We start from the raw sequence: 53981 nt of genomic DNA, 5'->3' as shown, positions 1-53981 counted from the left end.
TGCTTTGAGGGACAAGGTAAAGGAAGAAGTGCAAACTATGTTGAAAATGGGAATCATATAGAACGAAGCAACAGTCCATATGCTAGTCCTTTAGTTATTTGCAAGAAATCAGATGGTTCAGATCGTTATTGTATTGACATGCGTCTTATAAATCAGAAAACGATTTTTGATGCTGAACCTATTGCTGATCAGGAGGAAATTTTTGCCAAGTTGGCAACAGATCATTATTTCACGAAAATTGATCTAAGGGATATTGGCAAATCCCTATGGCTGAGAGTTCAAAGAAATATACAGCCTTTGTGACGCCCAATGGACTGTATAGCTTCAAGATGATGCCATTTGGTTTAGTAAACGCTCCAGCCACTTTTAGCAGAATCATGAGAATTCTATTGGAGGGTGTAACTAAAGTAGACAATTATATAGACGACATTCTGATCCATACCGAGACTTGGGAAGAACACATGAGTAAGGTAAAAGAGGTATTTAGTAGGCTAAGAAAAACTAAACTCACAGCTAGGCCCAAAAAGTGTTTTGTAGGGTATGAGGAAATTGAATTCCTAGGTCATGTGGTAGGTCAGATTCAGATTCAGATTCAGATTAGATTCAGATTAAATTTATTTCAAATTCGTGGCCCGTAGGCCAAATTACATGAAATATTACATTTGCAATGTTTACATTAAAAGACATAAAAAAACATATAAAATTACATGAAAACACCATAAAATTACTCAAAGAAATTAATTGCACTTGTTGAGGCAAAATCTCAGTCACACAGCTCACACACTCCCACATTCTCCACACACACCTTACATACACACACACCTTACATACACACACACCTTACATACACACACCCCTTACATACACTCACACCCGAACTATCAGCCCTCCACACACACCCACACACCAGATGCACTACAGAATTTAATTTAATAAACAGTAATTAATAAATAACATAACAAAATATTGCACATAAATATTTGGACCAGCCAAATTATAAGGGACAAATTCAATACATCAAGATAAAATGCTGTCATAAAATCACAGTTAAACACACCAGCTGAATATGAACATGATGAGATGCACTAATTAAGTAGATGAGTGAGATAGGGTATTGAGCTGTTCCCATATCTTTTTGTTTTGGTTCTGGGGACATGATACTTATTGCACTGTCTAAGGGTCATATTGTGGGTCCTCATATTGTGTGGAAACCATTCTGAGTACCTATCAGATTCAACACATTTTTGAGCAAACTGTGTACAGAGATGTAGTCTTCTATCATTCAAAGTTTGGAGTTCCAACTGGTCAAGGGAATCTGTGTAGGATGAGTAATTAGCACCAAGGATAATGCGGCAAGCCCTCTTTTGGATGCGCTCTAATTGATATGCCTGGTCGTTGGTAATACTACCATGCCAGACAGGGGCTGCATATTCGCATGTTGGGCGAACATAACCAATATAAACAGAGACTAGGTCACCAGTTGGAACACCAAAGCGTTTGAGACGTGAGAGCATGTACAACCTTCGGCTGCTTTTTGATACCATATTGTTAACCTGAGACTGCCAGCCAAGATTAGACTGGACAGTCAGGCCCAGGAGCTTAGTCTCAGACACCACCTCAAGCTCAATCCCAGCAATGTGAAGACTAGGAGGGGCGGGAGGTTCCCTCATGAAACAAACCTGCATCACCTTGCACTTACTCGGATTGAGCTTGAGATGATTGTCTTTTGCCCAAGCATCCAAGTCCTGAACATCAGGTCCAATCTGGCTGACTTGTTTAGCAGGACGAACCTCTCCAAGGGTGAGATCATCGACATACTTAAAGCTTTTAGTCAGAGACTCCTCAGAAGCATTGTTGATTACACCAAGAAATGTGATGGGGCCCAGCTTAGTGCCTTGTGGGACACCACATGAGAGAGTTTCCCATTCTGACAGGGCAGAGTGGTACTGCACCCGTTGACGACGAGCTGTGAGGAAGTTTATAATCCACGGCAGTAACTCGCTTCTGACACCAAGCTCGTAGAGTCTCTGTATAGCTAAAGTATGGTCGATGCAATCAAATGCCTTGGAGAAGTCCGTCACAACTAGGGTTCCTACAGTTCCTCCTTTGTCTGTACCTTTGAAAAAAACATCAAGAATTTCAATTAGACAATGAGAAGTAGACGACCCTTTGATACTACCATATTGGTTGCGGTCAATTGCACTAGAAATATCATCAAGCACCCAATTTGCAACAAACCCCTCACATACTTTTGCCAAAAGGGAAGTCAATGAGATTGGCCTTAGTTTTGAGATTGTAGCAGGGGTTTCCTTTGGAATTGGGGCAATTGTTGCATCTTTCCAAACTTGGGGGACCATTCCATCTTTTAAATGAGTTGAATATATCTGTTACTGGGATGCTAAACTCACAGGCAAACTCTCTAATCAACCTCCCAGGAAGACCGTCAGGTCCTGCTGCTTTTTTTAACATTCAGTTTTTTCAGAGCATTGTACATATCCCATACCTGGATCTGAGGTGGCAATCTTGCAGGTAGGAAGGCAGGCAGCTCCTGTGGGTTGATTGGAGGTCTACTTTGTGAGACTGAGGCAAAATTATCATTTATAGCCCTTGCAATTGCTTTTTCATCATTTTGCTGGACACCAGGGACTGAGATAATTGGCCGTTTCTGGCATTTGTTGGTTATTATTTGGATTCCCTTATGCCAGCCTGATGGATCACTTGACTTGAGGTTCTGAATGCGATCTTTGTAGTAAAATTTCTTCGCTTGATCGATGGCACGACTAACCTTATTGCGGAGAAAGCGCCAGAGAAACATTTTCTTCTCAGCAAAAGCTACCTGACGTTTCCTGATTAGGCTCTTAATCTCAGGAGTAATCCAAGGTTTATCCTCGGAATGTAGTTTGATAACCTTAGAGGGGAAGTGAAGATCAATTGCTTCCTGAACAGTAGCATAAAATGCATTCGCTTTATCAGCTGGAGATGTCGCGTTCAGAACCTCAGTCCAAGAATGTTTGGTTATCCATCTTCCAAACTCATGCACACTTTGTTTACGTAATGGCCTAACTGTTCTTTTGTGAGATTTACTGTTCTTACTATACCCTACTGGTGACCAGTAGACAGTATTGTGGTCACTTTTACCGATTGGAGAGCTCACAATAGGAGTACCATAGTACTTCTGAAGGTTTGTAATGATCAAATCCAAGATAGCATCGTTACGTGTTGGTTTATCAACAACTTGTTTTAATGAATGGGCTCTGCACAGTGGGTTAATATTGAGCCTATTAAAATCACCTAAAATGACTATACCCAATTCAGGGTGCTGGGACTTTAGAGTATCTAGAGTTGTCAAAATATGTTCTATCAGCAAGTCTTGGTACGGTGACTCGGGTGGTGAGTGCACTACACTAAATCCTTCCGCATTTGGTGTAACCCTTCATAGTTCCGGTAAAAAATAGCGCCTATGCGAAATATATCGGCGTCCCAAGGGGAACCAAATTTGAGTGACTCTTGGTTGTTTTGATAAAACGATAGAATAGGAGCTCAACATTACAAATCTGTTCAGAAAATGTTCCGAATCGAATGTACATGGGCAATAGGCCCTCGGAACAATATCATGGCCGGAACTGGTAAGGAGGCGAGAGTGTCGGCTGAAATTCGGGATGGCGCTGTTCAGGAGTTCGTATCTTTTAAGCTTGTCTCAACTTGTCCCAAAAAATCATATTTAAATAAAAGTTTAATCTTTATTTAAGACGTTGATTCGATCAAAATATTAAAAATGTTGTTACATGGGGTAGAAAAACAAACTTACTTTCTTGTATTTTCCCGTGTATTTCAATGGGACGATTATTTAGTGGTGTGCGCCCATATAGACAGCACAGATAACTATTGCAGACACAGCTCGTGGTAGGCGGTGGGGGCGGGCGCGAAGCCAAATGCATTCCAGTTCGTCTGGCACTTTGATGTCGGGTAAAGTTTCCACCGGAATGTTTTCATTGGAGTAAACTGCAACACCACCTCCGCGTTTTTCAATTCTGGTCGTAGTAAACAGATTGAAACCATCCACTGCAAGAAAGTCATTGTCAACTCTATCTGGTTGCCAGGTTTCAGTGACAACTGCTATATCAATGGGGTTGATATCTGTTTGTTTGAGGTCATGGATGTGTAAAGCCAAAACGTGACAAAATTGAAGCCATTCAGGATGCAAAATGTCCAGTGACAAAAAAACAGTTGAGGTCATTTTTGGGACTGATAGGATTCTATAGGAAATACATCCCAAATTTTGCTGCTGTTGCATCTCCTCTCACAGACAAAACCAAGAAAGGTTTGCCAAACAAAATTGAATGGGGAGAAAGTCAGGACATAGCATTTCGGACACTCAAGAGCAAACTGATACAATCACCAATTTTGCATTTGCCCGTCCTGAACCAGCAAAAAGTTACTTATCAAAACGAAACATTTGTATTTGGTTAATCATTGTCAAATACCTTTAATTTATTTTAAATTGTTATATGTGTGGATATTATATATTTGATATTGAATTGCATAACATTGATTGAAAATTTGTCTTGTGTTCATAATTCATATTTGTGTGAACAGTACCGCTGTTTTTTAATTATAATCCAACATGTTCATCCTTCGGTGTGACATTTATCATAATACTGATGTGACTGAGAACAAAATTAAAGCAGATAAATGACAAAATAAACCAGATTGCTTACCAATTTGACACTGGAAATTTTGTAAATGTTAAGGGGTACTACACCTGTGTAAATTGTGACTATTTTTAGTATTTTTCTCAAAATAATAACACACTGGTAACAAAAGTTATATATATTATTGGGGCAAGGAATCCAATTACTACACTGAAATTTCAGTGACTCAAGACAAACCGCTCAGTATATATGATAGGAAATGAGGTACATCATAGCGGTACATGTACCGCATTTCTTATCATAAATAACGAACCGCTTGTCTTGGGTCACTGAAATTCCAGTGTAGTAATCGGATACCTTGCCCCTATAATATACATAACTTTTGTTACCAGTGTGTTATTAGTTTTTGAGAAAAGTGCAAAAATAGTCACAATTTTATTGAAGGGTGTAGTACCCCCTTAAGACGATCCTTCACTAGTTTGCATCACCTTTTTCGCGCCACTTGTTCTAAATTCGAGTAGTCTAAATTGGTCACTTGCGTCATCACATCTGCGCATGCTCAATTGGTAATTCCAGTTGAAATCCATACACCCCTTATGAAATACATGACCTTAATCTTCCACACAGGGAGTGTGAATTTCAAAAGGGTCACCTGAAAGGTTGACTCAATTTGAATCCTACACTCCCTGTGTGGGAGATTAAGATCATGCCTTCTACATGGGGTGTAGGCTATGGATTTCAATTGCAATTGAAAGCTGAATCGAAAATGATAGAATAGGCCTACACTTGACCTACCAGTTGACCTGGACACTTGACTATATCAATCGATCAAATGCAAATAAATAAATTAAATAAAAACTACACTAAATTGAAATTAATTAAAGTAGTAAATTAAATTAAGTTAAATTAAATCAAATCAAATCGAATCGAATCGAATCGAATCGAATCGAATCGAATCGAATCAAATTAAATTGAATTAAATCGAATAAAATAAAATAAAATAAAATATAATTAAATTAAATTAAATTAAATTAAATTAAATTAAATTAAATTAAATACAATTAAATCAAATTAAAAAAATAACATATTAAAATATAAATTAAGATAAAATAACATCGTTTGTTTGTTTGTTTGTTTGTTCGTGTTTTCGCTTTTTGCGGCAATTTAAGAAATTAGCCAGTTCTTATATATTTCAGTATATAGTTGATGAATGATTTTCTTTCAGAAGTAGGCCTAGATATCGCATCAACGTAATAGGGGCCTACTTGCTATCAGCAGTAGATAGCGCATTGATGAACTGCTTGCTATCAGCAGTAGATAGCGCATTGATGAACTGCTTGCTATCAGCAGTAGATAGCGCATTGATGAACTGCTTGCTATCAGCAGTAGATAGCGCATTGATGAACTGCTTGCTATCAGCAGTAGATAGCGCATTGATGAACTGCTTGCTATCAGCAGTAGATAGCGCATTGATGAACTGCTTGCTATCAGCAGTAGATAGCGCATTGATGAACTGCTTGCTATCAGCAGTAGATAGCGCATTGATGAACTGCTTGCTATCAGCAGTAGATAGCGCATTGATGAACTGCTTGCTATCAGCAGTAGATAGCGCATTGATGAACTGCTTGCTATCAGCAGTAGATAGCGCATTGATGAACTGCTTGCTATTAGCAGTAGGGCCCCGGGGATAGGGCATTGATGAACCACTTGCTAGCAGTAGATAGCGCATTGATGAACTGTTTGCTATCAGCAGTAGATAGGGCATTGATGAACCACTTGCTCAGCAGTAGATAGCGCATTGATGAACTGCATGCTTGCTATCAGCAGCAGACAGCGCATTGATGAACTGATTGCTATCAGCAGTAGACAGCGCATTGATGAACTGATTGCTATCAGCAGTAGATAGCGCAAATGATGAACCACTTGCTGCTATCAGCAGTAGATAGTTGGTAAATACGTCGTTGATTCAAGCATACTTTACACTTGAGTGAGGGCGCTGTTTTAATTGATTTTCGAGTCCAGGAGCTGTAGGTCATGATTATGAAAATGGCACGAATTTTTGCTATCTTATCCGAATCAAGCGGAATCATGACGTTGAGTCCGCTGCACACGCCCGTGCACACGATCGAGACTCGAGAGCCTGAAAAATAAAAAAACAAAACAAAAACCAAACCAAAAAACAAAAACAAAAACAAGAAACACAAAACAAAAAAACAAAAAAAACAAAAAAACAAAAAAACAAAAACAAAACAAAACAAAACAAAAACATCAGCAAGAAAATAATTCCTTGATTTCAATACAATTTTAGGCTGTTTAGGGGTAAGGTGCATCGGTGGTGGTGGGGAGGAGGTCATACATTTTTTGTTGCCGAAATAGGGGGGGGGTCGCAATTTTATTGACACCGTCTTTCGGACCCCCCCTGTCCAAAGAAAATGCCAGCAAAGTTTCGAAAGATGTTCAGTATACCGGTACGCCCTTTTAGGCATAATATTTTACTTGTCCCTCCCCCCACCAAAAATCTTTGTCCCCCCCTTTTGGCATGCCCTTATCCCCCCCCGGTACACATCATTGCACCCCACAGAATTAGAGAATTGGTTTTAATTCTGTGTTGCACCCCTAAGTGTAAATCCGGGAGTTTTACACCTGTAATAAGTGGCAGAGCAGGAGACTAGCGCAGCGAAAGATCGCTAGCTAGAAAGATCGCTATCAATATAGGCCTACATCCTGTGACAAAGACTACCTCAACTGGTGAACTATTTTAGTGCTTGTTCAAAGGTCATTACAACAATACGGAAGTGAAATCAAATACAAAAGTTGATCATTGTCATGATTGTACAGTGTAATTTGTATGTGCCGGAGGTAGCATTCCCGCTAGTGTTGTGCATGCAGAAGGAACTGACATAGCAATATCACTGTCAAATTACTCGTTTGGAATTTAATCCCGGAGCTAGGTGATCATTTCCAGAATTGACGGTGTCACTATCAACATCATGAGGCTTCTGTTTGTTTACATGTACTGTGCATTGATGTAAAATGTATTAAAACACATGAACAGCTGTTTTGATGGTAAAATATTAAAAAGCCTGAGGATGAAAACTGTTACTAGCGATTACATGTAAATTCTGATCTGGTGATTTTATCTCAAAGGTAAGCTTATAATTTCTATACTGACCATGCTGACTTGACGTTGCAATTGCATTGTCATATTTGACAAGTAAATACTTGCTTTTCTAGCCATTTATAAATAGCAATGAACCTTCTGAACCTTCTGAAGTTGTAGTCAGCAGGGCGAAAACCGCAAATCGCTAACTATTTGGTGACCTGCAAGCTAGAGGTTTTTCTTGAAAATATCTAAAGATGGGGCTGATATAGTGGTTTGAGTGAGGGAATTCCATGCCCTTCCAGTTCTTGGGAAAAATGAGTTTTTATAGACGTCCTTCTTGATGAATGGAATTTCAACATGTAGGTGGTGGTTTCTTCTCAAACCCGCAGCAGAAGAAGTTTGAATATAGGCTTCTTTGTTGATTCCGACCAACTCATTTTGGATTTTGTAAAACATAGCTAAACGATTTCTCTCCCTTCTGACAGCTAGAGTGTCCCATCCGAGATCTTCCAGCATCTGAGTGACACTACTTTCTCTTTGGTAATCCCCTGTGCAAAATCTTGCAGCTTTTCTCTGCACACTTTCAATCTTCTTTATGAGTCCCGCCTGTATGGGTCCCATGCACACGCAGCATACTCTAAGACTGGACGCACTAACGTTAGATATGCAGTAGACTTCACTTCCCTGGACAAAACCACAAGTTTCTCCTCAGGAAACCCAGAGTCCGGTTTGCTTTGTTAACTGTGTTTGTAACATGTTCTCCCCAGTTCAGCTTATTATCCAGCTGCACCCCTAAGTAAGGATTTGAGTTTGGCTGCTGTAAACTTGCCCGCAGAAAATATAGTCTCTGTGTGGAGGGTTTCTCTTCAAAGAAATTTCCATGACCGTGCATTTGGAAGGGTTAAAGCTCATCTTCCAGGTCTCCTGCCATGTTTCAAGAGATTTTAGATCAGCTTGTAGAGAGTCCATGTCCCTTTCATTTGACACTGTAGAGTACACCAGGCAGTCGCTCTGCGAAGAGTCTTACTTGGTTGCTCAACATGTCCGGGAGGTCGCTTTATATAGGTTAAAAAACAACAACGGCCCCAACACCGTCCCCCTGTGGTACTCCAGAAAGGACCTCTTTGGGTGATGAAAAATTGCCCTCACATGCAACTCTCTGGGTCCTATTTGATAGGAAACTTCTGATCCATTGATGAAGGTTGTTTCTAATCCCGTAATGATGAAGCTTATTCATAAGGCGTTCATGAGGAACCTTATCAAAGGCTTTGGAGAAGTCTAGAACTGCCATGTGCACTGAATCCCCTTGTTCCAAAGCTCTTGCAATATCATCAACAGTTAAAATGAGTTGAGTTTCAGTGGAGCGCTTAGATCTGAAGCCATGTTGTGAATCAACCAAAATATTATGCTGCTCCAAGTGATCCATAACATGTGAATGTATAATGTGCTCCAGAATCTTGCAGCTGACGCTTGTTAACTAAACGGGTCTATAATTTTCAGGCACGGCTTTGTCCCCTTTTTAAAGATGCCACAAATGTTTGCCTCCCTCCATTGATGGGGGAGAGTCCCTTGATCAACAGAAGCTTGGAACAAGTCTGTAAATATCGGCGCAAGTTTCTCAGCAAACATTTTGAGAAACCATGGAGGTATCTCGTCAGGTCCTGCTGCTTTATTCGGAGACAGTTCTTGGAGTTGCTTTAAAACCCCCTTTTCATGAATAATTAAATCTGGAATGTCTTGAATACTGCTACTGCCAAGTGTAGGAATCGCTTCCTTGTCTTCTCTTGTAAAGACACTAGCAAATTGTGCGCTCAAAGCCTCTGCTTTTTCCTTCCCATCGCTAATGATATTATTGTTAACTTTGAGATCTGCGACACCGCTTTCACTTTTACCCAGTCTTTTCATGTATGACCAAAACTGCTTGGTGTTCTCTTTCATTGCAGTGGTAAGATTATTTGCAACAAACTCACGCTTCGGATTCATTGAGAGATTTCTTAAGTTCTTTCTGGCAAGACAAAATTTTTTCCAGTCATCACTACTTTGCGACTTTTTTCGCCTTGTTAAAAGCCCTCTGCTTCCCGTCCTGAGTCTGTGGTGTGATCTCTTAAACCATGGCAAACTGTTTGGTTTAGCAGCTGTCTTTTTGAGGAATATGCTTATTCATGACTGTCTTTATTTCACTTTCAAGATTGTCCCACTTTTCTTGCACAGAGACATTTCCCATGCTAAAATACTTGTCCTTGAAGGTACTCAACTCCTCATTAATCAAATCTTCATTTGCCTTCCGCCTGACAAAGTACTTCCGTCTTGGTTGTCTCTTCCATTTTGCTCTCAAATCTATGTCGGTGATTACCATGTAATGATCACTGAGTCCTGGATCAACTTTGACATCTCTCACAAGACTTGAATTATTAGTGAATACAAGATCCAAGATACTGTCTTTTCTTGTAGGTTCCAACACATGCTGGTTTAAACCAAAACCTGTTGTAGTCTCAAGAAGCAGCTCTGCTGTGGATTTAGATGCGGGTGATCATGGATGACTGTGCTATTTTTCCAGTCAATATTTGCTTGATTGAAGTCGCCTGCCAGGATAATGTTATAGCCCTTGCCTTTCTTTTCAATTTTGTCAAGAGAAACCTCAAGATCGGTGACAAATTTTACATTGTCATGTTTATGTTTATAACCGGTGCCAATCAGTAGCGAGTGGCGCCCTGGAGTTCAAGTTGGTTCCACATGAGTTCATTTTCTGTTTCAAATTCTTCCCGCCTTGTCATGATGAGATCCTTCTTGCACGCAAGTAGAACTCCACCATGGATCCCCTCTTGCCTATCCTTCCTAAACACATCATACGAAGTCCGGGAGGATTTCAGAATTTTTAATGTTCGCGTAAAGCCAAGTTTCGATGCCTTGAATGATATCAGGTTTATATTGTTCAATAAGCACTTTGATATCGGCCGATTTGTTACCAATACTCTGGAAGTTCAGTAACATAATACGTATTGATTCCCTGCTACTCTTCTTTGTTTTTGCTTTAGAAGAAACTTTTTAGCTGCTTTTTACCGGGGTACTGCGATCAGGAATCTGACAGTGGTCGCCAGATACGTCAGAGAAGGTTGAATTTCCATCGTCATTGTCACTCAAACTGGAAAATTGGTTGCTGGTACTGCAATCCAAAAATGAATTGAATAGGGAGTCTGAAAAATTCATTATGTCACACATTGGGCATATCCAGGTGCAATTTTTTCCTTCGAATTGTAAATAAGTTTCATTATCAACTCCACCACATTGCGCATGGATCCACTTTTCACAGTTGTCACACTCCAGTCCTTGTTGGTATTTTGTCACCAAATTATCACACATACCACAAGGCTCAGGTTTACAAAGTGGGCAAAACCATTCCTGGTTCTGTTTGATAATGTTTTTGTATTCTTTCGAGGAAATATTGGCACAATTTGCATGGTATAAATCGTCACACTCAACACATTGCACTTTTCTGCGATTTTTCATTATTGGAACTTTACAGCTCTCACACTTGACTGGACCAGGGTTTAGATTGATATCACCTGATAACAATAAGATCATGCAGATGCCAATGTGTCTGTTTGGACGAAGCTGGATATTGATATATCTTGGTCTAGACAACAATTTATATGTAGTAATATACAAAGTTGAACCTGCTGTACAATCCACTCTAGCTATTGTCTGAGAAAAACCTCCATCCCACGAATTTAACTTGTCTAATGAATGATTTACTTCTGTTTCAGATGTACGCCTGCTCACACACGCCATACAATGTTTCACAAATAAGTAGACTAATACTATGTTCACAACACCACTGATATTCATGATGAGAGTTTTGCTGGAAAATACACACACTTAAACTGGAAAATTATGATTTATCTCCTGCTACTTCTGCTAACGTTTTATGCTGCTGCTGCTGCCAAAAATTCACAATTGCACAATGTAAACGAAAGATGTATAGTTGACACAAATTGAAATGTTTTGCTGCAAAGATTTGTTCTCCTCTTCAAGTTCAACATACAATGATATGAAAAAATATGAAATGTCTACTTCCCTTTATCTCGAGGTCTGTGAAGTTCCTTTGCTTGATTTCTGCTCCAAGTTCTGCTCCTGCGCCCACACCCTATTTGGTCGGATTCAAAATGGCCGCTTTCCGCCAAAACCAAAGATGACACAAATCACAAATATTGCACCAATATCACAATTACCCATACACCAGATGATGAAGAAACTATGCTATATTTCAGATGATACACGATTACAAGATGGATGATGATAAATAACATGTATTGCACAAAATGATCCACCGATGCGATGTCCTCTGCTTTGCTTCTGTATTGTATACTGCCACGCCTACCAATTGCACTCCAAATCCTATTCTGCTGGGCTAAAAATTTTACTGAAGAAACCACTGCTGCTTGTAGCCATAAAAATACATCCAAAAAGTTCACAAATTTCACATATAACACTGCCACTAGTTGATAAAAATAACTTAAAGATGGTTGAAGACACGATGAAAAGATTGCACGTTCCGTTGCTGTGTTGCACTTGAAGATCCTTGCTTGTTGGTTGATAATGTAAACTCCGCCGAATTCCTCTCTCTGCTTCCCGGTGACTCGTTGGTCTTCACACTCGAAGTTAAAAATACATCAAAGTTCTCAACATAAATTCACAGTTACTCCACAAAGTTCACTATATTAAACATCCAATGATAAAAGCCAGTTAGGCAATGAAGACATCCAAAATTTTGAAAAATATATGCCAAAAGTTGATTAAAAAAGAGAGAGCTCCGGAGCTCCAGAAAAACACGTCTAGCTTGCACGAAGTCACCGATAAATGAATGATTTGGTCATGCATACACAGCCATTTCCACCCTTGCCATTCAAATTCCGGCAGACCTTGAGGCCTTGTTGGTATAGCCTCAGGGCTAGCGTTTTCTTCGGGGCACACCGACATCGCCTGGCTAATAATTATTTGGTGCAGCAGTGACATTAAAATGAATACACGGGATCGATACACGTGAATTGCTATGCACGATTTTGATATCAGACGAAAATCTTCGGATACTGAGTTAGAAAATGATGAATATCTCCCGTAAATGAATTTTTCTCAAGAAACCAGATGTGGTCTCATACACTTGAAAATACGTGTTGAACAGATATTATAGTCGTTAGCGTGCGCTTTGAAAATTGGCCGTGCGCTTTGAACTCAAAATTTGACCAAGACTCTCAATTTTATATTGCGTTGGTCTTGTATGGACTACAGCGAGCAGCAGGCTATAGCGGCACTCACTCAAGTGGAGAGAGTATAACCATTGACCGCAATGTCGATACAAGCTTGCTCACAGAGCGAGAAATCAATTACCCGCCTATGTCAGTAGCCTTAGTCAGGTCACTTCGCTAATAATATGCATCTCATAAGGTCCTAATAAAATGGTCATGGGTGGCTGTGGATTCAACCTACCATGGCGATTTCTACTATGAAGATATCGGGCGATGTCACTGTGGGGGGAGGGGTCCCAAATATAGGGTGGGTATGGGTGGGTCATAAATTCTTGGAAAGAAAAATAGGGGGGTCATAAATTTTGTTGGACCAAAATGTAGGGAGTCACAAGATTTTATTCAAAAAGACAGGTACAATTTTATACTAACCTGTTTAGGGTGGGGGGAGGGGGTAATGTGTATTGGTGGGGGGTCATAAAATTTTTGTTGCCGAAATAGAGGGGTTGCAATTTTATTGACGCTGACTTTTTGTAAATTTGGGACCCCCCTTTCCGAAGAAAATGATAGCCCCCTTAGTTTACTAGGCTTTTTTTATTGCTTCACCTATATAGTGCCGTAGCATGACCGAGATTGGGATGGGGGAACAGACTATAGGGGGCGCCGTGCCTGATATGGTTGGGGGCTGCGGGGGAGGGGGGATAACAAGCCATTTTCTGGCAATGGGACTTTAAAAATATTCTAATTTATAAGCCAATTTGATAATTCAGAATTATTTGTGGGTAAAAATCTCGGATGCGATATGGGATATATTATACAATTCTCCCATATAGACGACTGTGGGGAATGAAACTGCATTAGATGGAGGCACCGTATTTAGCGTTAGCTTTGGATATCAAGTTAATTATTCTTTATTTTCCAAACGGGTGAAAAATAAAGATAATAATTAAATATCCAAAGCTATTGTGTTTGAGCCCAATTGCGATATCTCCCAAATTTTTCCCACAATGCACTCTGTTCTGAATTATTGAATTGGCTTTAATATTGAGGGGGGGGGGACCATGGTCACACTATGCCACAGATTTCATCCAAACACAAAACCTGACATGTACAATCCCAATGAATAGAATTCATACAGACTTACCAATGTGAGCAATCACAAGCAGTGGCGTAGCTGGGATTTTTTCCAGGGGGGGCAAGCCTGTATGGGGCGGGGGCCCAAATCCACCAAACAAAAATGGGGGTAGGTGCGGGTGGTGCGACGCACCCCCATCGAAAGAAAAATAAAAAACAAATAAAATAAGTTTAAATTTGGCAATACAGTGGCCCAAGAGAGAAAATGGTAAACTGGGTTATTACTTTTTCAAATAAATTGCGTGCTCCACGAGAAAAAAATTGGCTTTTTTATTACTAATTTGGTCTTAACAGAAATGAATTTTGGCCATAATTCTTGCTAATTTCCTGGTTAAAGTGCACACGAAGCGCGTTAAAAATGTCCAATTTCAGACAATTTTAGCCCAAAATGAAGGTAAATTTTACGTTACGTTGAATTTTGCAATGTTACCATATTTCGGTCCAAAACATGGTGTTTTGGGGAACATACCTTAGGCTATTTTAGGGGCCTGGACCCGTACCCATCTGGTCTAATGGTAAATCCGGCCCTAAGTTTTCGGCCAATTTTGTATCGATACTGAAAAGTTTCGGTTGGGGCATGCAATATACAAGTAACATGTCGGACACAGCCTTCTTGACCACCTTTTTCGACTTTTCTTTTTGGGTTGGCCATTTTATGGTTTTATTTGTTTTAGTCAATATACTGCTCCTATAGGTGCTTTTGTGCAATTAGCATTAAAAAAGATTTCTATTTCTTTGTCTTCAAGAAGTCAAGTATATTGTAGAGTATATTGATATTAATCGTATCCATTCCACAGGCCTACATATCGTAGGCCTATGGATTCCCTCTTTCTCTTTCCCTTCTCTCCCCCATCTTTTTCCACTCTCTCTCCCTCCTCACTCTTTTTTCCCTGCACTAGGGGGGCGGGGGCCCAAATAGACAATTTTGCCAGGCTTATTGATAATAATCGCATGGTTTTGCATATCATATGGATTCCCCATCTCTTTTCAATCCCCTCCCTCTCTCCCTCTCTCTTTTTTTTTCTCTCTCTCCTTTTTCCTCTTTTTTCCTTGCGCTAGGGAGCGGGGGCCCAAACAGGGGCGTGGGCCCAAATGGGCAATTTTTGCCAGGGGGGCAATTGCCCCCCCCCCTGCCCCCGGCAGCTACGCCACTGATCACAAGCACAGCTTTCAAGACTTGACTCGTATAGTTAAAACAAAAAGGGATATCTTTGAAATGTTCATGTTTTAAAAAAACAAACCAAAAAACTTGAAATTAGCGTTGAAGGGTATAAAATTCGCAAAATTGTTTTAAGAAAGTCATCATGAGTGTTTACCTGATAACTTTCCAAAATCTGGTGTTTTTATGTTGTTCAAGAAGAGTTTGAGCCTTAATTGGGCTTGCCTTAGGGGCTGTGCAATAATTATGAGCCATGGGGAGGGTAAAATTGGGGGGGATTTTGGCAAGCCGAAAGGGGGGAGGGGCAAGCAATTTTAGGCAAGCAGAGAGAGGGGGGGCAAGTGATTTTGGCACACATTCTTTGGGCGCCTTTTAAATAAACCGCTCTAAAAAGGCTAAGGAAAGGCTTTGGCATGACGTGCAAGGGGGAGGCAAAGATTTGGCGGGCCGAGAGGGGGGGACAAGCAATTTTTGGCAAGCCGTTTGGAAATTTTACCTGGGGGGGGGGCTCATAATTATTGCACAGCCTCTTATGTGAGAATTCTCTTGATCTCTAAAAAAGTTCCTATGGGTAGAAATCCTGGAATTGTGTTCAGTTACTATGCAGAATAAAATTTTAGGGTTTTTTCCTGAGACGGTCTCAGGTTTTTTCTCACCACAATCTGACTCCGGGCCCCCGTAAAATTTGAACAGAGCACTGAAAGCTCTAAAAGGCCCATAAATTGATCATTTAGGGGGCATTTCCCCCCTCCCAAAAAACTTTTTCTTGCCCCCCCCCAGTTTACCCCCGGCCCCAACTCAATACAAACATTGACATCCATGAGAGTTACCAAATTGCGCAGAAAAGGGGTAATTTTTTTACCAGTAGCGAGGAACACGAAATTGGGAAAATTGGGGGTATTTAATATGGACAGGTCAGTCCGCGAAATGTGACCGTGAAATCAGCAAAATAGGGGGTATTTAATTCGACCCCCCTCACTTTCTGGTGATCAGTTCATATTTTTCCTTTCAATTTATATCATTTTTTAATACTGTTAAGGCTTAAAAAACAAATTGTTTGATTAGCGAAACAAAAAAAAAAATTAGGGTAGGTCGGTCGGCAATTTAAATTTTTTTTTTTTACACACACTTTTTAAGCTGTAAATTGCATATGTGATGCGATCAAGCAAAATCAGTCGAACTCGGAAATATTGATTTTGAGATATAGCCACACAAAGGAAATATTTCCTTTTGTTTCCTGTAGTTTTGGAAACTCTTTAATTGCTCATATATCTTTGGAACTGGTTGTTTAATGGGGTTCCGACTGATTTTGCTTGATCGCATCACATATATGATAAAGGCCTTGGGACTATAAAAATTTGTTTTTTAAATTTTAATTTAGAATTTTATTTTATTTCTTTGCAAAAAAATAAGAAAAAAAGTCTAGGGTCGGGCCTATTTTTAGGGTCGGTCGGGTTACGCCAAGCAAACAATTTTTTTAGGCCTAATGCTGATAAACAAGCCAGTTGCCCCAAAAGGTCATAAATAGCATTGTGTGTGTGTGTATGGGGGGGGGGCTGCACCCCAGCTAGCCCCACCCTGTTTTCGGAGTCTATGATTTACATGTAGTAGGAATATCCCCACCCAGACCTATTTAGGCTTGTAGGCCTACATGTTTGGGTTGTAGACGAATCTGATGAGCCAAGTGATGGTCAAGGATTACAAGTCGGCCATACATTTTGTAGCTGGGGGCCATCCGCGCCAAACTAGCTTAGTTAATTTGGATCGCGATCCAAGACACCTACTATCGCGAGAGCATCGGAGCGCGTCACGGGAGCGGTAAACGATGCACGCCTATGATACTGGCATCTCGTAAAATGGATGGAAGGCCCCAGCTACATGTATGGCTGGCTGCCAGTGAGGAATAGGAATGTGTCAAGTCAGATTCGTGAATAATAATTTAATATTAAAAATTGAAAAACCTAAAACAACCAACCCCATCTTCTGGAGAGTTTTATAATCATCCAGATTCATCTAGAAGCAGTCGCAGGCTTCGCTCATCATCTGACAAAACAAGGCTCTATACAGTTCGCTCCAGTAAAAGAGCCGGGGATTGCTGTTTCGCCGTTTTTGGGCCCCAGCACTTGAACAAGCTCCCGGTTTATGTCAGAGAAGCGGAATCTGTGGCTGCTTTTAAACGTCTTCTGAAGACGTATCTTTTTCCAAATCAGTAATTTCTTGTTGTTGTTTTTATTTAGTTTTTTTCTTGTGTATTTTGTGTTGGAGCAAAAGCGCTGTGTTATCTGTAGAGCGCTATAGAAATGTCCTGTAATAATAATAATAATAATAATAATTGAGGACAAGCAAATCAATTTTTTCTTAGCCTTGTTAAACACTAGTATACTGCGTCAATAAAGTATCCTTACATTTGGAAAAATAATCACAATTTCCAAACTGAACGATATTGGGGTAAATTTAATTCTGCACATTATGACACCACATTGAATCCAATGTGACTTCAAGAAGCAAAGTTACAAGCATTTGATTAGACGAAGGTCCCGTTTTAAAATTGACAAACTGGCCTATTCAAAACTCCACAGACTAGACATGCTAGACATATGGTTTGAGAGTGGTGAATGACTAATTTATTCGTTTGGCTTTAATTTAAAACAAAAGGAATAAAAGAAAACTGAAACAAAAGAACTGACAAATAAAATGAAAGTTATGAAGAGTACAGAGAAGTAAAAACTGAAATAAAAACTGCTTTAAATAACGCTTCATTGAAGAAACTGTGTTGTCTCTTTGTTGGAATCTTTTTGCGCCTTGTATAGGCCAGTTTGTCACTTTTAAAACTGGACCTTTGTCTATTCAATTGCTTATAACTTTACTTCTTGATTCAATGTGGTGTCATAATGTGCAGGATTAGATAGTGCATCTATTAAAAAATCTAATTTACCCTAATATGGTTCACTTTTGAAATTGTGATTATTTATCCAAGTGTAAGGATACTTTATTGGCGCAGTATATTTTGTTTTTGTGCTGTACCGAAAACCCCTGTGTGCTCCTCAAAGTGATTGAATACCTGGCAATGTACACACTACTACAATGTAGGGTAAACCATTCTTTCAATATTTTATGCACCCTTTTGTTGGCAATGCATTTTACACAAAAGTAAAATAGAAACATTCATCAATTGCTTTTAATTCAAAAAAGCTGGAGCCATTAGTCAACTTCTAATGGACATTGTACTTCATTGTAAGGTCAAAGAGTGAAATAAAGTGATTAATTTAAATATGAATTCTGATTTAATTGTTAATGAGTAGAATCTGCGTTATTAATCACAGTATTTTAATGAGGTGCTGAAGAAGAGGCTTTTGATATTGTTTGAGCCATGAATGTACATTTTGTGGTTTTATAATGTACACATTTTGTGACCATATAATTGTTCATGTCCAGCTGTTCCAATAAATGCCCCATCCTTTTCTCAATGAAAAAGTGAACAAAATACAGAATGTCCATGCCATTAGGGACCTTTCACAAACACTAGTAAAAGGGAGGGGGCTGATGTAAAATGAATAAGGCTCTGAGTGAGTCCCGGGAATTTGAGTCCCGCCCGATAATCCTATTACCCGGGCAGGAAATTCCCTGCCCGGTACCAAATTAAAAAAAAAAAAAAAAAAAAAAAAAAAAAAAAAAAAAATTTAAAGTTTTTTTTTCAAAGTTTTTCCCGGTTTTGTAGTGTCTCTGGACCTAGACCTAAATGCTAGGATCATGGTTGACCTAAAAAAAAAAAAAAAAAAAATTGAATTTTGCACATTGTTTTGTGTTTTTAATCTGAAAATTGATACATAGTTTTCATGTCATACTCTATCGAAAAAAAGTTCGGGTACCCGGGAGCCGAATTTCCCGAAAATGAGAGCCTTAAAAATGAAAAAAAATGACATTTTTTCAGGGCCCCCTTTCCAACCTACAGTTTGTCCACTCTGAAGTACAAAGTGACAACACGCGCGTATACAGTGTGTTAACAGTGCATAGTGCCGCGTCTCTGCTGCAGGTATGCGTGCCTTCAAAGTTGGCACAATGTGTGTGTCCGCGTCTGTACTTTGTACTTCAGAGTAGACTGACTGTAACATTATTTTCAGAGCCCCCACCCTTTGGCCATGAAAAATGTATGTGAACCCCATAGAAAATAGTTTCAACTCATGTTCTACGAGAAAAACTAAGGTGGGATAAAAATGTTCAGGGCCCCCCTTTTTGCATCAGGCCCCCGTTATAAGTGTTTGTGAATGGTCCCTTATCTTGTGAGCTTCAAACTGGATTTGCATTAATAACAAAACCTCAACTACCATCCAGTTCATCTGTTCATTGCCAAATTTACATGTAGCCTATGGAAATCAAATCACTGCCCATATCTGTGATCACATTCATGCATAACAATGCACTTGTAGTCCTAGCCCATAATTTACAAGAGCTGAATAAAAATTATGCAAAAGAAAGATAATCACAATTGAGAAATAATTTGATGAAACAAAATGACTCCCATTCATTTTGTCTGATTTTGCCAAATTAATTTTCATTGTTAATTTTATTTTTAGGCTACTTCATTGTACATGTACATGATCAATGTACAATGTACATATTACATGTATATAATTGTAACTTAAATGTGTAGTTTGTCCGTTTTGAAAATGAAGAAAAGGGACCAAATTTTCGTTGTTTTGTGTGCAAATGTCTGTTCAGTAATTTTATGTAAAAATCACAAAAATCTGTAAAAAACATTTCCCTTTTGCTCATATTTTTTTAGTCAAAGGCTGATTTTTTATGTATACAGCAAATTCAAAATGTGGATCAGGGGCTTTTCCCAGTATTTTTTTCCATTGCCTTAAAGTTTGATGGACACAGAAGGCTTAGGAAAGTATTAACTTTGTGACCCATGAATTGGCTAGCTATACATGTATATCCAGACAAAGAAACACATAAAAAACAAATGCATACACCAGAACAAATAAACAGCAAGTTTACTTCCTGGTATACATGACCTATTGTATACAAATTGTGAAATAAACAAACAGGGCAAATTTGTCATTTTGGGAACTTCTGAGGACAATTATTTCAAGTTGCCACACATACATGCAACTAGGAACTAAAATTGGAGGTATTTTAATGCAGGTGTAGTATATAAAAGTTCATTTTGTGAAAACATTGACAAAATGGTGGGTAGGCCTATATGTTTTAGAGACCATTTAGCATGTTTAGTATTGAAGTAAAGGTCAGAGTCCATAATTGCCACCACAGTAAGATAATCAAATTAGGGATTTTTTTTTTTTGTAAGGAACATAATTTAACAGCAATTTAAGGGATGGGGTCAAGGGTAGCGCCAAGTTGCTTTTTGGGGTCCCGGACCCACCAAAATAGAGTTGGGACCCCTGTTTTTAAATTTTCTGCAAGTTCAGGGGTCCCTGCAGACCCCCAGTTTTTCAATCTAGCGCTATTGCAGATATACTATTTATGCTGCATTTGTGCAACTGGGACTCACCAAACTCTACTCCGGACCCCCTACTTTTTAATTTTTTGCAAGTTCTGGGGTCCCTGCAGACACTCGAGTGTTTAGTTCTAGCGCTACCCCTGGATGGGGTATGGACGTTTGGACAGTATTTTTTGTGGGACATGAGAGCACATCAGGCATATGTATATCGAATTGCATTCTGAATACAAAGAATGTCCTTCTGATATCAAATAATATAATACGCATTTTATAGCAAATGATTAAAAAATGATATTTTTGATTTTTAACAGTCCTCGAAGTAAACTTTATAAATCTAATGATATGTACTTAAAGTGTATGTAGCTGGGAAGAAAAGCCGATGATCAATTGAAAATTTTGACCTCTCGTATTGAAGATTTGGAATTTTCCCCCAAAACACCAAAAAAATTAGGTCTTTTGGGAAAAAAATGTATATCTTCAATATGAAAGGTCAAAATTTTCAATTGATCGTCGGCTTTTCTTCCCAGCTACATACACTTTCAGTACATATCATTAGATTTATAAAGTGTACTTCGAGGACTGTTAAATATCAAAAATTTTAAAATATCAAATTTTCAAAGTACATTGTATATCGCGAATTTCAAAAAATCAAAATTATTTAATATCAGAAGGACATTCCTCGTATTCAGAATGCAATTCGATATGTCTGGTGTACAATGTACTCTCAGCTCCCACACAAAATATGTGAAAACGTCGCTAAACGTTAATATCCCATTCCTTAAAAGACCTCACTAAATTGTATTTTTCTTAGCATATTGACTGTCAGTAGATTTGATAATTTGTTCCTAGCCATTGATACATGTAGTTGCTTTGTATTAAAAGTACCTTGCCATCATCTGATCATAAATAGGAGTCAATGTGTCAAACTAGTAGTGTTTCAGTTTCTCTATTTTGTGCTTTAGAAATCAAACCTAGAAGCAAGTGAACAATTTGACTTTTGTTAGCTTTATACTATAGCTTTATACTATAGATGTAAAAGTGAAAAACACTTGGTTTATTTGCTGAATGACAGAACAAAACTTTAAAAGTGAAGAATAGTTACAGTAGTCAAAACCTGTAATGAATACATTGAGCGGGTAAGTGCAAGGAGCAATAGCTGCCAGGTATCACTTTTAGATGTATACAATTTGGATGTAGAAATTGTCAAGTGTCTATAGGGCAACTATTGCAGGTAGGGCCTTTTTGCACTGGTCCCTTGGCATGTATAGTCTGCAAAACAATTAAGGTACCAGTTAATTTTACCCCTGTATATCCTAAGGAAGATATTTCATAATTAGAACTAGGAGCCAAAAGCTGCATTATTTAGCTCGGATTGAAGACATGATTCGTTAAAATCAAAGATTTCAAAGATTTTTCTCGAAAGTTATACAAATATACTAAAATTCTGGAAATTTAAGTATAATCATTATTGTTTTCAAAAAGTTGAGTTATTTTCCTTGCCAAAACTTTGAAAATGGTAGAAGGAAGATGTTGTTGGCTTTACCAATCAGAGAGAAAATTATATTGTTCGTAATAACCAGATGTTCCGGGCGGTCACATGTTTGGATCCTGATGGGACCAGGCTCAAGCAAAATACTCAAGCCAAGCTCGAATGTATGCTGGCCTGTATAAAGGGAAAAGAAAGAAACAGTATAGATGAAAAGGGCAAGCAAAAGAAAAGACACTGCATAATAAATCGATTGTACACAGTGGTGGTGCCATGGAGGGGGGGGGCATGGGGAAATACCCCCCATTACTCCAAAATGACAAAATTTCTACCTTTTGGAGCAATTTTATGCATAAAATTGGTTGATTTTTCCCCTGAAATTCACTTTGCTCCCCCCACGAAAAAAAAAATTCCTAGCGCCGCCACTGATGTACTCTTTAGCCCTTGGGTCGAGAAATAAGAAATTGGGAATTCTTATTCTGTGCCTGATACATAGACTGTAATTGCTTAAAATGTTGCAACGTGGCAAGTCCAAACATGCATGTGTATTCAATATGATGCTGAGAAATTGTTGTATGCATGTGTGTACTAGCACCAGGTTGGTGTTTTCATCTTTCACAATTCATTGCTACACAAATTTAAATGTATTGATGATCAGGGGGTGGGTGGCGGCTGGGCAGTCACACTCCTTACGATCTTATGATTTTGAGAAATGTTAGATTAAAATCTAGAATAAAATTTTAAAATTCAGTAAAATGGAATGCATGTATGCACATACAAATATGTAGGGCATACATGTAGGTAGTAAATTTGGGTTTTGGTTGTCATGTAATTTCTACCTTTAAAAAAATTAATAGTAAGTCATTGATGTAGATTTATTTTCGTTCTTGCAGTTCACTAACAAATATATCTATCTTATTTAATTCCAGATTTTGTGTTGCCATAGAAACCTGTAAATAGTCCCTCCTCCGCCAGCACCATGGGTTGTATTTGTTCAAAACCAAGTGAGCAAAATCACAGACCCAATGGCGTAAAGCCTGAAGTCAGAATGCAAGTCCGCCTAGTAATGGGTACACAGATCCACCTGGAATACCACCGGTGTAGAAGGTATGTATTACTAGTATTGCTATATTAGTTACCCCGGGGTTACCCCTGTCTGATTACAAAATTTGGGCAAATACCTACTGTCTGGGGTCGTATTCCACAAAGCCATGTTCGTGAGAATAAGCAGGAGCTATCAATTATAACCTTTAATGAACATGAATTCTATATCTTCTGACTTGTTGGTAAATTACTCCTCCAATATGGAGAAATTACATAAGTCAGCAGCAATCTGCAGTGTGTTGTGAGGCTTTTTGGATTTTGCATACTGAACATTTTAATGAGTATTTGAAGTGCTCCTTCAATATAAATTAAAGCATTGTCATTGCCTTTTAATTGCAGACCAATATCAGGGTAAACTGTTTGTGGCTTTATATAATTATGATGGGCGATGGAAGGAGATCTGACATTCAACAAAGGAGATACATTACATGTCATTGACCAAGAGTAAGTTTATATGAAAACTGTTTAATAAACCTTTTCAAATTAAAGTTTTCCGAAGTTTGTTATATACCCTGTTTACAATTCCAGGTCATCGACGCTAACACAAACGCATTAACTATTACGTCTGAACACAAATGCAACTATTACGTCTGAACACAAATCTGTGTGAAAGACACAGTCAAGCGTTAGGTATGGCTTGTGCAAGAGATTGATATTTATATTGCGAAGACCACATCGAAGACCAAATCAAATGTGCCGCAGCGACAAACATTTGCATTTTTCTTTCTTTTACGGTCACATTGTGAAATGCCAAATAGTGGAAGTGTTAGTTCAATACCTTTAGAAAATATGGGAGGCCGTTCCACGGTGCTGGTGTAGCAGCTTGGAATGCTCTGTCGCCAATTCGCATTCTGCCAACATGGGTAGTGATTTGAGCTTTGTCCATTGATGACAAGCTGTAATAATCACTCTTGATTTAGAAGTTTTGGGTGAAATTTTTTGTTGAAAAGGGTGTCTTCCCAGGGGTGTCTTGAGCATGTTGGACTGATGAAGGTTGACCCCTGCCTGAAGCTCCCATCTGAAGGTAACGTCTGAACTTCAGACTGAAGATCCCGTCTGAAGATCTTATTAAATATCAAGATGTGGAAGGTTCAGGTGCATGCCGTACCCATCTCTGTTTTTAACTGCTCAGGCTAGGTGATTCAGTGTAAAAGCCGGGAGGCGTTCACCTGCTAACATTCCCAGCATAAGCTGGCACAGGCTATTTATACACCTGGGTGGAGTGGATATTTAGAAGAAGGATCTTGCCTAAGTTTAGAAGTTCACAATCGTGAGTTAAAGAATGTACTGCTGATGAGCCATTTTACTTCTTCAATGATAGACTAGGGTCTTCTTTATGTCAAGACTAATCAAGGTATTGACATGATCAGCAAATGGTGCAATTTGGGTATCAGGTGAACCCTATCAATAGTAGTGATTGATCAGAAATAGAATTCTAAACATTATAGAAGAATATCTTGATGTAGATTAGTCATCCAGTAAATAACAAATATAAAGTTAATCAATTCTGGAAATAAAATTTGCAACTTTTGCATCTGATTGGTCATGTGACAAACAACAGGGATGATTTTGCAAAACTTGGTCCCAGGCATGTGGAAGTTGAAAGAAGACCCCTTTTTGTTGATGGCTGGCAAAAAAAGGGGAGTCCACTTTCAACTGCCACACGCATGGACCAAGCTTTGCAAAATCTCCCCCATTGTTTGTTATTTCATGTGCGGGAACAGTGAAGACACCAAGGACTGCATGTGCAGTGGCGGCGCCAGACATTTTTTCGGGGAAGGGGGGGGGCATTGAGGGGCAAAGTGAATTTCAGGGGGGCAAAATTGGCAAATTTTACATAAAATTGACGCAAAAGTTTTGCCTCAAAAGTGGGGGGGGCAAACTGGGGTCAAGAAAAATATTTGGGGCAATGCCTTGCCCTCCCCCCCATAGCGCCGCCACTATGCATGTGGCCATTGAGCTGCAGTTTTGCAACCCTTGTACTAGGTATATTTATAAAATGTTCTTGATATTTATCACATTTTCAGAGGAGACTGGTGGTTAGCTAAATCGTTATTATCACAGAGGCAAGGATACATTCCAAGCAACTATGTGGCTGCACTAAGAAGTATCAATGCAGAAGAGTAAGTCAATTATCAAAAAAAAAAGTTATTTTCGTTGTTAATTTGTTTGTTGTCTTGGGAGGAGCCAAATAAACAAATATTTCTGTTTAGGTGACGGAAAACCGCCTGTTCTATGGCTCCAACTGACCCAGATTTTGTGATTTGGGTGTTTTTAAGCTAAAAAAAAAAGATGTGCCATTGGCCAAAATGGATTGATTTTGATTGAAATTTTTGGATTTTTTTTCTAAAATATGTTTGCAAAACAATTTCAGATTTTTTTCTAGTTTTTCAAGTGTTCTGTGATTTTTAAGGATCAAGTTGTGTGTTTCAGAAAAAAAATCCAGACAGACCCGACTTGGCGAGTTGTCATCTGTCCGCCAGTTGAACAGGGTTGTTTTTTCCGTCACCTTACCTTATACCTTTGACTTGTTCAATAACATACATATAGGTTTTTTGCAATGTTTATTGCATCTGGTAAGAAGGAAAGACGACTGTTTTAAATGTAGAATTAGAACACAGACACAGGCCTATAATAGCTGATACATGATGCACTTGAACAGAAACATTGTCATTTGTAACAGTGGTGTAGTGTGGGTCATCATATTGGGGGGGCACTGGGTCTGATTGGGGGCACAGGTCATTTTTCGGCAATTTTCCTATGGGATTTTCTCAATTATGCAATCGATGGGGGGGGGGGGGCATGTGCCCCTATGACGCAAAGCCACTGATTTGTAAAAACTTTATTAAATGAAGGCTTAACTTTGTCAGTGCATATTGGAAATAAACTGAATACTGACTGTCATTATAATATACACAATTTAAGCCCGGGAATCTGGGTGCGCCAATTAGGTCTTCCTCACTGCACTTTGATAAACCCTGATTGAACTCAATTCACCATGGCATGCTTCCCCTTAAAATCCTTACTATTTAACCCCATGAGAACTCCCTGCCGATTGGTCAAAAAGAAGTTTTCATTATCAATTGGACCAATTAGCAACATTGTTAGAATAATTTCACCACACAAAAAATTGGGGTGAATTATTTGCAAAAACTCCATTCTGATTGGTGATTAAAGTGAAGATATCATGTAATTGACCAATCAGAGGCAATGTTAGATCGGCAGATAGAGGGTTAAAACAGAAAAAGATACAAGATCATATAAAGTACATGCTCCTAATTATAGATAAATCCTACTATAAATAGAGACAGTTACAAGTCACCTTTTGTCTAGACGCATTTTCGTTCCATTTGATGCTCATCTTGAATCAGAATCCGTTATAAATTTGAAAGTTGCAGGAAATGAAATGATACATGGTGCGGCATGTTTCATGTATCATTTTATGTTCAAAAATAGCATGTGCCTGTCTCAGGTTTCCATACACAGGTAAAAATAGGTCTCATACAGGTTGCATCATTCACATGTCATCTCGTTGGGTCAGTGCAAGAATGTCTTAAGTCAAATTATGGGCAAAATTGACTTATTATTGGATTTTGAAAATATCTAGGTAAATGCAAACATTTAAAGATATTTTGTACATCTTAGTAGCAGTCAATTATGTTTTAATTATATTCTTGAAAAGTTAAAAACAGTAAATATTAAAGTAAAAAAATTGAAAGAAAAAACTTTTCCTGTGATATGACAAAAATTATGATACAATACAACATTTTAGCACTAATGGGATGATCTGAATTGAAGAATTTGTTGTCACTTTAAGAGTCGGACCTACTGAATCACTGCAAAGCATGTTTGTTATTATGGGATGGGATCATGGGAATGGATATGGTACATAGTATAAATAAGATGTTTGTAAACAAGTTGTAAACAAGGGCAGAACCAAAAAGCAGCGAGGTGTAAAACAAACAGAGTTCCCATACAGGTTGTATCATTCAGAAGTCACCCACCTGAATTGAAGACCCACTCAAATGCAAAAAATTATTGTTTACAATATGGGCTCAGAGATATAAGATATATATCTTTTTATTTATTCATTGTTTGTTCAGGTAATTCATTTAATACAAATGTTCTGGTCACCCAAGAGGCCCTGACAGACATAAATAATAAAAAAATTCAAATATTAGCATTTAATAAATTGAATTTTTAAATTTACAAATAAACTAGCCTCACAGTTAATTCAGATAAAAGAAGGTAGATGATTCCATAATCTCTGCAATGAAATTTTGCATTCACATGTCACACTCAATCAATAAACCTTCAAGTTCAATAAACTATATCTAGCATGTGATCACAATGCAACATATGTATTAATAGGGAATACATTTCTTAAACTTTAGCTTTTAATTTGGGATTAAAACAATATTATTTTCCAATAAAATTGTGGAAGTCTTTTTTGTACCAATCTGTAGTAAGAATACATAATATTTATTGATTTTGATGTACATGTACTTAGTTCACAGCTGAGACGAAAATACCTTTCGTCTCAGGTTCACAGACACAGTCAAACTGTTCACTGCAAAATAACATGCACCATAGCATAGATAATAGCGGTTTAGGACTTGCACTAACTAGAGGAAGCTACAGTTGAATACACAATACCTACTGAGTGTTCAAGTTCAATGCGTGTGCACACACTGATTACTCAAGGTTATAGAAATCATTGCATTGAAAGTCCCACTTTCACAATATACATATATTCATTTCCTTGTTGACTTTAGTGCCAAGGACTATTCAAAAAACAAAAAGTGAAATTCTAATATGTTTGTGGTCAATTTAGAGTTATTAGGGTAAACCTCTTTGGAGTTTGAAAAGGTTAAAATAAGGTTAGGATACCATATTACTATGATATTAGTGATCTACATGTAGTGTATCAATTATTTTATTATTTACTCTGTTATGAAATTAAAACCTGACATTTTGCATGCAAAGTAATGCTCAGTTGATTTAGGGTAAAATAATACATTTGTAGGAAGTGTAGAATAAATATTGTAGACATGCAATGAAACTTGATGCCCAGATTGTTTTCCTGTGATTTATTTAAATTGGGTTTTAATTCAATTCATGTAAAAAATAAAGTGAAAGGAGTTTCTTGAATAAATATATATAATTTGAACTACTCTTAGCTAACTTTGGTCAAAATCAAACAAAGCATATGGCTGTCACAACAAAGCATATGGCTGTCATGGCTCATTATGTGATTGGCAGAAGAAGATACGCATGAAATACAGACCCTTAGCAAATGCTGCCTATTAGCTATTAAAGGGAAAATAAGTTCTTATTATGTGCTGTACTCTGATACCTATGATGATCCAAGATATTCCACCATTCTGCGCTCGGTTCTCGCTTCGCTCGCTATTCGAGAGGCGTCACAGTTTGTGAACAGGGCTAGTTCTAGATTCACTAATTGGGGAAGGGGCACTAGGAGAGTAGAAATCCTGTACTTCCCAGAATCCTATGCAACATGATACATTGATCCCCACATTTCATCAAATGACACTCCCATTACTTTGTACAGGTTCCCTTTGTTTTCATTTTGAGAATAAACTGGCTTTAAGCAGGGATCCATTGTCAAAAAATAAGTGTATTTTGCAAGATTTGGATACATGTGCGCTGTTCATGATCATGTTCATTTAGGTACATTTCATTATTATCAAAATGAAAACACTATCACAGCAAGCAAAATTGGGTTAGAATTTAAAAATTGTTTAAAAATATACACTTTTTTAATAAAAATTGACAACATCAGTAAAATGCATGCAGCTAACAAAATTCTTTTCTTCACTCGGTTTCTCAGACACTTTTTGGCAGTATCCTATATCGTAAAATCGGTTGTACTGTGAAACAAATTATTTTACCCGAATATTTGTTATTAGGAGCACTTGTTTTGAAATAGTTTACTCTTTCAAATGTTTTCATTTTGACTTGAACAATAACGGATATGACTAAAGTAAAAATTAATAAAATACAATGATGGGCTCCATGTACATTTCATAAACCTGAATATTGTGAGCATCTTCATGGCTATCATGCGCGTATTTTGGGGGGGGGCTTTGGGGGCGCCAGCCCCCCGGGGTAAAAGTAGGGGGCGGCAAAAACGAAGGGGCGGCGGAAGAAGAAGGGGCGGCAAAAACAGGGGCGGCAAAAATGAATGGGGCGGCAAAAAATTGAAAAAGCATAAAAAATTTGAAAATAGGTTGCTTTTAAGGCGCTAGCACCTAAAACCGTTTTTTTTTTTTTTGCTCTTCACTTTTCAAAACGACCGTGAAAAAAAATTAGGGTCAACCTTTTCGGGCTGTTAAGGAAGGCGGCAAAATTGTTTCTTCTTCAGCCCCCGGGTTGGGGCGGCCACGATACGCCACTGGCTATGTACATTTACATGTAGATACATGTACAATATTTTTACAATACAATATGACAAACCCATTAAAATTATGCAAACACATAAAACAGCTACTATTTTGTAAATAGTGAGAAATAATTATTCTGATCAGTCATCCTTTTGACTGATATTGATTGGTTGCCATGGAGATAACTTTATTGTTAAATATACCTTTGTAAAACAAACTATAGCAGATATCAATAACAAATACGTTGCCACTAATGCACATTTCATTGTACAGTATATAGTGCTTAAATGTATATTAATAAGAAAATATAATTCATCCATTTATTGTTTAATCTCCCCACCTGCTATGCATGCGGTCGCTCATTTACGATAAAAATGGAATTAAAAATGTTCAATAATTTTGTCTAAATCTTCAAAATTCAGACCATTTCACCTGGTAATTTCACACCCAGTACAATTAGGGTGTGTATGCTAGCACATTTAGATAATTGGAGAATTCATCTATTCAGAGCTACAGGTTTAAGTGCATGTTCATGAACTGTGAGTAATATTTTAAATGGTATGACCCAAGGGCTAGTTGAAAACTAGTGATGATTATTGAAATTGTGAAAAACAGCAGAAAATTTCTTTGCACAAAACACCACGATTGTAGTAAATCCGTAGAGTAATTGTTTTTCTTAAGTCATGGACAGTTTTTTTTCTAAATCGGCATTGTTGACATGATGAATGAAAGTTTCAGTTGGCTGTGGGGAGAAGGAATACTATTTAAATTTGCTTATGTTAGCAATTGATGTACATGTAGTAACTCCCTGCAAAATTGCATCTCTATGGATATTGTAAGGTTATATAAAGCAAAGCATTTAATAAAACACAGAATAACAGAATAATATATCATTTGCACCCTTTCTATGCTATCCCTAACCCTGATCTTTATAAACCCTGATCCAAACCCCAAACCTGGAGGTACTCAGTAAAAATGACCATTTGGGTGATGTGCCGCAAACATGGGTCTTATTCAGTGGCAGCGCCATTCCAGTCAGAGCACAAAATTATGGCAAATGTCCACTTTTTGCATCAATTTTGAGCAAAATTTGTTGATTTTGCCCCCCGACATTTACTTCCCCTATTTCCCTCCCCAAAAAGATTTTGAACTTTGGTATATCAATCACCCTTTTTGTAGCCAATTTTAATACATGGTTGGACAATTTTTTCAAAATGTTCTCATATTTTGTGGAAAATATCCCAATTTTGCCTCACTGTAGCCAAAATTTTCTTAAGTTACCAAACATTTGAGAAATTTGTAATAAATTTGGCTTAAGGGGGTACTACACGTACACCCCTTCCCAATTTTGTGCCTTTTTTTGCATTTTTCTCAAAAATTATAGCGCATTGGAGACAAGTAAGATATGTATATTATAGGGGCAAGGACTACAACTACTGCACTGGAAATTTTATTTCAGCACAGACAACAGTTATGGAGTTACAGTCAAAAATGAGGGAAAACCAATATTTGATCAACAAATCAATAACTAATTGCTTTGAGTTGCTGAATTTTCAGTACAGTAGTTGCAGTCCTTGCCCCTATAATATACATATCTTATTTGTCACCAATGTGCTATAATTTTGGAGAAAAATGCAAAAATAAGCACAAAATTGGCCAGGGGTGTAGTACCCCTTAAACTTTTGGATTTGGGTATATGTGTATATGTGTATGTGTATATTGATTTGTCAAATTTCAGATTGTCAGCGGCACTAGACCCAAAGCAAACTCTATCCCCCTGAGATTACTAATCTTAATCCAAACCTTAAAACAAAGGATGTGAGGGTATTTCAAATTAATAAAATAAATCACAGTGCATCCATCTTTGATTCATACATGTATTTTCATCTTTTAGTTCATGTAACTAAAAAGGAGTGGACATATACATTGGAAAAATGTCCACTTGTGTTCTGTTAATAAAAGATGGAAATATGATGAGTGGTTATAAATATGCAATGGTTTTAACTTATAATAGTTTGTGTCTGTTTGCTCAACACTTAAGTGCTGCATGCTTAATAGAGTGGCATTCCTAATGTACATTATGTTGTGCATTACTCTCTCACAGAATATCTTTAATATAGTATAAAAAATCAATATGGCTGTCTTAAAGAGCTATTATGATTATTCTATTTTGTTTAAAAGACTTTTAAATACTGCATATTTTAACAAAGAGGATTTGAAAAATAATGTTGAAATATGTGAGAATAATTTAGGTTCAGAATGTGTTATAATTTAATGACCTCGATTAACTGATTTTGTTTTCATTAACAACATGAACAAATGACATAAATAATATTAACCCCCTGAACACTACCTGCTGATGGAACATTGCCTCTGATTAGTCAATTACATGATATCTTTACTTTAATCACCAATCAGAATGGAGCTTTGCAAATAATTAACTATGTTGATGATTGGTCCAATTGAAAATGAAAACTTCTTTTTGGCCAATCGGCAGGTACATGTAGTTCTTATGGGGTTGAGGTGACTCTTTTAAATCATATAAGACCTTATGGTCTTTATTTCTAATCTGCATGGGCCAGATTTTAAGCCAAACAAAGGGGTTTCAAGCATTCAAACAATTTTTATGACATTTAGTGTGTTTTTGAAAAGGTAGATTACATAAAATCAAATTTTTCATGGAATTTCAATAAACAAATTTAATAAAATCACCTAGATGTCAAATAATTATGTTAAAGTTAACGAGGTTGATCTCATTAACAGATTATGAGGTTAATTACATCCTAAATTTCCTTTCTCATCCATCAGCTGTGACAGGCAGCAGCTGATGGCCAACAAAGTATTGTAATTAACTTAGATTTCAACTGTCCTCTTGAACAATACTTTACATGTAAATTAGGGACCATTTACAAACACTTGTTAGTGGGGCTGATGCAAAAAAAATTCATCGCGAAAATTTTCAGGGGCCCCCTTTTCAGATCTCAAACATTTCAGGCCCCCCCTTTTGACATGAAAATTATAGGTCAACCCCATAGAAAAGCATATAAACTCAATTTTCCGGGAAAATTTGTGGTCAATTTGTTCAGAGCCCCCTCCCCCCTAGGAGGGTAAAACGTTTAAGGGCCCCCCTTTTTGCACCAGGCCGCCCCTAACGAAGTGTTTGTGGACAGTCCCTTATTGCTTTTTAATAAAACGAGATATGTTGAGTTCAATATATATCAAAGCATGTATACCAAGGATTTAAAAAGAAATGATCCAAAAAGATTAATAAATAATTAAATAAATGATGATGATATTCAATCATTCAATTGATTGGCATTCAGCATACATTTTGAAAGGAAGAATTATTTCCTTTTTCAGTGCCTTACGATCACAAATGTTGTGTGGTAAACTTGATTAAAATCAATCTTTTCTTTACTAATTCTACATTTCAGATGGTTCTTTGGGAATTGTACAAGAAGTGACGCAGTAAACCGTCTTATGGCACATGGCTTGGCAAGAGGAACATACTTAGTACGAGAAAGTGAAACAAGACCAGGTTAGTATACACAGATTTCAAGGAGTTAATGCAAGAGGTCCCTATCTGCAACAGCTCAGGGATCTAATTCTTCCACAAATTACCGGAATTTCCACAAATTTGCCCCCCCTCCCAAAAAAGTCTCGAAATATTTAAAACAATATATATATATATTTTTTTTCCATTTCCGGAATTGGATGATGATAATTTGTTATAAAGTCTGCACAAAAAGTTACTCAGCTGTTATAAATACGCATATAGAGATAGATTCAGAACAAATAATTGTTTTCACAATATTTCAACATAGAGAAGGATGATTTATTTACGCATTTTGATACCCCATTAGTCAAATGTCGTTTCAATATTAACAACACAGTAGTGCTTTTACAGCAAAATACCCGAATTAAAAGTTGCAGTTTACAGCGATCAATGGTTATAATGCCAGCACTGTAAACACGTAAAGCCCACCATTATCTTCGCGCTTACAATACAAATAACTGCAACTTTTTAATTTGGGGCATTTTTCTTTCAAAACACTGCTGTATTGTCAATATTGAACAAAATTGGACAAATGGGGTATCAAAATGCGCGTAAATAAATCATCCTTCTTTTTATGTTGAAATATTGTGAAAACAATTATTTGTTCTGAATCTATAGGCGTATATATAACAGCCGAGTTACTTTTTGTGCAGACTTTATAATGAGCCAAAAAACTTTTTTAGAAGGGGTGATACCTTGCAGCCAATTACCTGGACCCCCCCTAAATGTTCAATACCGCATGCAATGCAAGCCTTCGTCCACCTGTCCAAGGAGATGGATTTTTACGAAATGAATATGTTGGATTTTGTGACCAAATTGATATGATGTTATAAAGAAATTACATAAACAAATGACTCAAATGGCTGCCTTTGTTACCCAGCTTGCTACGATTTGTGCTCATGATTTAATTTAATTTTATTTTTGTCATCCAGTTGTGTTTGCTCAGTAATATCCGTAGAAGCACATGCACGGTCATTGTGTACTTACATAAAATCTGCCAGATCAGAAATTCCTGCTATGCTTAGTATTGCTTACATTACATTCACTAAGATCCCATGAAACAATGATTAATTGCAGTCATGATTGAATTTTATTCATGACCTGGGGCCTGTTTCACAAAGGCTTACAATCTATCTTAAGATTTATTTATATCAGAACTTTTGAATCTTTTAAGTTTCACTTGAGACTAAGGCTTAAAAAAGCCTGATTGTTACTGTTTGTGTATTGGGGGTCCTTTAGTGGAAAGGTAGGGTCGGTGATATTTTAAAAATTGTTGGCCACAAAATTGCAGAATACTGGTTTGAAAAATGGGTACATTTTTTCCAAATATAGTCCAAACATTGGGAACAATTGTTTTTTTTTATTGTTTTGTAAATTTCATTTTTTCTAAAATGTTGCAAATTTACTTTAATTTTGAATATTAAAAAGTCCAGACCATTTTTAGCAGTGAAGCGATAGCTCTCTCCTTCAGTTCGTTCATAACAAACGCTCATTCGCTGGTTTCACACTGATAAAATGTGACTTGCCGCTGCATGCGTATTGCATACAAATGGATACAATCAAGGCTTGTCATTGGTTGGTACGCCATGCCGCAGCTGCAAATGATAAGACTGTGGACGCACTGGTTTGCGTACATATTTATGCGACTGCAATGGAAGCAATCGTGCCATCGGCAAAATCTGTAGTTACGGCGATGAACATAAACAATTTTACACTGGTCATGTCATGTTGGAAATATTCAAAGAAAATAACAGCAAAATCAGATCCCCACTTCCAAGATTCTATCAAGCTTATCAAATAAGAAACTGTTAGAAAAACCAAGAATTTCCTGTTTCATATCTCTCACCCCATGTGCTGAGAGTAAAGTTGTTATATTGATTGTTGGGAGTAGCCTTCTTTGCTTCTTTCTATTTTTAATTTTTTCCCCTTTTAAGCCAGCATGCTTTTTATAGGCTTAGGTAGCCTAGCTTGTGCATTTCAACATTTACATAGGTCTGGACCTTGGATTTTCTATGGACCCAAGCATGTGTCTCTTATGGACCAACCCAAGTAAACAAACAAACATTTGCTCTTATAGACGAATCCAAATCCACGCATTCCTACACATGACTAGCAGCCTTTAGTTGGGTACCCGTCGGCTGCAATGCACCCAAAATGTGAAATGATTCGGCCTTGGCAGAAATTTTAAACTGCATTCCATCATAGACTATAGTATAGTCTATGATTCCATCACCTGTTTTACACCTTCCGCGAAAACACAGGTGGACAAAAGAATGATTAAAGTTTACAACACAATAGGCCCTACAGTTCCCTTCGGCAAAACACACAGCTTCTACAGGGTCTATTCGCTGTTGAAGTGACATAATAATCGGATTAACTATACACGCGGTATCAAACGCTACAAATGGATGTACTTGCGAACAAAAGGACTAGGTATGAATAGATGCGACAGGATTACCTGCGGAATTATCTTATTTTATTTGCACAATTGGTCGCTCAAAACACCAGGTTGGTGCTAGCGGCTACCCAAAGATGGCCGACCAAATCGTGACCATGACTTGGCTCGTTGGATTTGTCTATACCAAATTTACATCAATATTTAGTTTCACTTAAGTATTGTGTGTGACTAACATGTCTCTTAATAGGCAACATCTCTATACTGCAACACATTGAGATAAGATAACACATAACAATAATGATTTCTATAGCACCTAACCTATAAGATCTAGGCACTTAACAAGCAAAATAACTACAATCTTACAGCTACATACTAAAGCTACAACTTCATGGGATGAATACTGTAAAAGTGGTTATTTTTGCTTTGCTGATTTTTAACCATTTCACTTGTTAAATTCACAATTTAGAGTTTTCTTACATAGACTTATACATAAAAAGAACATATTTGTGTGTTTTTATTTTCTTGGCAGCTGCATTAAGCGTGAAAAGTGCGAAAATTAATGTACCACAAAAATTTCCACTTTTACAGTAACAAATATCAGGAGAAAAAGTATGATGAGAACAAATAGCATCTGTCCTCAAGATGGTCTATAGTCTTTTGCAAACACTCTTTTCCATTCAAATTCTCAAAATGCATTATCAGTCCATTTCACTATTACCGGTATAATCAAGGTTACATGTAAACTGGCCTCAAAAAGAAACTTATCATTTTTCACAAGGTCATATCTTAAAATCCTCTCCACAAAAATTAACAAAAATTGCACACAAGATTACTTCAATACTCTACTCTAAACACTGGTCAGTAACCAAACAGTTGTCCAACTGACACAACAGCAAAATGCACTGACATGCAACATCTTCCTGGACCACATTCACAGTGCAACAGATTTCTTTGGCTGGGTTCCAATTATTAGCCTGTACATGAACAAAATTACACACAGGATTACTTCAATACTCTACTCTAAACACATGTCAGTAACCAAGCAGTTGTCCAACTGACACAACAGTAAAATGCACTAACACGGAACAGCTTCCGGGATCACATTCACAGGCGAATAATTGGAACGTACCCAGCCAAAGAAATCTGTTGTGCTGTGAATGTGGTCCAAGGTGTTGCATGTCAGTGCATTTTGCTGTTGTGTCAGTTGGACAACTGTTTGGTTACTGACCAGTGTTTAGAGTAGAGTATTGAAGTAATCCTGTGTGCAACTTTTGTTCATTTTTATGGAGAGGATTTTAAGATATGACCTTGTGAAAAATTATAAGTTTCTTTTTGAGGCCAGTTTAGTTATGCTAAAGTCAAGGGCTATATTGATAGAAAGAAATCGGAGAAACATAAATGCATTCAACTAAAGGATTTAGCTATGATTCATTTAGCAAAACAAGAAAATATATTTTTAATCCCCCAAAAAAATAGTGCTGTATTTTTCTGGAATAGGGAGTAATTAATGACCCACATTTTAGTGATCCTTGCGCAAGTGTAAAAAAAATTGTTTATAAATTGCTTAAAAGTGAAGGATGAGTCATTCAAATTGTCATTCGGTATTTTTGAAATGAAAAATTTGGCAAAAACAAAGAAAACAGCAGTATTGACAAAGTTGAAGCCCTATTCAAATACATGTAGGTACTCTATATACTGTCAGTATTATATTACAGATTCATGTAAATGCCTTATTTTGTCTTAAATACACAGCTTTCGGCTGTATCACTAGCAGACAATGACAAAGGTACCAAAATCTGAATTTTGATGATGTTTACGATCATCCAGATTAGCAGATCAGTGAATGGGCATTTAATGTGTGTAGCAATCAAATGTTATTGAACATGTTGCATTTGTGTAAAGTGATAGATTCGAGCAAGCATTTGTCTTCACCACAAGCATTTGTCTTCACCACATTGATTTAAAATCAGAATGAAAAAAAGTTAACAACTTTAATGCTTCTAGCAGTGAGTTTCCCAGATAATGTGTTTGCCAATACAAGTTGCAGTAATCAAGAGTGCAAAAGTTCAATTGATTTTTATTACTTCTGAAACTTTCAATGAAGGTAGTTTAGGGTACTTTTGCTTTTAAAACTAACTTGAGTGAATCTTTTGATAGATTCACTAGGATCCACAACATGCTCATCTATCAGGGCACAGTTCTTCAACTCCAATACATTTTGTACATTCATTGAATGACCTTTGAAAATTTGGGTACAAAAACTCATACTCATGCAACTTGAGTTCAAATGTTGCACTATGATTGTTTAATTGAGGTTATTAAACTATGCCATTGGGATGAGGCTATTGTGGTCCATAGTGATTGAGACCAAAGAGATTGTTGAAACCAAAAATATTATACCCAAAGAGTACCAACTCAAAATTACCCAGTGTGTAATGCTATGGTAAATCCCCCATAGTGATTATACCCAAAGAGTACCAACTCAAAATTACTCTGTGTGTAACGCTATGGTAAATCCCCCATAGTGATTATACCCAAAGAGTTCCAACTCAAAATTACCCAGTGTGTAACGCTATGGTAAATCCCCCATAGTGATTATACCCAAAGAGTTCCAACTCAAAATTACCCAGTGTGTAACGCTATGGTAAATCCCCCATAGTGATTATACCCAAAGAGTACCAACTCAAAATTACCCAGTGTGTAATGCTATGGTAAATACCCCATAGAGATTATACTCAAAGAGTACCAACTCAAAATTACCCAGTGTGTAACGCTATGGTAAATCCCCCATAGAGATTATACCCAAAGAGTACCAACTCAAAATTACCCAGTGTGTAACGCTATGGTAAATCCCCATAGAGATTATACCCAAAGAGTACCAACTCAAAATTACCCAGTGTGTAATGCTATGGTAAATCCCCCATAGAGATTATACCCAAAGAGTACCAACTCAAAATTACCCAGTGTGTAACGCTATGGTAAATCCCCCCATAGAGATTATGCCCAAAGAGTACCAACTCAAAAATACCCAGTGTGTAATGCTATAGTAAATCCCCCATAGAGATTATACCCAAAGAGTACCAACTCAAAATTACCCAGTGTGTAATGCTATGGTAAATCCCCAAGAGAGATTATACCCAAAGAGTACCAACTCAAAATTACCCAGTGTGTAGCAGCTATGGTAAATCCCCATAGAGATTATACCCAAAGAGTACCAACTCAAAATGACCCAGAGTGTAGCAGCTATGGTAAATCCCCATAGAGATTATACCCAAAGAGTACCGACTCAAAAATACTCAGTGTGTAATGCTATGGTAATTGGTAAATCCCCCATAGAGATTATACCCAAAGAGTACCAACTCAAAATTACCCAGTGTGTAACTCTATGGTAAACCCACCATAGAGATTATACCCAAAGAGCAGGGTTCACAGTTAGCTCTCAAATAACCGGGTCCACTTTTTTATGCTGGACCCATTCAGATCCCATTTAGTTGAAATTTGCGGGTCCCAAATTGATTTTTGTGGGTGCAAATTGTACTTATGTACTGAAACTTCAGAAACACCGAAATGTATTTTCAGTACTGGCATAAGCGATAAATATGAAAGTATGCGAATTCGGCACCCAAAACTTACCAAAGTCGAGTCAAATTACTGGGTAAAAAGAGACTTTCCGCGATCGGCCGACTTTCACATAAAGAACTACAATTACTACCTAATAACATGCACTACTTTAATCATCTAATTATTTGGTTATTTTGTTATATTTGCTCGGTTGAAATATACAACAACCGCAAAAACATGTTTTCGCGATGTCACCAGGAATTGACCCTGTTTTGTTGACAGTATTATTGTAACATAATATTTGCACGATCCGAAAAAATATCGCAAGTCAACCTCTTCCACAGTTCCCCTCGTATCACTGATCAAATATCTATGCATGAAATAGCGATGAGGTGTGTATCATGTTGCAGCGATATTTGTAATTGTACATATATGTAATTTATGAATGAAAAGTTGTTTAAAAATGTGCTGTGAGCCGATTGAGAGCTGGGTTATCGCACAATGACGATCTATGATGACATTTTCTATTTCTTGGATGGGATTTTTCCGGGTCCAAGCACAGCCTGCTGGACCCATTCAGGTTACATAATCTTACTTTTTCCGGGTCCAGTGAGTTCAAAAAGCGTCCTGGACGCGAAAACGCGATAAACTGTGAACCCTGCCAAAGAGTACCAACTCAAAATTACCCAGTGTGTAACTCTATGGTAAATCCCCCATAGAGATTATACCCAAAGAGTACCAACTCAAAATTACCCAGTGTGTAACGCTATGGTAAATCCCCCATAGTGATTATACCCAAAGAGTACCAACTCAAATTTTCTCAGTGTGTAATGCTATGGTAAATCCCCCATAGTGATTATACCCAAAGAGTACCAACTCAAAATTACTCAGTGTGTAATGCTATGGTAAATCCCCCATAGTGATTATACCCAAAGAGTACCAACTCAAAATTACTCAGTGTGTAATGCTATGGTAAATCCCCATAGTGATTATACCCAAAGAGTACCAACTCAAAATTACTCAGTGTGTAATGCTATGGTAAATCCCCCATAGAGATTATACCCAAAGAGTACCAACTCAAAATTACTCAGTGTGTAATGCTATGGTAAATCCCCCATAGAGATTATACCCAAAGAGTACCAACTCAAAATTACTCAGTGTGTAACGCTATGGTAAATCCCCATAGAGATTATACCCAAAGAGTACCAACTCAAAATTACCCAGTGTGTAACGCTATGGTAAATCCCCCATAGTGATTATACCCAAAGAGTACCAACTCAAAATTACTCAGTGTGTAATGCTATGGTAAATCCCCCATATTGGTTTATAGCTCATGGAGGGCAAATAATGTACCTCCAACTTTTATTGGCTGGTGCATATTTTGGCACAACATGTTATACATAGAACGCAAACAGCACACTGTAAATCAGAAGTTTGCCGGGCGCATTGCAAAATACTCCTGATGTACACTATTTTACCCTAAACTACCTTCATTAAGAAGTAATAAAGATCAATTTATGCAACATACAAACATGAGCGACACGCAAACATGGCGGAGTCGATACTCTGTGGTTCTACTATGTACCTCATTGATTGAGACCTAAGTATATTGTGAAACTCTTTATTATGCATTTAACTAGGCCAACTCTATGAACCATAATGACCTCATAACCAATGGCAGAGTTCAGTCATCTCTATTCATCAAGCATAATGAAATTTTGACCTCATGATGTTGGGTATGAGTTTTTGTACCAACATATCCAAAGGTCATTCTATGAGTGTAGAAGTATATTGAGGTTAAGGAACTTTGGCATGATGGATTGTAATGTTGAGATCATAGTGAAACAAACACCAATTGAAAGTTAAATTAATTTGACATGGAAAGCCTTCGGCCTAACCATTATTTCAAATGGTATTTTTCATGGCCATGTAAACTTTTGTCATATAAAAGATGATATTTAATTGTAATGCAATGGGATATTCCAGATGTAATCCATACACCCACTATGGAAGACATGACCTTAATCTCCCACACATGGAGTGTACACAGAAAAATGACTGAGTCATTTGACTCACTTTGATGAGTCTTTGGTTTTTCCAAAATTGACACGCTTTGACATTTTATTGAGTCAATTGACTCATCATGAATGAATTAAGTGACACCTTATTCCCTCAGTAAGTGTAAGCTTTTCAGGGGTGTACATTGTAGCCATGGGGAGCCAGAGGCAAACTGCCCCCCCCCCCACATAAAATTTTCAGGGATAAAATGGGGACGGCAATGAGTTTAAAATGACTAAAAATGGGATGAAAATTTGACAAATGGGGATGAAATTTTGGCTTTGCCCCTCACACTAAAATCCTGGCTACGCTACTGAAATTTTTGCTGTTTAGGACAATTTGTTAGACACATGGATCCATATGCAGCAGGGAGGGATGGACCCATGTCTAAGAATTCTCTGTGAGTGAGAAACCTACCCCCATATCCAGGGATTTGTTGTGAAAAACTAATTTGGGCAACATATTCCTGTATGATTCAACATGGAAGTTGTAGCGTAAAGCCACACTTTAAAGTCTCTTAATAACCACACTATGTTTTTAATTTGGACATTCATTCAATCTAAGATGAACAAGTCTCTTAATAACCACACACTGTTTTTGATTTGGACACTTTACAGGTACCTATGCTTTATCAATACTAGATGAGAAGGGTGGCACCGCACATATCAGACATTACCACATCCAATCCAAGATGAACAAGTCTCTTAATAACCACACTATGTTTTTAATTTGGACACTTTTCAGGTACCTATGCTTTATCAATATGAGATGAGAAGGGTGGCACTGCACATATCAAACATTACTGCATTCAATCTAAGATGAACAAGTCTCTAATAACCACACTATGTTTTTAATTTGGACATTCATTCAATCTAAGATGAACAAGTCTCTAATAACCACACACTGTTTTTGATTTGGACACTTTACAGGTACCTATGCTTTATCAATACGAGATGAGAAGGGTGGCACCGCACATATCAGACATTACCACATCCAATCCAAGATGAACAAGTCTCTTAATAACCACACTATGTTTTTAATTTGGACACTTTTCAGGTACCTATGCTTTATCAATACGAGATGAGAAGGGTGGCACTGCACATATCAGACATTATCGCATCCAATCCAAGATGGAGAATGGCACTACCTTGTTCTATATATCAGAACATGCTAAGTTTCCTACGTTACAGGATACCATCAGCTTTTATCAAAGTAAGTACTTGGCAACTTTGATCAAAGTCACAGTCATGACTATAATTGCAGCACTTGCGGCTTTTGACTATGACCTGGGGTCCATTTCACTGAACTTTACGAAGCTTCGTAAGTCTCGAAATCATTCTTAACTTGCAACGAGTTGTAAGTTCCATTTCACTAAACTTACTTATGAACGGTACCCTTAGTTAGTAATAGGGATTTACTACAGGGAACCTTTGTAAAGTTACTTCTAAACTGAGCTCAAAAAGAAACTTATAATTTTTTACAACTTGTGAATCACAAGGTCATATCTTAAAATACTGTCAATCCAAATGAACCAAAATTACACAAAGGATTACCTTAATACTCTACTCAAAACACATGTCAGTAACCAATCAGTTGTCCAACTGACACAACAGCAAAATGCACTGTCATGGGACAGCTTCCTGGACTTCCTTTACTTTCACAGCCCTACATTTGGCACCCAGGACAAAAAATCTGTGAGAATGCACACAAGATCCTTGCACAGATAATAAAAGCGGTGCTGCTTTCTGCTTTTCATACACTTTTTTCATGAAACAGGGCTGGGCTGTGAATGTGGTCCAGGAAGCTGTCCCATGTCAGTGCATTTTGCTGTTGTGTCAGTTGGATAACTGCTTGGTTACTGACATGTGTTAAGAGTAGAGTATTGAAGTAAATCTGTGTGTAATTTTGGTTCAATTTGATGGACAGGATTTCAAGATATGACCTTGTGAAAAATTATAAGTTTCTTTTTGAGCTCAGTTTAGTATTGGGTAATCGTAACTTTACGAAAGGTTACTTGAGTTACGAAGGGTTAAAAGTTTAGTGAAATTATTAATTTTGCTTATTGCTTGGTCAGGGGGCATGTAGGCGCGGCGGTATGGGCTCTGCCTTGTAATTGGTGGATTGTGAGTTTAAGCCCTGGCGTTGCCCTTGTGTTATGTTCTTGGGCAAGGCGCTTTACCTCACTTGCCTCTCTCTACCCAGGGGTGAAATGGGGATCTGTTATGAATATTGGCCATTGAGCGCCGCCCAAAGGTATGAGCATGCCTTGGGCATTGTATGGCAGCTGACGTATTCGGACGACAGCGGAATAAATGTAAAGCACTTTGGTACATGTGCACATGTGAAAGGCGCTGTATAAATACCAACATTTATTTATGCATGTTTTGCACATGCAGGGAAGAGGCTACATCTTTATTGTATTATCATGCGAATTTTCCCATGGTACCTTATGGAGGACAAAATTTTATTTAAATGAGGATGACTCTGTCATGAGTGACGTCGTATTGCATACCCTCTATATTAGTTTTATATCAGTGGTACATAAATTCAACTATATTTGAAGAATATTTTATGTTTTACAACACAACACCAAGTCTGTGGCTTTTAAATTCCTTTTATCCAAATTTACTCGTAACTTAATGGACGAGTCTATGATAGAACTCACACGAAAATTGATTCAAAATAATATTTTTATTTTAATACTTGCCTCAAACACAGGAGAAGCCAGCGGGTTATGCAGTAGATTAACCACCCCATGTGCAACAGAAGCTCCTACAACGATAGGTCTTGGGAAGGATATATGGGAGATACCAAGGGATTCATTGAAGTTAGACATAAAGCTGGGATCAGGACAGTTTGGAGAGGTTTGGAAAGGTAAGCAATATGTGGTTTCTATGCAGGCAAGTCAACTCAATAGATAAAGCATTTGACTTTGGTGCAAGAGGTTGTGGGTTCGATCCCTGGTGGTGGTTTAGTTCGCTCTCGTGGAAAAATTGAGTTGGCTTGAAATACCCCTGGATGAGGAATTTACACCTAATTGTCTTGTTCTAACCTGTACAATTAAAACTTGGGGAGCTGAAGGTCAATTGTGGAAGTAATGTCTAGAATAATCGCTCTTGAAGCTGCAAAGTCCCTGAGTTGTTGTAAAATAGTTTATGGAATGATATGGTTCCGTGGAGGTCAGCGACAACCTGTAAAGTGTTTGGAGGCTTGTGTATCAACATCTATGCAATGCATTGTGCCTGTGCGTAGCGCACTATAAATCATTGTGCTTGTTCTTCTCTGCTACTTTTTGTGGTCTTGGCATTTGGTCCACAGTTTTTGTAATGGTTTACAATTTAAAAAAATGTTTATTTTGGAGTTATTATTACCTGTTTGTTCTTATTTTGTGTAAGGAACCCCTCAGTGAAGGCACTGTTTTTCAGGGATGCCAAGGAATTAAAACAAAATTCATTATAATAAGATTGACATTTTGTTGCCAATAAATCCAAAGTTCTCAATGCATACATTTCATTGTATTTTATGGAGTGATTATTGGCCATATTTCATATAATTGGCTGTTCCAGTTGATATCCATACACCCACTATAAATGACATGATCTTAATCTTTCACAGGAGTTGTAGATTTCAAATGGAGTCACCCATTCAAATAACCCCATTTGAAATTCACACTCCCTGTGCAAAAGGTTTAAGTCATGTCTTCCACAAGGGGTATATGGATTTCAACTGGAATAGCCCAATGGTTACTGCAGGTTATTGGCAAGATCTTACACTAGTTGGCAGATATTTTATTGATAAGATGGATATTTTTTGCCAATAAACCCAATGATTCATGCAATTCATGTTAATTCATAGAAGCGTTTATGTAATATGTGACCTATCACATCGGATCACAATAGGTTTCGGAAATCCACATTTAAAGATAATAGAAAAAATATGTGTGAACAAAATAAAGAATGTACTAAGAAATTTATTATATATTTGTCACACAGATGCCAAAAACAGTTTTTAACTAGGTGATGAAATACCAGTATATACAGGGGCGTAGCTAGACCAATATGATTCGGGGGGTGTACAGTATGGTTTGCCGACAGAAATTATTTTTAATTTGTTGACCCAAATTTTTTTTAGCCAGGACGGTGCTCAGAAATCTAAAAAGTGGGGGGGTAAGAGTCAAAAAATTTCCAACTCATTTTTAACTACTATACCATTAACAGTAAGTCTATTACGTTATATCAGCACAATTTCAGTAACATATTAATCTTTTGTATGTCTCTCACAATTTGCCGACAATCACACATACCTTTGGCTACATTTGCCGACAGTCACATGGTTTTGCCGACAGCAGTCACATTTTGCCGACAAAATTTTGTATTGGGGGTGTCACCCCCCCATACCCCCCCTCTAGCGACGGCCCTGAGTATATATTGTCAAAGATAATTGCTGTGTTTTTATGCGATAGGTCACATATGAGGCTATTCCAGTTGAAATCCTTAATCTCACACACAGGGAGTGTGAATTTCAGTTAGTGTTACCTAAATGGGCAACTCCATTTGATATCTACATCCCCTGCAATTGCACTTAAGGTTATGTCTTCCATAGGGAGTGCATGGATTCCAACTGGAAAAGTCCATTTTGTTGATTGTATTCTTCAGGTTATTGGCGAGGTCAGACAGCGGTAGCTATCAAGACATTGAAGGAAGGAACTATGTCTTGTGATGCATTCCTGGAAGAGGCAAATATCATGAAGGAACTGAGACATGACAAACTTGTCAATCTTTATGGCATTTGTTCAGATAGAGTAAGTTTGTATGGACCGATTTTAAATTATTCATTCCGATTAAACCGGAAGCATAAAATGATTTTCACATCATGCAGTACAAAGTTCCAATGTGTAACAGGCATCATATCCATGATGTTTGTTTGTTTGTTTTATTTCTTCTTTAACCTGGGACACTCAATCAGTTGAAAACACAATTAATCATCTGTTCTTCCTTGAGGCTCAGGGAATGATATACTTCGAACACAGTCAATTGTGGATGAGAGAGGTACTTTCAAGCAATGGTAGATGAAACACAGTTTTTAAGATATAGGGTGTTTATTAAATTTTGATAGAAAACTGAAGTTGAATCAACAGCAAGCATGATAGCTTTCACCTAATGCTCATTACACATATGTAGACACATTTCACCATTACCAAGACTATCAAAAGTTGTGACATTTATCAAAGTTGTATATGGGAGGGGGGGGGGGGGGCACCTCAACAGTGGAACTCTTATGTGCAACTAACATACTAAATATGTGTGGGTTTTTTTCAGGAGCCTATTTTCATAGTAACCGAGTTAATGAAGCATGGTGCTTTACTGGAACATCTCAGGGAAGGTGAAGGCAAAAATGCAAATTTAAGACTACTTGTGGATATGGCAGCACAGGTATGTATTGAGCAATGAGATTATATCCAAGGAGTACCAACTCAAAATTGTAATGTATGTAATGCTATTTTGGGTTATAGGTAAAGTTAATCGAATTCTGGAAATAAAATTTGCAACTTACATGCAACATATGTATCCGGTAACTCCGAACTTCATCAGGCATCTGATTGGTCATGTGACAAAGTATACAGGAACGATTTTGCTATTTTGGTTTTTTGCCAATGGAAAAAATGGCAAATAGTGTGCCTCCTGCGTTTTTCGGCAAATCCCTAAAATCAAACGATAAATTGAAGCTTGAATGTTACAAAGTTTTGCGCACTCAGCACTTAGTGCTCATTTTTGGCGTAATGCATTACACAAACAACAGTTGCGGAGCACAAGCAAAATTATGCGGAGGAACATTATTTGTTCTCCATGAGTGACAAACAAACATGACAGAATACAGTCTCTTTTGTTTATCTCAAAAACAAGTGATCATTTTAATTGCAGTCTCAGTAAAATGTGTTGCTTGTAGCTTGTGGGATTTGGCATTTTGGATTTGGCATTTTTAAACATGTATAAACTCTACCAATATAATAATCTTGGCAATCTGATTGGCTTATCCTCGTATCTGATCCATGTTGTATCCATACTATGCATGACGACTCCATGTATGTGTAAGAATACATGGGTTGCGCAGTGGTGATCAAGCGTGCCGAAACTGTATTTTGCGTTTGTGTGTGAACGACACATTTGTTGTATAACCTACTGTCCATTTCACTAAACTTTACAAAGCTTTGTAAGTCTCGAAATCGTTCAAAATATTGGCATTTCATCACTCCATTTCACTAAACTTACGAATGGTAGTCTAGTATTGGGTATTCATAACGTTTACTTGAGTTACAAAGGGTTAAAAGTTTAGTGAAATGGACCCCAGGATCTTTGTCTTAATATGATTTGATTATTTTCCATTAATATCATTATAACTTATATGCTCGTTGTCATTTAACACAGATTGCACAAGGTATGAATTACTTGGAGAGAAAGGGCTATGTACACCGTGATCTGGCTGCAAGAAACATCTTAGTAGGAGAGAACAACCTCGTCAAAGTTGCTGATTTTGGCTTGGCTAAAGTCGTCAAGGAAACTGACTATATTGCAAGAAAAGGTAGATTTGACATTTTGTTGAAATGTTAATTTATGTATTGTATAGCGGGAAATTTCCCAGGGGGTTTAATTTTTGCATTTTTTTGTGGTCGAACAGGCAGCTACGAATTTTTAACCCCACAAAAATATTTATTACACATAGTATACAAATATTGACTGCTATGAGGGGCATGGTTAAGATTATAGGCCCATGTGATCTCAAAACCATGCTATGACCAGAGGCGCAGCCAAGGGTCATAGCATGGTTTTGAGATCACCGCGGGCCTATAATCTTAACCATGTCCCGAATAAAGCAGTCAATATTTGTTTTATATACCGAATGGATATGTGGATGTTGTGATTGCGCAGTTTGATCGGAACGCACGTTACCGGTCCATAGTTCATTTCCATGGACCAGTCCATAGTTCATTTTGAGGGCATAGTTAATTCAATGACTGCACATTCAACCAAGCAGATGACAGGAATCTGTATATGAGGTATATAATACTTAATGTGATTATATTAAGAAATGTGAATTAAACACCCACTAAACTGTCCAGAATTGATAAAATTGCAAAAAATTAACCCAGTTAAAATATCCCACTATACAATAACTGATTTACCATGAAGAATAGTTATGGTGCAGTCACTATGACCATAGACTAAAGAGATACAGACCATTCATCAACAGGCAAAGTCCCTGTGCTTTTTATGCTGAGAATGTTCCCATATTCATGAAGGTCAATTGTTTGATCATGTGTGTCCAACAGATCATGCCAGCATTGCGTGCCTTCACGATACACGATCAAGTGTTGTGCGTCTTTGAGACACTAACAATATATGGTACATGTGTAGCATTTTTGTTTGTCGCTCTCCTTGGAATGATTGGTCCTTATTAACAGATGATACTGGGACTTTGCCAGTTGGTAAATGTGAGTGGACACTACGAATGAGCCGTAAACTCGGCAAATTGTATTCTGTGTTACAGTGTAAAATGTGCGTGAAGGTCGTATTCATAGGTATCTCAATTCCGTGCAACAAGTATCTCATCAAACACTGTTTAAACCAATCAATAATCCTATTGCTGAAGAGGATAATAAGCTTCTACCTGTTTCTATAGAATCCTTAAAAAGTTCTTGTCTTTGTTTGTTTTGGCTAAATCCTGTTCAAGTGGTGGATAACAAAGCATTGTATTTTGTCTAGGTATGTATAACCAAAAATTAACAATGAGAGGACATTCCTGAACCTCGTTTACTTGGGGATGATTTGAAATGACTGCCAATTATGACTGTTTGATATTTATTACCAGAAATGTGGAAAAAGAGACACATGTAGAACCGAAAAAATGTACAATTTTGTTGAAGGAACGGAGTTCAACAAACCATAACCCCACATCTGGATATTGTTTGAAGTCAAATGATACACCATTTTAAAGCTTATGATATATATTTTCTAAACATGAAATAAAACAAAATTGACTGGGGGCCGACTTTACGGCTGATTCGTGGTGTCTACTACACAAATGGTCTGTATATCATTAGTCAATGAGCATGATGCTGAAAATGGTCATACCATAAACAAAAACCTCAACCCTTGTTTGACTAATTACTTGATTCAAAGACCATATAAAAGAACAAATATGGTATGCTACATCAACCGGCTGTTTCTACTGTGCTTGACAAAAGCCAATACACACCAATGCCCACAGATTGGGGTATAAGTACACAGCAATAATTTATCCAGCTGTGTTTCTACTGTGCTTGACAAAAGCCAATACACACCAATGCCCACAGATTGGGGTATAAGTACACAGCAATAATTTATCCAGCTGTGTTTCTACTGTGCTTGACAAAAGCCAATACACACCAATGCCCACAGATTGGGGTATAAGTACACAGCAATAATTTATCCAGCTGTGTTTCTACTGTGCTTGACAAAAGCCAATACACACCAATGCCCACAGATTGGGGTATAAGTACACAGCAATAATTTACCCAGCTGTGTTTCTACTGTGCTTGACAAAAGCCAATACACACCAATGCCCACAGATTGGGGTATAAGTACACAGCAATAATTTACCCAGCTGTGTTTCTACTGTGCTTGACAAAAGCCAATACACACCAATGCCCACAGATTGGGGTATAAGTACACAGCAATAATTTACCCAGCTGTGTTTCTACTGTGCTTGACAAAAGCCAATACACACCAATGCCCACAGATTGGGGTATAAGTACACAGCAATAATTTACCCAGCTGTGTTTCTACTGTGCTTGACAAAAGCCAATACACACCAATGCCCACAGATTGGGGTATAAGTACACAGCAATAATTTACCCAGCTGTGTTTCTACTGGGCTTGACACAAGCCAATACACACCAATGCCCACAGATTGGGGTATAAGTACACAGCAATAATTTACCCAGCTGTGTTTCTACTGGGCTTGATAAATGCCAATGTGGCAAGGATAAGTAATGCACAGCAAACGATGCTGAATAAAAACACACAAATGAGTGGTTGCTGAACTGTAAGTAAAATCTAAAAAGGTTCTTAAGTTGTACATAGAACCATAAATGGTCCTACAATGAACTTAAAATGGCTTCTGGATAGGCTAGAAAGAACATTTTAAACCTGAAAATGGTTTTGGAAGAGCCAGAAAGAACCATTTTTTGGGTTCTTTTCATTTTCAAAAATCCCTTTTCTCAAGGGTTCTACATACAGGAGTGTCAAGAAACCTTTTTTAAGATTGTGCAAGGTTTCATGTTCCTGTATATTTTCATCAATTTTATACCAAATGAGTGTATATGGGTTTTTGTCTTTAATTCTGCAATATTTCTTATTTTGTTTTACACTTACAGGCAGCAAGTTTCCTGTGAAATGGACGGCACCAGAAGCTGCCTTGTATGGTACATTCTCTATCAAATCAGATGTATGGTCATTTGGTATTCTTATATCAGAGCTTGTCACCAAAGGCAAAATGCCATACCCAGGTAATTTTTTGAATGTGTGCGGATGGGTTCATTTGTTTTCACCGCCAACAATGGGTTTATGTATGAATTTTTAAATTTACTAGTCTGCATGTCGATGTTCATGTTTTTTTCACCGCAAATTGCACACCAAAATTGAGCTGAAAAAAGGATGGCCCCGGACACTACTGGTCATCTAACAGCATTTCTGAATGGGTGATAACTTGAAATGCTCATTTCAATTGCCAATTAAGACTAGGCTTTAACTTATTTATAGTCAAATTTGCATTTGCAGATGATCTTATTAATACCCTCCTTTATTGGTTCAAAATTATTGGACACAATATTCATTTTGGCCAATCGGTAGGTAGTTTTCATGGGGTTAATTTTAGTTGTGTAAGAAGACTCTAAAACTTAATTTAGCGGATTCTCTGGTGCATGGAGAAAAATCTGAAGTGTACAATGGCAGGAGACGTTTAGATTCCCATAGTCTAACATGCATGGATTAAAGTTAGTTTTCTTTTCATGTCTAACAACAATATGTAGGCAGAAATTGATTCTAAATTTAGAATTGATTCATTTGATTAAAAAAAGCAGAAGCTATATTATAAGCTCACTGTTATTTTGCTTTGTTTTTTCTTCTTTGTTTCAGGTATGTCAAACCAAGAAGTCTTAGAACAAGTCCAGCGTGGTTATCGAATGAACAAACCAATGCACTGCCCGGAATCTTTGTTTAGAATCATGCACCAATGCTGGAAGGAAAACCCTCATGATAGACCCACTTTTGAATTCCTTTACCAGTTTTTGGATGACTACTTTGTTGCAACAGAACCAGAATATCGAGATCCCGATGGTTTCTAGAAACACTGCAGAATGAATGTCTTCTTTCTTGTAACAGAAATAGATTGTTTCTAGAAACATTGCAGAAGGAATATCTTCGTTGTAATAGAAATGGACTGTTTCTAGAAACATTGCAGAAAGAATGTATTTGTGGAAACAGATATGGATTGTTTCTAGAAACATTGCAGAGAGAAAAGAATGTCTTTTTTGTGGAAACAGAAATGGATTGTTTCTAGAAACATTGGGGAACTAATGTCTTCTTTGTTGTAATAGAAATTGATTGTTTCTAGAAACATTGCAGAAAGAATGTCTTCTTTGTGGAAACAGAAATGGATTGTTTCTAGAAACATTGCAGAACGAATGTCTTCTTTGTTGTAACAGAAATGGATTGTTTCTAGAAACATCTAAACATATGTCTTATTTGCGGAAACAGAACAAAATGGTTTCTAGAAGTTTTGCAGAATGATGAATGACCACTTTGTTGCTACAGAACCAGGGTATTGAGATCTGAGTTGCATGGTTTCTATAAATAGTGCAGAATGAATGAACACTATGTTTCCACAGAACCAGAGTGTTTCTAGAAACACTGCAGAATGAGTGACTGCTTTGTTGCAAGAGCACCAGAGTATTGAGATCTGTATGGTTTCTAGATACACTAGTCTGGTAAACTTTATTGCTTTAGAACCAAGGTATTGAGATATGGAGGGTTTCTCGAAACACTGCATACTACTATGTTGCAAAATTAGCAAAAGATTTCTAGAAACACTGTTGAATGAATGATTTGTTGCAAAATGAATGAATACTTTGTCACAACAGAACCAGATTGTTTTAAGAAATACTACAGAATGAATGAGTGCTTTGTTATATCAGAACAGAATCGAGAAACCAGAAGGGTTTCAAGAAACACTACAAAATATGATTTGCTACAAGACTATGCATTACATTGGCTACTATCAGTACCAGATAGGTGTGTATTATATTGTGCAGCGTGGACAAAGCAAATATAGCAGGTGCCTTTTGGGCAGTATGTGTGCTTGGGTTCATAGATGCGCACATCCGTCTGGATTTCTTCAGTTTGGTGTTGGATTTCTTTGGTTTGGGTTAGGATTTCAAGGTGAATAATCGCAACCAACAAGTTCCTACATATTTGCTTCCAATCAAATTATGCAGACAAAAAAAACCCGTCAAGTGTAGTATCAACAAGATTTCAGTGGAGTGATAGGCTTCTCAAAGAAATGATATATGATTTATGCACTGCAGTGGAAGTGCAATGGAGGTATGTGAGGCTTGCCCCGTAAACTTGGCCCTTATCCCAAGTCAGAACTATTTGGAGCATGTGTCTTTATTTACACAATGCCTAGGAATAATACCAGACTCATCTCAAGTGGAGGTCACTTCAAATCATCCCAGGTTTAGGAATACAGAGAACATTCTTTAACCATGTGAAATGGGGATGATTTGAAGTGACCTCCACTAGAGATGAGTCTGGTATTCATTCCTAGCTATTATTTGAAATGAAACACATATAGCAGACGACAAATGCATCATTTTGATATGGATGGACACAAATATTAAGACTATTAGATTTTCAAATTTTGAAATTTCATCACTCGATGAAAGATGTCATGTTCATTCCACTCACCTTTGCAGCTTGTGGAATGGAAGTATCATCTTCCAACTTGTGATGAAATTTCAATCGTCACATCCACACACAGTAAATATTGGGCTATTCCATTCAATATACACACTACCCCTGTGGAAGATTTTGGAAATATCTTCTACAGAGGGAGTATGAATTTTAAATAGAATGAACACATTAGGCATCTCCATTTGAATTTCATACACCCTCTGATAATGATTCAAAATGAATCTTCCACAGAGGGATGCTGAGTTTGTGTGCTAATTCCATTTGAAATTTATACTCCTCCTGTAGAAGATATTTCCAAAATCTTCCACAGGAGAAGTGTGGATTTTAAATGGAATAGCTCATTTATATTTTTGTGTTTTCTTTCAGCACTGCTCAACAAGTTTTTTTTTTCAATATATATATACGATATGTTGTTAATATTTGAAATAGCGAAGTCCATCATATATGATTTTGGTAGACTATAAAATTATGTTAAAGGCATGCAGTACTTTTGATTTAAAGGAGGATTTTGTGATCCTAGCATCCTCTTTTTATGACATATTTCAGTAGATATCCACGAAAAAAGCTTATTCCCAAAATTTCAGTTGATTCCGATTTTGCATTTGCGAGTTATGCATGATTATGCGTATTACAGAACGAAATTCAAATTTGGCG

At 37.4% G+C, this 53981-nt stretch overlaps 1 protein-coding gene across 1 annotated transcript; it reads left to right on the top strand.

Moving 5' to 3' along the window:
- The first annotated feature begins 23679 nt into the window (after nucleotides 1-23679).
- LOC140165831 (proto-oncogene tyrosine-protein kinase Yrk-like) lies at nucleotides 23680-53085 on the top strand. Its single transcript, XM_072189153.1, has 10 exons — nucleotides 23680-23786; nucleotides 25370-25465; nucleotides 33181-33284; nucleotides 42376-42531; nucleotides 44038-44193; nucleotides 45975-46120; nucleotides 46638-46751; nucleotides 47745-47898; nucleotides 50732-50863; nucleotides 51492-53085. Exons 1-10 carry the CDS (start codon nucleotides 23731-23733, stop codon nucleotides 51698-51700), a joined length of 1323 nt encoding a protein of 440 aa, XP_072045254.1. The 5' UTR covers nucleotides 23680-23730; the 3' UTR covers nucleotides 51701-53085.
- The last annotated feature ends 896 nt before the right edge of the window (nucleotides 53086-53981 follow it).

The sequence above is a fragment of the Amphiura filiformis genome, chromosome 12 (genome assembly GCF_039555335.1).
Source record: "Amphiura filiformis chromosome 12, Afil_fr2py, whole genome shotgun sequence".
Taxonomy (NCBI): Eukaryota; Metazoa; Echinodermata; class Ophiuroidea; order Amphilepidida; family Amphiuridae; genus Amphiura; species Amphiura filiformis.
This window is presented reverse-complemented; position numbering and strand designations above follow the sequence as displayed.

Excerpts from the sequence above, each read along its gene's own strand:
- LOC140165831 (XM_072189153.1), top strand. The coding sequence starts at position 23,731 with ATGGAAGGAGATCTGACATTCAACAAAGGAGATACATTACATGTCATT. Across the intron at positions 46,121-46,637 it reads ATGGCATTTGTTCAGATAGA|GAGCCTATTTTCATAGTAAC; the intron begins GTAAGTTTGTAT and ends GGTTTTTTTCAG. Across the intron at positions 50,864-51,491 it reads AGGCAAAATGCCATACCCAG|GTATGTCAAACCAAGAAGTC; the intron begins GTAATTTTTTGA and ends TCTTTGTTTCAG.